This window comes from Camelus dromedarius, chromosome 17 (assembly GCF_036321535.1).
Source record: "Camelus dromedarius isolate mCamDro1 chromosome 17, mCamDro1.pat, whole genome shotgun sequence".
In the NCBI taxonomy this organism is placed as follows: domain Eukaryota; kingdom Metazoa; phylum Chordata; class Mammalia; order Artiodactyla; family Camelidae; genus Camelus; species Camelus dromedarius.
The window spans coordinates 10,834,915-10,907,003 of record NC_087452.1 but is presented as its reverse complement, the minus strand read 5'-3'; positions in this window follow the sequence as shown (position 1 = coordinate 10,907,003).

Below are 72,089 nucleotides of genomic sequence, written 5' to 3'. Positions count from 1 at the left end.
CAGCTTTTCACTTTGAGGCTCCAGCTCAGACTAATTACCTCCCCTTCCCACCTTCGTTCACTCTTTGGTACCCATTTCTCTGTCCCACCAGTTCTGAACTCCTTTGAGAGGTGAGCCTGCAGCTGAGGCAACCCTTAACCCTTCCTAGTGTTTCACCAAGCATATTGTTCTTAGCAGGTGTTCTGGGCTTTAATTTTTTAAACGCTGTTTTATATTCCTGATGTGTTGTGTCTCCGAAATGTTTGCTACTTAGAAGAGAGATGGGATGAGAAGAGAAAATAATGAACACAAAGGAATAAATTGCTGGAGGAGGGATTTTAGATGCAAAGGTAGGGGAAATACTTTTTGGAACCCTTCTGCCCACAGGAGTGGTTTCAAATCCTAGTTCACAGGCTGGCTTTCGTATATGACGTGCATACTCAACGGGGGTGACGTTGTCCCCAAGAGGGCGAAAACTGGTTCTTGCTGGACTGAAAAAATTCTTAGCTATTATAATGGTTTGTGATCCTCCAAGGGTCATAACACATAGACGTACATAGTATATCAGCGGTGTTAAAACTTCATGGGGGTGTGTGATTAGGAAAAAAAATGTTTAAAAAGACTCTTTGTGGGAACAAGAAAGAAAAAGAAAAGGTCAAGAAACACTGGTTAATGTGGATGTTTTTCTCAGCCTAAAGAAAGGTGAGTTTTGCCCATTATTGTGTATATATGTATACATGTCCGTACAGTGTAGGAGAGTTAGGTAATCATGCAATTTGGCTACTAGGACTTTCGGGGAAGACCTAGACTTTATTGTGAGATTTTCCTTTTTTAGCAAATTAAACATTAGATAATTCTGTTGATATCCACATTAAAAAAGAAGTCTCTGGTTATTTTATTCCAAAAACACGTGAATCAGTATTCTGAACAGTGGACAACTCAGTCCCTGTGTAAAATGAGTCTTGCCAAATATTTAACAAAGAAAGAGTCTTGGAGCATATTAAGGGAGTTACCTCAGGCCCAGGAAGAACTTCTGAAAGAGATGACATTTCAGTAAGACCTTAAACAGGGCTCAGTTAATCGTACTCTTCAGCTCATGGTAAATGACGGCTCATTGTTTGGGCTGTTTGCTTGATTCATTAATTCACTGAGTCCCTCTATACCCCACTCTCATGCTTCTCTCCTCCAACATTTTAATGTGCTAATGTGTATTCATTCTATTTGATACATTATTAAAAAATACATATTGTTTTCCTACCCGCCTGCATTTTCAGTTTGTGTACATGGCAGTGTTACTACGTATCTTATTCTGTTTCTTTCTCTTCCTATTTTTACTGTGGGTTAAAGGTCTCTCCGTGTTGTTCTGTTGCTTCCTCTGCTGCATGATCCTCCTGGCTGTGTGTCCACAATGTTCAATCCACACTGTTGTAGAAATGCATACCCCGGTTGTCTCCAAATCCTCTGAAACTCAAATATCCCAGCAATGAAATTTCTCATACATGCCCGGAGTTTCCTGGGATGCATCCCAGGCAGTGACTTTCCAGATTCATCCTGAAGGTGAATTGTGAACCATTTTCAAAACTCTTTTGATATCATTTGCCATAATCGTGTGAGTTTTCTACTGTCTAACAATACTTTATATTTCTGAGATATATTTCATTTGATTATGAGGTATTTTTACATCTGTTGAATTAAGTTAGATGATGTATTTTATACCTATTTTCATAAATAAAATGTGCCTACAGCAGTGGAAACTATAAACAAAAGAAAAAGACAACCTATGGAATGGGAGAAAATATTTGCAAACGATGTGACTGACAAGGGCTTAATTTCCAGAATATGCAAACAACTCATACAACTTAATAACAACAACAACAAAAAACCCCAAACAAACATGGCCTATAGGCACATGAAAAAATGCTTAGTATTGCTAATTATCAGAGAAATGCAATCAAAACTACAATAAGGTATCACCGCACACCAGTCAGAATGGCCATTATTTTTAAAAAGTCCACAAATGATAAATGCTGCAGAGGATGTGGAGAAAAGGAAATCCTCCTACACTATTGGTGGGAATGTAGTTTGATGCAGGCATTGCAAAAAACACTATGGAGATTCCTTAAAAAACTAAAAATAGACTACCGATACGATCCAGCCATCCTACTCCTGGGCATATATCCAGAGGGAACTCTAATTCAAAAAGATACATGCACCCTCAATGTTCATATCAGCACTATTTACAATAGCCAAGACATAGAAGCAATCTAAATGTCCAATGACAGATGATTGGATAAAGAAGATGTGTTACATATATAAAATGGAATATTACTCAGCCATAAAAAAGGAACAAAATAATGCCATTTGTAGCAACATGGATGGACCTGGAGATTGTCATACTAAGTGAAGTCAGCCAGAAAGAGAAAGAAAAATACCATATGATATCACTTAAATGTGGAATCTAACAAAATGACACAAATGAACTTATTTACAAAACAGAAACAGACTCACAGACATAGAAAACAAAGTTATGGTTACCAGGGGGAAAGTGGTGGGGAGAGGGATAAACTGGGAGTTTGAGATTTGCAGATACTAACTACTATACATAAAATAGATAAACAGCAAGGTCCTCCTGTTTAGCAAAGGGAACTATATTCAATATCTTGTAATAGTCTATAATGGAAAAGAATATGAAAATGAATATATTTATGTATAACTGAATTACTATGCTGTAGACCAGAAATCAACACAGCACTGTAACTTGACTGTACTTCAATTAAAAAAAAAAATAAAATGTGCCTATAATTTCTTTAATTTTTCCTGCTCTTATCTTTATCTGTATTTGGAATTAAGATTACACTAGTCCCATAAAATGACCTATGTAGCTTTTGCTCTTTTTTGAAAAAAAAAATTGATTGAATAACTAACTAACTAATAAATAACTGTTTCTTGAAAGTTTGGAAGAACTACCTATAAAGACATCTGGATCTGGGATTACTTCAGACTTTGACTGCCATGTAAAAATAATTATTGGACTACTGAAGACATCTATTTCCTCTTCTGCTAATTTTCTAGTAACTGATCCACTTCCATCATAACGCAAAGTCAATAGCATATAGTTGTTGATAATCCTTAGTTTGTCTATAAATGTCTGTTTGTATCTATGGTTATTCCTTTGTGTATTCTGTATTTCTGAATAGCTTTACAGAGATATAATTTACATCGCATAGAATTCAGTTGTTTAACTACACTTGTTTTAAGTGTAAGTTTAATGATTTTTAGGAAACTTAAGAGTCGTGCAACCATCACCACATACCAGTGTTTGAACACTTCCGTTACCGCAGAAAGGCCCCACTGTGGGGGTGGGGGCCCTGTTCTCACACTCAGCACCAGGCAGCCGCTAATCCACTTTCTGTCTCTATAGATTTGCCTTTTCTCGATTGTCTTCTGTATTTGCTTTTGTTTATGTGCATGAATCTGTCAAAAGAATCAGCTTTTGATTTTCTCGATCTTCTGTGCTCTTTCCTTTACTCCTCTAATTTGGAAAGAGTTCTTCTCAGGCCACCCCTCGGTGACAGTCACTCACTGTGGGAACAGCCCACTCTGCCCTTCGATAATGCTCGAGGCTTTGCCCCGGCAGTGTCTGTTGCGCCTCTTTTCTTCTCCTTGGAGCCTTCGCTCTTTTGTCACTGTCACATTCCCTGGGCAGGTTGCCCCAAACCCTGGATTCCCCCAGACGTCAGCCAGGTCCTGTGAAGCCAGGCCCTGAAGCCGCTGGAGGGCAAAAGGATCCGAGCTTTCTGGTTTAGCCAGCCAAGGCTCCACACTCGTCCAGGGTCCCTAATTTAAATTTATGCCGGAGTCACTGTGTGCTCAGAAAAATAAGACAAACTGTGAAGTGGCTGTTTGACCCTCGAGGATAGAAGCCCTTTTCGGTCAAACGAATTTCTGGTTTGCTTAGGAACCAGAAGACTCCCAACATTGTCCCTGAAGTTAAAAACCAGAGGACGTTTAAAGGATGAGAAGGAATTTTGAAGTCCTTTGTCTCTTGTCTCGCTTTCCAAACATGTGCCTGCCACTCCCCATTTACCCCACTTCAGACAGTACTGACTGGGACCTCGCGAAAATTTCTCTAATCTTCTTTGTGGATCTGCTCCCTTACCAGCCACCAGGAAAGGCCAGGGAGCAGTACTGAGCACCCAGAGCTGGCCAGGCACTTCAAGGGATTTTTCTCTTTGAAAACTCCCGGTGGCCCTTTGAGGTGAGGACTATGATCATTCTAATTTTAGAAATGAGGCAACTGGGAGAGGACAGAAGACCTGTCCAGGCCCACTGAATGCTGTCACTTAGCGAGTCCCTAGGTCACACAGGTCGAGTCAGAGCCAGAATGAAGGCCAAGCGCCGTCTCACCTTCTGCCCCTGTGCCTAACACATCAGTCTGGAGAGACTTCAGAGTTCACCAAGTAAAGCGTTCTCCAAACTTCAGTCATTTCGATTCCACCTCCATAAATTTGAACATACCCCTGTAGTACCTAAACTGAAACGACTGAATATTTTTATTTAAACCGATTTGTAATTTTTACATAAAATGTATTCTTTTGAAAAGACAGCTTTTTATCACTACCATAAACGGTAGTCAGTATTATTTGCCCTAAGCAAGAGGTACATAACTATGTTCCCAATAATCCTGTTGCTAAACCATCCCCATACTCAGCGGCTCAGAACAATCCGAACTTGTCCTCATGTGCACGGGGCTGCAGGGGGCTGCCGTCTGGCTGCTCTGACTGGGTAAGCTGCTCAGGTGCCAGGTCGCAAGTCTGCTGCACATGTGTCATTCGGGGGCAGAGAATTAAGGGACTGCTTGTGGTTTGAAACTAGCTCACGACACTTTTATTCAACATTCTGTTGGTCAAAGCAAGTCGCACAACCAATCCCAACATCCATGGGGGCTGGGAAAGATACCCCTCCCCTGGCGGTGGCGAGGGAGGAGACTGAATATTTGCTGAGCAGTAGTCTCATTGACCACCCTGCAGAAAGGCAATAGTCAATATGATGAAAACAAAACGGTAACTTAGAATTTTAAGTTAGTCACCACTGACTGCTAAAGTAGGGTTTCCAGATAAAATACAGGATGCTCAGTTTAATTTGAATTTCAGATAAGCAACAAATAATTTTTTAAGCAGAAGTATGCCCAGATATTGCATGGAACATACTTATCCAAAAAGATACTTTTTTGTTGCTGTTTATCTGAGATTAAAATTTAATTGTGTTTTCACTTGCTAAATTTGTCATTTCTATGCACAGATAGACTTTAGTTTAAGCCCACTTTTTTTTCTCCCTAAAAGAAGAGAGAGATGAGCAAGTCTTACAGGTATTCCAGCATTAAACGGAGACTTTCCCCTTAGTGTAGAAATGACAAAATTGTCTGTTTGTCGCTGATAAAGTCCAGGGTCTCAGTGAGAAGCTCACGCAACCACACAGCCAGTGGCCGAGACCCTTCTCACCTGGGGATGCGCGGTGCAAGTCTGAATTCTGTCTCTTGCAAGAATAAGTATAGTTGGATGCATTTTTCTCCTCAAGATATTTGTTTTTACATTCCAGAAAGTTCTGAAGGTCATGATGATTTTTCTGATTTCAGGTTTAAGGTGTGTGAAATAAGATGAGAGGTCTCCAGTAATTTCTGGCACTTACAATTAACTTTTACACGAGCCATGCTCATTCCTAACCCTAATATGTACACCAGAGCTATGTGGAGGCAACGAATTTTCAACTTCCCCAGGAAACCGGAGTGAAGTGACTAGAGGCAGAGTAGTTATTAATTAAAAGTCATGGACTGTGGCATCTTTCTCCTGGTCCTAAAACTGTTAATCACCTGCTCTGTCTGCCGTTGTCCTTATATGGGCCTGTGGGATCACGCTGCTCTCGTATTTAATGAGAAAATGCCAAGATTGGGTTTAATTTACTTGAAGGCTGCCTCCATCCAACTCATAACACACAGAAGCACGATTTCAGCGCAAACCGGAGGACATATAAGAGTCTTAAATCTTTCAACATCTTCTTCGATTGGATCATGTGCTTGAGGGAAGAGCCTCAGACAATGAAAACAGCCTGGTTACTTGGGGGCTGTTACTTTGCTTGGGTAGTGCTGATGATGTGGGAGACCCGTCTGCTTGTTCAGATTTTTCAAAGTCTGGACTGATCCTTCATCCTCCCCTCCCCCACCCCTGCCCCTCCTCCTCTTTTTCTTCTTCCTCCTCCTCTGTGGAGCCTTCCTAGATCTCTTCAGCCTCCAGGAATGAACTCTGAACATACAGCCTTTGCTCTATGTCCCATTTATTTGGTAATGAATTGAGCCTGGTAATATGTCACCAACATTGTGTGTACGTGTGGTGGGGGCAAGAGGATGGCTATAGAGCTGGAGTGTTGGAACACTGTCAGGTACTTAATGTCTTTATCTCTGCTCATGTTTGTCCCCTTAGGGTTGGCAAACTCTTTTCTCTTCAAGGGCTATTATCTTGATATCACAAACAAGAAAACTAACTTACTCCCTTGACCCTGGAATGTTCTTTCTGACTCACTTCATCACTGAGGTGCCAGCTCCAACTTCAGCCTCAGCAAGGCATCCCTGATCCTTGAATCTCAGTTACAGGCCCCTCTGTGATATTCTCATGGCCCTTCCGACTACCTAATATCAAAAACAACTAGACAGTCAATATTTCCAACTATGTGGGGCCACATAAGGTCTCAGTCATAACCACTCAACTCTGCCGGTGCAGCTCAAAGTCAGCCTTGGGTGTGATTGTGTTCCAATAAAGCTTTATTGATAGACACTGAAATTTGTATTTCATCTCATTTTCACATGTCATAAAATATTCTTCTTGTGATTTGTTTTCCAACCATTAAACAATGTAAAAATCCCTCTTAGCTGCCAACTAAAGAGGTGGTGGGCTGGATTTGGTCCTTGGGCTTGCCTGTATCTGCTGATCTCTGACCTAAACTCCTGTTTGTTTATTTGACTTTCTACTCCTATTCCACCAAAATCTCCCCTCAGGCACCTGCCATCTTGGCACATCTAGGACCTACCTAGCAGGGTACCTGGCTTGTGTGGGAGAGGTTAAACTTTATCCACCTTAGACTGACTCGCTAATCCTCTGCTCTGGGCCACTGTGGTCCTTGCATGGGCCCGCAGGATGGACCACTGTGATTTTCAATGAGAAGATGTTTTAGTTGGATTTCAGACACATGGAGCTCTCTTTGCCCCCACCAGCCACAGACAGGAGAAAAAGCACAATATTAATACAAACCTGAGGACATTAAAAGGGTTTTAAAACCTTTCAAATCTTCTGCAGTAGAATCGTGTGTTTGGGAGAAGGCCACAACCACAGGGCTGTAAATAAAGTCATCCTACTTACTTTCTTCTCACCTATTAAGACCTCGTTCAGTAGCTCCTGCTCACCTAGAAAACCTTCTCTGCTTGTTAAATATCTTTCCAGGTTTGGAGAATTCCCTTTTCTTCCCCTCCATGAAGCCTCCTCAGGCCCACGAGTTTACATAAACTGTTCCCACTCCCTGGAACATTCTCCTTTATGGTCAATTCTTTCTTATTTATTTATTTATTTGTTTATTTGTTTTTAGATCTCAGCTTTAAAGGTACATCCTTCGAGAGGCCTTCTCTGACCACCTGACAACGCAGACATACCCACCCCCATCTGCACCTCAGTCCTGGTCTGGTCCCTGCCCAACACTATCAGTGTTTCTAACTCCTTCCCTCTTTATAGGTTTGCTTTTTATGTCTACCATCTAGCACAGTTCCCGACGCCCAGTAGGGGCACAATAAATATTTACTGAATGAATGAACAAGAACCTGGCCCCCTGAGTCACACTACCTATATTTAAATCCCAGGACCTCACCTCCTAACTTTTCTTGGGCAACGTACTTGCTAAGCTTTGTTTGTTTCTTTAATCTGTAAAATGAAAATGCTTCATAATATTATTGTAAGTATAAAATGAGAATAGCACACGTGAAGTGCTTAGCACTGTGCCTGACACACAGTAAGATGACTAGCAATATCCATCCATGCATCTGTCTATCCATCTGCCTACCCACCCACCCACCTCTCTGACCTACCATCTACCATCTGTATCTATCATCTGTCAATCATCATCATCATCATCTATCTCTTGAATATATGAATTCATATCAGAGAGAATCCAGCTAATGTTTCAAACCTTTTTCTTTGTCTCTGGCTACCACATGCTCAAGGCTTGCAGCACAGTTTTATTCTGCTAAAAATCAAAATAAACAATGGATTTCTCACATTTTCAGTCTCTTGTTATGCAACTGCCCTTGGATTCTAGGCATGGACAGTGCATCCAGCCTTGGATGGTCTTGCAGTGGTAAGACTGAATTCTGAGCCACAACCTTTCCCATAGATACTTGATAAAATATGAGGAATATCAGCAGTTGGTCAATATAGTGGATGCTAGCTAGCTGAAAACAGTCATATTTTATTATTATTTTTAAAAAAAAATCTCTGCTTCAGCATTCAACTCTAGGAAGTCTCCATCAAGCCTAAGTTTTATGTTATCGAAAGCGGGACTGTCTTCTCCAAGGCTACAAAAAGGTACAAGGAGTTAATTGTTGCAATTATCCATTGAGTGGACTCGGACTGTCAATCTTTGAAAGGATGGATTGCTGATTACTGCTAGATGGCGATTAGACTACACTCCATACTTGCAAGATGAACTGGAGGTTAGCAGACCTTAAATAATTGTCTATGTCAAACTAAAGGGCAGGGAGGACATCATTAGAGTTTGGTAAAAACACACATACACGTGAGCATCAACTCAGAACTTGCTTGAAAATTCCTTTTTTCTTTCCTGCTTTCCAAGGTACACATGATAGTGTATGGTTTATTAGAACATAACTTTTCCCTCTACCAAATAATTGATCAAGAAGAGAAAATAGATGCCTTCTGAAAACTTACAAATATGAACTACAGAAACTATGGACAGAATTTTGATATTAATGCCACATGGGAGTACGTTTAAGTGGTCATTTTGAATTGACATGGCCCTTTTTTCTTTGAAAGGTTCAGTATGGTCTTCTGAACTTTCCATAGGTGGTAGAAATTGTGGTGCCAGATCAAAACAACATTTTAAAGGGGAAAAAAAATTTAAATCCCAATATCTTCACATGGCTGACTTTGTCCTTTTGTTGTGCTTTGATTTTTCTATACATATATCGTATCCACATCCTGAGAGCAGATGCTGTATTTTGACCTTTTTTTCATCGTCACTGCTCCCAACACATTATCTAATTCAAACCTAACTGAATTAGTAAAATATGAATGAGTAAGTGAGCGAACAAATGAAGACCATATGACAATCTAAATTTAACAGTGTTCTACTCAATGTAAGATTTGTTATCCTGTAACATTAATCTCTTAGGAGTTCTGTCTCTGGAGTCGAAGTAGAAATAGGTCTTCTCTTCCCTGAAATGTTCTGTTTGAGAGTCCTCAGCTGAGGACTTAAAATATCCTTGAGACGTGCAACCCCCTGGCTTCCTGTCATTAATGAAACAAGGTTCTAGCTCTGATGTGACCCTACCTGTACCTGAAGTTTTTGCTCTTATTGTGTGGGACTCATTCAGGGGGTTGCATTTTGCAAGAGCAATATTGTGCTAGGCCATTGGCCCCCAAAGGTATCCAGTCCTGATCCCTGCAACCTGTAACTATTATCTTATATGGACAAGGGATCTTTGCAAACGTGATTATGCTAAGGATTTTAAGATGAGGAGATTATCCTAGATGATGTAGCTAGGTCCTAAACGCCATCACAAATATCCTTATACAAATGAGGCAGAGAGGATTTCAGACAAACAGAAGAGGAGGGCAATGTGACCATGGAGGCAGAGACTGGAGTGATGCAACCATGAGCTAAGGAATGCTGGCAGCCATCAGAAGCTGGAAGAGGCAAGAACAAATCCTTCTCAGAGCCTGGCCCTGATGACACCTTGATTTTTAGCCCAGTGAAACTGATTTCAGACCTCTGGCCTACAGAACTGTAAGAGAAGACATTTCTGTTGTTTTAAGATGCCAAATTTGTCATAATCTGTGTTTTTTGTTTTTTTTTTTCTGGTTATAATCCCTAGCAGCACAGGAAACTAGTACAAATACAGAATTTTGATTTTATCCCATTTAGAACCAAAACCCTAACACAGTCTATACATTCTTATTACTACTTACTGCTGCTGCACGAGAGCTTATTAGAAATTAAGAATAGTAGACTCTTATCTCCAGAATAAGAATCTGCAGTTTACCAAGATCGGAGGTAATTCATATATACTTTCAAGTCAGAGAATCACTGCAGTAAATCAGTTTGCAGCCTTTTGGTGAGAAGCTACTTCTCACCTGTCAGCAGGTGTGAGGTCACTGTCTGGTGGAGGGCAAGCATTTCATTAACGGGCTGGTGAGAGTCCTACAAAAGCCTGAGAGCGGGATCACCACTGCAAGTGGAATCCCAACACGTCGCAGTGAGGAGGAACGTGTAAATGGCCACTGTCTTGGAGCTAGATCAGGGGGCTTCAAGCTTCTTTAAGGTGGTGCTCAAATACCCAAAAGTGATTCTAATATTATCATGACCAAATTACACAGTTTTCATTTATTCTAACAATTAACAGAAAGAAATTTCTGAAAGTCAGAGCCACCCCTAGAGAAACGGGTTTCTTATAGACGCACAGGTGATGCACTGACAGGGCTGCTGCAGGGACACGAGCTTTAAAAGAGACAAGAGTAACCAGGTGACCTTTACCATCTCGTTCAGTGGAAAGCTTGTAATGCTATGACTCCTGAACACCACTGAAAGTCATATTTATACTTCTAACAACAGTTTTTAACAAAGCAAAAGTGTTGAATTACAGCATCTACAGGCAAAGAAGGACTCATTAAACAGCTTGGATGGATTCCAAAAGCTGCGCAGGACTGTCTTCTGACCTATAGACGAATCCAGCAGAGGAAATTTACCTGTCAACTCCCACTTTAATAGGCAACCGCGAACTGCTGGAGTCAACAACACAATCTATAAATGCGTGTGGCAGCTAATTTTTAATTGGCACTTTCTCTTGCACCTGCCACAGGAGTTTCGCACATTCATCAACATAGGGAAAATGCTTACTTGGTATCTGCCGTCTTGTTCCTTTCACACATCTGAGTACCCACAGACACTCGGAGTGAAGAAAACATCGCTTTACGCTTGGCTGGTTGGAGGGGATCTCAGGGTTACAGTTCTAACTCTTCCATTCTACAAATGGAAAACCCCTGAAGTTAGAAGGTTGCTGCCTATGCTTCCTGCTTCAGCCCTTGGTGGTACTGGGAGCTTGCAGAAAGCTACAGACATCCTAGCAGACACACGAGACGTGAGCACAAACTTGGTGGGGGACAAGGTGAAGACGTTAGAGCAAGAATATGAATGGCCTCTAATGGATGGAAGGGTATCCCCCCAAATTTCATGTCTACCTACAACCTCAGAATGTGACTTATTTCCTTACTTGGAAGTAGAACTTTTCAGATGCAATTTGTTAAGAGGAGGTCATACTGGATTAGGGTCGACCCTAAATCCAGTAAGTGCTGTCTGATAAGAAAGCCATGTGGGGGCACAGACACACACAGAGAGGAGAACAGGTGGGGGCATGTTTAAAAGTCACCTTGAGGGAGCTAAGTCATATATTCAGTCATGTTTTGAATCTGACAGAATCATAGATATTCTACAAATGAGGAAATTGAGAACTAGAAATGATAAGGTTCTTATCCAATATTAGAGGCAAGTTGACTAAAGAATTGGGGTTAGAATCCAGGTTTCCTGAACACTGGTCCAATGTTCATTATATATATCCTTCCATCCACTCACCTACTCTTTTGTTGATCCACTTGTTCATTCATCCATCCACTCACTCATCTGTCTATTTATCCATCCAAGCATCCATCTCTCCATCACTCACCCATCGAGTAATCATAAAACACTTGCTAAAGGTAGTTACTGGGGATATAAGGCTGAAGGGACACTATCCCTGCTCTTAAGAGCTCCACAACACATGATACTGCAGTGTTTGGCTCATTGTTTAAGTCTTTCTAGAAGTAGAATGTTAGGAAAACACACGTGGAGATTAACCTGAGTGTGAGGTTGGTTGTCCAAAACAGTTCCAACTGCAACACCCTTTTTTATCTGGCCTACAGTACCCACATTTCCCTTTCCTTAGTTTCCTGAAATCAAGTGACAGTTTCAAAACAACACAGTTATTATTGCAAAATCACCAAAAAAGGAATATCATGCTCTCTGTTTGCATCATGAAACCAGTGTGCTTTTTTTGTTTTTTTTAGCCCACTAAGCTTCATGCAGCTGGACATGTATGCACTTTTAAGTGGGTCTGTTCCATATAATACAATTTTAAAAAGCGCTAGAGAAGTCTTGTTACAGAGGAAAAGAACCTCCTCAGAGGATCACAGTCGGCGGCACAGTGGTCCTTCATTGTTCTCACTCCCTCCCAATCGCACAGGGAGCTTTTTGGATTAAATATCAACAGGGGAGAATGGCTAAGAGCTGGCCCTCTAGGAGTCAGGCTATTTGGAGTCAAGTCCTGCTTTACCTGATGACTGCGGTTAAAATATTTAGTGACTCTGTACCTCAATTTCCTTAATTGTAAAGAGGAGATGATGAAAGTACCCGGTCCACTGTTGTTGGAAATACTAAGTGAGCTTATGCATGTGAGCCTTGAAATCATGGTAAATTTATTAAAAGTCCCTCCTGCTCTAACGTATGTTACTCTTACAATGTGTTAGTCACACAGAAAGAGCACATTTAAGATACAACACAGCTATGGCACCCACCGTCCGAGTATCTTCTGTGCCACGACGTGGCTTGCATTCACACAAGGAGGGTGCTGCTCAGCCTTCACGCCTCTGCCTGTCTGATGTATGCCTCGTGGCAGACCCCATCAGGGGAGAAAAGCTGCTGAGAGGGCTCCGAATACGGGGCTTTGAGTGGTGAATTTTCTGTCTACTGCTTGTGGCAAGTTGTTGGTTTGTTAAGCCAGAGGGGACTTCCACAGTGATCTGGTATCAATATCTTCTCTACAGATGAAAACACTAAGACCCAAAGGGGCTCAGATGTGTTCAAGGTCACACAGCCAATTAGTGGCAGAACTCGTTCACTTTAAGCTCAGCCTTATTCTCCTAAACACGGACTAAAAATGTTTCACTTTTGGTATCTAATTCCTTCTACTCTGGGGTCAAATTGTCTGGATTCGAAGCTACACGCTGCCTCTCAGTGGGCAGGTAAGCCAGGCAAATGATTTATCCTTTATGTTTCCAATCTGATATATATAAAATGGGGAGAACAATAATACCTATCTCATTGTGATTTTTGAAGAGATTTAGTAATATAACCCAATGACAGTACTTTGCATGCAACCTGGCACCATATTATTACTATTATTATTATTACTATAGGTTTAAATTACATCATCAGTCTTCAGTTGTGAGGGTTTTGATAAAGGCAACGAATACTTATCATTTTCAAAACAGATTACTGAATAAAAAATCTTAATTTTACTTATTTATTTATCAAATATTTATTTCATACCTATTATCTTTGACACAATTATTAGGTACTGGGATATAGCAAAAAAACTTAGCTACCTTAAATTGTAGTAGTAGTAGTAGTAGTAGTAGTAGTAGTAGGGTGACAGAGATAATAATAAAATAATAAGTAAGTAAATTATGTATGTATTAGAATGAGTTATGTGCTATCATGAAAAACCAGAGAGGAGACAGAAGTACATAGGGATGAAGGGGATGGGGCAAAAGAGTTGACATTTTAGTGTAATGGCCAAGGAAGGTGACATTTAAGGACTATTTGAGGAACGGGAGGGAGTTAGCCAGGTAGATTTTTGGGTGAAGGGTATCTCAACAAAAAGCAGAGCAAATGCAAAGGCCCTGAGGCAGTAGTGAGCCTCACATGTCAGTGCAAGAGCAAAGACCCCAACGTGGTTGGAACAGAATGAATGTGTGGGAGAGAAGGAGGCAGTGAGATTAGAGAGAAAACAGGAACCAGGCCACGAAGGGCCTTATAAGTCATCACAGAGACCTCAGTTTTTAACTTTCAGGAGTTACGAAGCCATTGGGTGGTTTTAAGCACAGGAGTGCATAATCTGACCTATAGTTTGACTGTTTAACTAGGGCTATGTTGAGAATACACAGGGAGTCAAGGGTGGGATCAGAGACACCACTGAGCAGATATGACACAGACAATGCTACCTGTTGACCCAAACAGCTTCATATTACTCCTAGTGCACAGGAAGACTACATTTTCCAGTCCCTTTGTATTGGGCGGAGCCATATGCCTAGTCCTGGACAATAAAATATGAGTGGAAAAGAGATTTGTATATTCTTTCCAGGTCCAGCTCCTGAAAGTTCCCATGCTTTAAGTGCTCTCTCTTTCTACTTTCTATGGGGCTGGAAGCTAAGAACTCTTGAACAGTAGAGACATGATGGAGCAGCATGGACCTCCAAGGCATCACTTAGAGGGGAACTACCCAGGAGTTGCCCTAGGCCTGCACCAAACAATGAGGTGAGTGAGAAATAAACTTTCATTATGCTAGGCCACTGTAAGTTGGGAATGTTTGTTACAGCACCTAGAGAGCTTCACCCTGACAAATACAGGAGGCTAATGCAATAAGCCAGACAGGAGAATATAATGACTTGGGTCTGGGACTGAGCAGAGGAAGTTGTCAAAAGTGGTTGAAACCTGGTTATATTTTGAAGGTTGTGCCGACCAGATTTTCTGACAGACTTGAAAAGGCATGTGAGACAAAGTCTGGGATAACACCTAGGATTTGGGCCTGAATAGTTAGAAGGATGGAGTTGCACTAACTGAGACAGAGAAGACCACAGGAAGAGGAATATAGGTGAGGAGGCTGTGATGCTGGAGGAGATCATGCGGTCAGCTCTGGGCATGTGAGGCTGGAGATGATTATCAGACATGTGATGTGAGTAGAGAAGTCACACAACTGTAAACAATGGTGTGCTGGGGCCGGTTTGCACATGCTCTGAAAACTAATTATAGAAATGCCAGGAGTTTTATAAACCACTTATTAGACTATTGGTAGGTTGAAATCAGCTGTGGTGGGAGTATTTACACCACAAATTGGCAAATGCTCAAATCAGACCTTTTGGTGTTTTCCCAGAGAGCTGGTTGTTAAACACTCACAAGCTCCTGTTAAGTGTAAGAGTTGAGGGAGGAGGTCATGTGTACAAATAAGATTTTATCTTTATGACTTTTCCCCACAAAGACATCTTAGAATCTACCTTAAGTGTCAGAAATCTATTTCATTAAAGGCTATTTTTCTTGGCCACGTTCTAGTAAGCAATGTTCTTTTTCAGACAACTAGTACATACACAACCCATATATGTAGTTCGCTCTATGCTGACAACTATTACACACTGAAAATGTGAAGTATTTTAATGCTCTTGTCTAGTGTATTTAAGGCAACAAATATAACATTAAATAATTTCAGTTTCAAATCTCAGAATGCACTTACACATCTTTTCTGAAATTTCCCATATTCATAAACACCCCAAATATTCCATTTAGTGGGGGTGGGTGTCCACTTCCCCTCTCCCACACTAAACACAGAAACCTCTTCTAACCTCAGATTAACCATCTGTAAAATAAGAATTATATTTTCCCTGCCTACATTGCCAGGTAATTGTGAAAATCAAATGAGATCATGTACATAACAGTGCTTTGTCAACTGTAAGCAAACAGAACAAATGTTTAAAGATCTAAAATAAAATGACAGAGAATCTCTAATTGACTGTGGCCTTCAAAAGCCTTATTCATACATTTGACCCTGACTTCATTGTTTCCACTGATGTGCTCCATCCTGCCAAACTCTGAGCTCACTCCAGTCCCAACTCACACATTTGTTAGGTACCATTCAGAGCCAATCAGGTTGACCTGACCCTACTCTTCTAGAGCTTCATGATATGATGACACATAATGGAAACTGAATGGGAAGGGCTCCATGCTAATTTATAGTTAACCTGCAAGAGGAATGGAAGAATATGCTTTCTTACGTCTTTACTTCATTACCTTCCTCACCCTGGACACACCCTCGTTCCCGAAAAGGAATCTGACTTTCTATCATGGAAACGACGACAGTAAGATGGAATCTCACTTTATGTTATCGATACCGTGTTTTCGCCTTTAGCTTTTAAACAATGTTTGCTGCAGAAGATGTTTCTCTCAATATTTTAATTCAAGCTGAGTTAAGCTAAGAGGGGAAAAATACTGACATAAAATAGCTATATATGTTTATGAGACATAGTGAAAAAAATTATTTCTATTACCATTGATTTTATTAGAGAGTTGCCTGACTATATAGCCCCAGTAAATGGGATCTCCAATAATATTAAGTTTTTTTTATTAAAATGGAGAATTAGAGTATGAGAACCCTTATTTGAATACATCAATAATAAATTAATTGGAAATGTCCATAAGTATAAAATATCGAAGGGGATTTTTGTGTGTTTAAATGTCCCTCAATACATGTAGCCTCATATGCACATTGGTATCTTTGTTTCCGCTGCTGAAGCTTCAGGAAAGGGCTTAGATCAAATGTAGATGATCTGTAGCATTTAAAGGAGGAATTATTATCTACTCAGTTTGCTGTATTTGCATGAAACTCCCCTAGGCCACTTAAACTTCAGTTGATCAGTCCATGAAACTGGAAGGCAAAGGGTGGGTGGCTATGTTTAGGAGAACAGCTAAACTAATTCTGAGAGAACATCTAAATACTCTGGTAGCTTAATGCCTTCTTCCTTCTCCCAAAGCTGGTGCTGTGGGTATGCGGGCTCTAACAGAGTCTTGGCAGATCCGGTTAGGACCATTTCCAAGGAAGGGAGGGATTACCAGTGACACACCGAAGCCTAACGCAAAACAAGGAAGCAGAACACCTGACGGGGCCTTTTCTCATTCAACACCTTTTTTTTAGTATCTTGAAGACCCAGATGGAACATTGATCGATTTAATTACATCTGATAATGAGTATGTTAGCCACAGTGACTACACTGAATGACAGACTCACCAAGACATCAGGAAGTTGGAAGGATGGACCATTTAACAAGAGGACTCATAAAAGGCACACATACAAAGTCCTGCTGTAGGTTAAAAACATCAACTGCATGAGCATAATACAAACTGGGGTCCCCCTTGGTGCACTCCCAGTCTTCTGGGCCTCACTGGTCTCCAGTGTCTTGGTTATTTTTTCTGCCCTGCTGCTGCCCAGGTGACCACCTTCAGGTGGACACAGCTGACTGCACCTTGCCGCATATAGTTCTTTCCTCCTTCTAGGAATGAGACATCTGAGGATCTGCTCAGTGTCCAGGTATGTGCAATTTGGAAGTTTAAGGGAATGAGCATGCCCTTGAAAATGGAAACTGACATGACTAGATCAATACACCTCCTTTCCTCATGGTCCTGAGAAACAGGTGTTCACATAGCTTTTTAAAGATGGGGACCTGCAAAATCTGTCAGTCATGCTTGACCTTCTGCAGAGGCCAGCAGGACATCACACCATCTTTTCAGCTCTTTTGCCCCCTGCCCTCCTGTTATTTGCATATTCCTGCTTCCTTCATGGGATTCCATGCTAAGATTACCCCTCCTCTCTGCCACTCTCATTTCACCTTCCCACCCCCCTGAAATAAACACCAGCTGCAAAAGTACATCATATATGTGACAAAGACCTGAGGTTTTGATGGTAAGTTAAACGTGAGGAACTCTATAATGTAACTGCCTTCCAAATCACAATTCAAGATCAGATTACTATTATCAAAGGACTTTATAAAGACTTCCTTTATCAAAAGAGAGGGTACCCAATTTACCTTAAGTCCTGCAGTTAATAAGAAGTGGAGATTATATTTGAACCCACCTTGTCTGAGTCTACACCATATGCTCTGAGTCCTCTGATCCTCTATGCTTTAGGAATAGGATACTAATCCATTTACAAAATAAATGGCTGAAGTAGTAAGAATATTCTGGAAAAAACTCCTTTGGTGGGTCATGAAAGTTGTCTTTAAATAAATGAAAAGCTGTTATTTGTAAGATTTGAACTGACTGCATAAAATTTCAGTGAGAAATATTACGATGAACAAGCAGAATAACAACAGCACAACCACCACAATAAAACTTTAAGAACATACATATGCCAGTCACTGGGCTGCTATGTGTTTTATAAAAATCCTCATTTATGTTCCCAACATCCCTAGACAACGCTTACTGCCACTATTTCCATTTTAAGACCTGGAAAAGTGAGGTTGAGATATAGTGAGCAATTTGGTAAAGGCTTGATCAAGTAAGTGGTGGAGTTAAGATTAGGTGCAAAGGTGCAGCTGTCAGCTCAGCATCTGGAAGAATTTTTAGCAGTCAGAGGTACTGAAGGCATGATCGGCTACTGCCCCCACAGTGGTGAATTCCATGTTAGCAGAGATTTGACAGCTGCCTCTCTAGGTGTGTTGAGGCTTGTCAACACTGAGAAGGAACCAACACAGTGTCATCAGCTCTATCATCTCCACCAACAGGTGGGGTTGGAAGGCAGGACAGTTAGAGCCTTCTAGAGGAACCAAAGCAGGAATGGACAGCATCCAGGATTCATTCTATGGAAGTGTTCAGGGCTTATGCTGGGGTTGGGGCTGGAGTGAGCTCAGAGTTTGTCTCCGGTGCTTGGAAACTAAAATATCTTCCAAGCTCATCTGTGAAGCAACCAACTCAATTAAATTTTGAGATAAGTGCACGTGAAGCATAATTGAGAAAAAACAAGAGAAGCTTCTTGCCTCAAGGAATGCAGGGTTCTCAGTGACTACAGGACTACATGCTCTGTGATTCTCCGCCTTCCAAACGTGCCTGTTATTCATGAGCCACAGGGCTTCGTGCCAGTTTGTGCAAAACCATTGTCAGTGCTGCCAGGCTGACTTCCCTGTATCTACACGTGAATGACTGTTCAGGATGGTTAATGGCATTTCCTTGTGTTCATTGATTGGAGAAGCACTAAGGGAGGAATTAATGGGATTATCCTAAATTCATCCATTAAGAAGTTTTGAAAGAAGTCAAAAGTCTTGTGTGGGTCAAACAAGAACCAACTTTTTTTATTCCCAAAGGATACTAGTGATGTATTAGGAACCAGTTCACTGATAATTCACTACTAACTCTAATCCAAGTGTGTATTGTCAAATTCTTGGGTTTCCATCAAAAATGTTATGTCTTAACGCGGCCTCTTCCAATGGTCCAGTCCTTACTAAGATTTCTAAATTAGTTGGGCTTTCTGGGTTTGTAGGAGTTTTGAAGGTCATGAAGCCCAACTTTTGGCTAAGCCTGAATTCACTCTGCAATAGTTCTCTAAGTGGACATACAGTCTAAATCTTGAAAGCTCTTAAATAACTGTCCTGAAAAGATTTAAATCAGCATCAGTCTATGAAATTATGCTACTGCAATACCTCAGCAATGATTTGCATTGGGCTAGAGAATCTCTGGGGCTCACTTTATGTAATTTTCACATGAGGTACTAAAACGATCCCCCATTTATGGACGAGGAGTCTGAGGCTCAGAGGAGTTAAACGACAGACCCAAGGCCATACAACTAGCGTCCATTAAAATAAATAAATAAATTCTGGCGACTCCACGTGCAGCCTTGATTAAGAACTGCTAACTTTCCCAGGAAAGGCCCCTATAGGTTGAAAGCCTGTGGTGCCTTGAGCACTCTTTGAAAAGCCTTAATTGTTTTCTTTCACAGATATTTCTCCCTGAAAACCCCAAGTGAAGAATATGTAAGCCAAACATCCTTCCTGTTCCAACAAATGCACTGAAGAATGAAGTTGACACACTGATTTCTCAAATTCTAGTGCGCCAGACTTACCATGGAGGGCTTCTTAAAAGACCAACTGCTGGACCCCACCCTCGGAGTTTCTAATTCAGCAGGTGCAGGTGGGGCCTGGGAATGTGTATTTCGAACAAGTTCCCAAGTGATGCTGATGCTGTTGGTCTGGGGATCAAACTTTGAGAACCACTTTCAAAGAGGGTTTAAAGGGACAGTGGTGAAAAAGAATACACTTATTTTCTGTCATCCCTGCGAGTCTAGCATATTCAAAGGAACATTTACACCTACTAGCAGAATTTCTGTGTCCAACAGCATCAGTAATGGCTCTGTTCTCATTTGATCCCCATTTACTGCACTTCTAACTCCTGCTTTCCAGAAGTTCAGTCAACCTGCTGCTGAACGACTAGATCTTACCTGATTCATCACCAAGGCAGGTGTATTTTGGCATCCTAGAGAAGTCAAAAGTAGCCAAAATCAATCAGATTCTTTAGTTTCCCAAAATCACTTGGCAAAGTTCGCACCCTTAGAGTTGGCAGGTACCTCAAATCCACTGTGTCACGGCCAAAATGATTTGTGTTTATGACCAAGAAACTGAGTAGCAGGGTGAGGAGGAGGAAAAACCAACTCTGATCTGAGGTGTGGTCCAGGAAGTCTTCAAAAACCCCCCAAGGTTGGTTGAAGGGCCACCACAGCAGAGCGTTCTGACATCTGGTCACACAGCGCCAGGAACACCGGAGGGGTGGTGAGAGCGTCTGCCTCTTGTGTTAAGTGATTCTGTCTGGTCTCCAAACCCACCTCATTCCACGTCCCTAAATAATGAAGTTTTCCTTACTTTAAAGGGCCCACCATGGTTTCTGATCAGTCTCCCTTGGGTATAATCTTTTGGTAGAAATGAGTTAAAAGACTGGGCTCTTTTATTAGTGGAGTGACTTAATATAAGCTTTTAATTCCCAACTCGCCAGCACCCAGATTTAAAAAAAATATATAATATTATTCAAATACTAGAAGTTCACTTTCTGTCTTTTTCCAGGGATTAAGCCTATCTACAGGGTAAGCACATCCTGACATCTAATTGCAGATTTAGTTTTGTCTATGTTTGAACTTTCTTTGCATAGCTGGAATCATGCAGTGTGTACTCATTTGTGCCTGGCTTCTTTCACTCAATATTAGGCTTGTGAAATCAGTTCATAAAAGCATCCGGAGTTCATCTGTTTTCAATGTTCTATAGTATTTCACTGTACAAGTACAACTCAATTCATTCATCCATTCAACTGTTGATAGTTGGGCAATCCCTACCTTGGGGTATTATAAACAACACTGTTTTAATTATTCTTGTGCAAATACTTTGGGAACCACCCCAGGCAACTCTGTTCAGTACGTACCTAGAAATGGAATTTCTGGGTCATGGGACATGCTTATGTTTAGCTTTAATGGGTACTGCCAGACGGCTTTCAATGATGTGTCAAGTTTTATCCCAGTAGGAATGTACACGTGTTCCAGTTGTTTCACATCCAGGCTAATACCTAGTGCTGTCTTCCATTTCAACCAGGCTGGTGTGTGTGTCACAGTATATACCTTGTCATCAGTTTATTGCCATTTGGCTCTCTCTCTTCAATGCATCAGTTTCAGGTCTTTTTCCCATTTTTCAAATGGGTTGGGAAACTTTTCTTAATGATTTTTAGGAATTCTTTATACTGGATATGAACTCTTCGTCAGATTATCTATGTATCTGTCTATCAAATGTCTTCTTCTGAACCATGGCTTGCTTCCTCTCTCAAAGGTGTTTTTTCACAAATGGTCTATATATTTCTAAAATGTGTTTTTGCTTCTAACCCCCTTACAGTCTTTCTTCTACAGTTCTGGCAAACATGGAAACACTCTGAGTTAATGGGAATTAAAACTTGAATAGTAGGACTTCTAACAGTCTGAGTGGGGAATTTAATACCCTTTAACTCACTGATCAGAAATCCTGGCCACATCATTTTTCATAAATTTATATGCTTGGGTTTCTGGGTTCTCATTTCATATATATAGCCTGCCCATTACAACCTCTCCACAATGGTCAACAGTCAGTTGGCTTTAGTAGCATTCTGTCAACTACACAAAAAGATTCCTTGTTATTATTCAATCATGCCCGTCTCACCAGTTCACACAGTGGACAAAGGAAGAAGGAACAGGAGAAGGAGAATATTCAGACGTAAACAAAGTGACTTAAAAAGATAACTGGGGAAGCAGAGAAAGGAGGTGAGGTTTTATTCAGCTGCAAATTAGGCTTTGAATGAAGTCTTTTGAGGACGTTGGTTTAAGTGTCCTCAGAGGCCAGTTTCTTTCGCACTTTTCCACAGAAGACAATTTACATAAGTAGAAGCTTGGAATCTGAAGTAACCATAGTAACCTTGCCCAACCATCCTATTCAGGGTGTGCATTTTCCCTCCATTTAGTGAAATCTCTCTGTGCACTAGGTATGTGAAGCTTTACATGTTGATGTAACATTGAAGAAATGGATCAGAGTTGGAGGAAATGCTGCCGGAATTGACAAGAGGATGGAGTGGTGGGGAAGACTGCCAAAACAGAGGAAACAAATCCTTAGGGGATTCAGTGGAAATCACACCTGCCTAGGAAGATACAGACCTAGTCTGTGACTGCCAAGATGTAAGATTTTTAATGCCGGGAATTATGTAAACTCAGATAGAGAGGGAAACAGAAAGGAAGGGGACTCCCCATAGCAGAGTCTCTTAAAAATCCAATACATTGTGCCCCAGCTTTAGCTGCTTGGGGACCCCTCTCTGGGCCCTGAGATGGCACATAAATCAAAGAGTTGGGCAGGTCTGAGGCAGGCTGACCTATAGCTCGTGGATTGAGAAGGTGATTCATGGAGCTGACTTACCCCGTAAGGCCAATGCAACTCCCCACCCTGCAGCCCTCCTGTTAGACCCTCTCCAGATCTTTCTGGGTTCTATTAGTTATAAACTTGAAACTGAAGGACATACTGATGGCCCATTCAGTGTTAAAAAAATTAATGATCTTGTTCCAATGATTGACACTGGTATCAACAATATTATTCATTATTTAAGGTGTTTCTTTCCCTAGTCTGGTACCTCCTGTGATTTTTGGTGTGAATGCTTGGCAAGGCAAGAAGCTGTCCCAATGGATCTCTGAGAGGGAGGAAAACCAAAGACCAGTCCAATACAGCTGCCCTGACTGGCCGATGCTTTGATCCGAACGAAGGGTGTTGAAATCCCAAGGAGGGAACGGCACATTATCATATTTCAGCTCGACAGCCCATCAGCAAATGCATTTATGACCTTGTGGAGAAAACACTTAGATGATGTCATCAATAGATGAAGCCATGGAGCTTTTTTTCAATCAAATAGATTCTATTTCTGGGGCTAATGGGCTCATGACTTGGGGCCAAGCGGAGGAGGCTGAGGAACTACCTTCAGACATAGAAAACGCTCCTTTTTATACAAATACTGCCATAAAGCGGTCACTCATTCCAGTATGGAATCAGTATGGATTTTCTAGTGTAAAACACCCAAATATCAATTTTCAAGAAACAGAGAGGAAAAGCTGCATCATAAATACAACTCTCCAGAGTCACCACAATCATTTAATATATTTTAATGCCTGCTTATTTCAAAGTTTATATATTCCTTTTCGCCAACAAAATCTCTCCCTAGGCACTAAACTGCTTAAAGCATCGTCCCTTCTGTTCTGTAAACATTCCCTGCAGTTGAAAACATACACTGGATTTACATTCATGAACCAAAATATGGCTTGCGGTAACTCTGAGACTTGGCTTATTAGAAATGCCAGTTGCTTTTGCTGCTATTGTGTAAGGGGATCGGGCTTCTAGCTAACATTTCTCCCTCATCGACGCCTACAGTCAAGTTTCAATTGTGAGCACTTTCCTTACAATTTCTCATGTATAATTCTACAGCAAATTGTATTTGTGGGCAATGGACCTATTTCTTTCAGAGAAAATCTGCTGATGACACACATTCTTTCCACTTTCTCTTCCTATCAAAAGGCAGGATCAAAGTAAATGAGTCACTTTAAAAGCGATATGCAGTATATACGTATTTTAAATTATGTTTGCATTACTCTAGCTATTTCATAAAAGCACACCAAAAGAACCAGAGTGTGACTTTTACCCAGAAAAATGACTTTATCTGCGGTATTATCTAATTCAGTTTCACAAACATTATGGTGATTCTGATAAAGAGAAATAAAATACAAAGCAAATTCAGTTCAGACAACACAAAACTCAGGAGTTCTGACTGGCTGTGGATTAGCAATACCAGAATACTAAAAATTACTAATTTTAAGATCAGCTGTTCGTGGTTTCCTCATGTAACAGTGCTGTAAACATAATAGGTGTATAGCAAACACCTTTGGCAGATCGATGCATATGTGGAGTTCAGTAGCTTAAAAATGAGATGGGCTGTATTATTCACATAACTAAAACATGGAAGCAACTCAGGTATCCTTCAGCAGACAAATGGATTAGCAAGATGGAGTATTACTGAGCCCTAAAAAGAAAGGGCATTCAGACATACGCTACAGCATAGATGACCTGGAGAAATTATGTTAAGTGAAATAAGCCAGTTACAAGAAGACAAATACTGTATGATTGCATTTATATAAGGTATTTAGAGTAGTCAAAATCATAGAGACAAAAAGTAGCATGGTGGTTGCCAGGACCTGGGGAGGGGGGATTCGTGAGTTAGTATTTAATGCACACACGTTTCCATTTTGCAAGATGAAAAGAATTCTGCACAGGAATGGAGGTGGTGGTTACACAACATAAATGTTTTAATGCCACTGAACTGTAAACTTAAAAATGGTTAATTAAGATAGTAAATTGTTATGTGCATTTTACCACAATTTTTAAAAATGAGGGAAAATATTCATGGCTATAACGTGAAGTTATATGGTTTATTAAAGAAATTTCTCAGATATTCCTATAAAATCGGTTAAGATGATGAATTTTATGTTATATATATTTTATCACAATTAAAAAATTTTTTAAAAATGAGATAGGCTGACAATCTTGATTAACCTAGTTTCCCAACAAAGAACAGAACCATTTGCCTCATTATAGCTCTCCATACCCCTTTACCCCGGGACTGTAAATACTCTATACCTTGACAACTTGCAAACTTCATCTCTAGGCCTGACTTCTGTTAGGAGCGTGTGGACGAGTGTGTTCCATTACCTGTGGAGGTGTCCACATGGAGATCTCACAGGTGTCTCGGAGTTAACATAACCCAACTACACCTTTCTCCTCCTCCTCCTCAACCTGTTTCTCCCTCAGTCACTCCTGTCGCAATGTCACTACAATCAAGTCAGCAACTTAAGAGAGAAACTGGGGTATCACCTGGAATTCCTCCTCCTCTCTTGGGTACCACACCCAGAGCACCGGGTTCAAAGTCCTGTTGGCTCAACCTCTAACATGCACCCCAAATTTGCTCCTCCCCAGCTCATGCCGCCATCTTCCCCTCCCTGGACAAGTTCAAAGGCTCTCCTGCTCCCTTCTCTTGCTGAATGGGTAGGAGAATAACCCATTCTCCAACCAGAAGCCAGAGAAGTCTGTTAAATAAATAAGACCATAACATCCCCTATGGAAAATGCATTCCTGTTTTCTCCTGAATAAAATCTAAACTCTCTCCTATAGCCTAGGAGACATGACCCCTGCGAAGCCCTTTCCCCCTCTCTTCTGCCCGCCACCCCCAGGTTTTCATCCCGCTTCAGCCACACTGGCCTGTGTTCAGTGATGTCAACGTGCTACCCTCTTTCCACCTTAAAACCTCATTTGTGCCACTTCCCCTGCCTGGAGCCTTCCTTCTCTGATCTTTGAAAGGCTGCCTCCTCTGCAGGACTCAGGTCTCAGCTTACCTGTTAACCCGCCAGGCCTGCCTGGACGGCTCTGTCTAGAATACTTCCGCTCGGTATTTTCACTCATTTCACTCTCCATTCGTGTGATTTTCACAACGTGTAATTATGTATGTACGTATAAATAAAAGTATATAAATACTTATACATATAATTATATGCAATTATATGTAATTCCTGGACCTTTATCAATATGTGCATATACGTGTATTCAATGTGTGTTTGTCCTATTAGACCGTACACTTCATAAAAACAAGGCCCACATCATATTCCCTTTTGTTCCCCAAGCTCTTAGCACGTTCGATAGGACACAGTAGAAACCGATGACCGGTTTATGGAATAATTAAGTGATGAATGAGCTGCGTCTACATATTATTCAAGGAAAAAAACTCTAGGTTTTTTCAACATAAGAGCTGACTGCCTTCGGTAACGGATGCGAACACCCTTTGTAATACACCGCACAGCGGTTAGGCGTGGTGACTTTCATTTCTTACTGAAGAGCATGGCTGATTTAGAATCATAACACTATATAAGTTTATTGCTAAAGGAACTCTTTAAAGATAATTTTGTTCAACCTCCTCATTTTGGAGCCGAAGAAACGGCGTAACTCATTAATTCAGATGCCCCGCCCCTATCACTCACGTGACCCACACCGCCTGCCCCCTTCCTGTCTTGCCTGCTAGTCTATACTTTCGGCTCCAAGCGTGGGGAACAGTCTCAAATTGTATCAAACTCATTTATGAGGACAATGAGCTGATGGTCAGATTTAAATACAAAGCTTTGTGCCATGATGCTTTGCCCTGTCATTTCAGGGGTAGAGACTAGCAACAATTGTCAAGACCTCACCTTCTCAGGTCCCCCACTTCCTAAAGAACTGGACAACCATAAGCACAAGACCCACAGAAACCCCTTCTTCTCTGTGTGCGTCTCAGGAGTCTAGTAACTTGGGGTTACTAGACTGGATGCGGAGGCTAGGAGAACGAAGGAATGTTTTCATCTCCTTTTCTTTTATCCCAGAACTACTGATCGGCTATTCAGGACTACGATTATCTTTTTAACCTAATGGAAAAGGAGAGCCTCATAACAGTTACATGCCATGTTGTCTCAAACATCAAAACATGTTGCAAATCTCTAGCTCCCGTGGGGTGCTTTCATTTGTGTCTGAAGTAAATTTCTTACAGATGGGAACGTGGAGGTAGGTGGGCTGTTCTGACATCAGCATCACCTCCGCAGGCGCTGTCAGGGTGTCTGTGCACAGGCGTAGCTGCGCCGCTACAAGTGCGGACACTGCCTGCAATCTGACAGACCTTTGTTTAATGGATAACAAACAAGCAAACTTAAAATCTCCATGGTGCCTTCCTGAAACGGCTTCTGCTGCTTGATTCCATTCTCCAGACTGTCTACTCTGGACATTGTACCGGGTACAAACTACACATCAAATGCCACGGCTGCCACTCTAAAGTAGCGGTGTTTGGGGGAGCACAGCTAAATTAATCAGTGACTACACTGCAGTGTGGGGAGGACAGGCTGCTACGGGAGCCCACAAATGGAGCACGCGATTCAGACTCAGCGGTCAGGGAAGGCTTTCGCGAAGTTCCTACATCTGGGTATGGGAAAGGCATTTCAAGCCAAGCACACAGAGCCAAGAGAAGGTGATGGAAGGAAGGAAGGGAAGACAATTCAGCTCCCACAGTGAAGCAGAGTTTCAAAAGAAATCAATATTCCCATTCTTGTCAGTTTACGCTCGCAAATCTGGTTTTGTGGAAGCCCTGTTAAACTTAACCTGTTAATACTGGTCATAAGGAACGGCCACCTTTGGCTGCGTTCACTTGTCTGGAAAACTAATTATATGAGTACTCACGGTGAGGAGGTCAGGAAACAGATCTGCACAAACCCAAGTGTTCCCCGAGGACAGTGCTCATTTGCTAGGATTTTTCTCTCTTGTCAACGGTATTTTCCATCTCCTAAATCTCACGTGTACTCTCTTTTCGAGCAGTTTATTAAATCGCTCAAACAGATTCCAAAGGCAGCAGCTTTGGAATCTGACCTTTTTTTTATTAGTCATTACTCTGAACGTTTGCAGCTTTCTCTCTACTAGGAAGGGCAATGACTCCTGTGAACCAGACAGGGTCTCAGTAACAAATCTTGAGATCCTCCTGTTTCCATCAACCCCATGGGTTTAAAACGACTCTCGGCAACATCTGACAGATATGAATTACACTGTGCCCTGGTTCACAAGCATAAATAAAACGCTGGTAGATGGAGGAATAATTGCAATCCTCATATATGCATTTATCTTTGTAGGAAGCCCAGTAACTCTGCACTCTGTCAGAAAGATAATAAAAAAGCAGATAGTCTGAATTATGAGCATCTGAGTTTGTCTACTGAAAATAACTCAGTTATTGAAAATCACACTGCTCACGGTACTCACAGGGTGCGGAGTGTTTCTGGGGCAAGCAGCAGGCTTTGCACCAGAAAGCAGAATTTGCATTAGTAGGCTGATCTTTCCTTACATTAAATCTTCCCAGAGTTTATTTGATCACTTGGGTCCATGACATGAGGCTGAGACCAAAGACCACAAACTTTTTTTTTTCCCCTATAAGAGGAGTCCTAACATTAAACACTGGATTCCGAATCAAATTCGTCCAAAGTCTTTATGCCTTCCCTGAAACATTCTTCCTTTTTATATATGGTCCCCTGGTTATTACAGAGCTATGTGACAATAGCCATTGGCATGCTTGGATTCAAGGTCAAGAAAAGTAGGAGTAACCCTCAAACTTCCAATCCACCAAAGAACATTCCAGCCCTGCAGCAAAGTATTCTCTATCATGACATGGGTTGAAAGGAAGGGAGTTGTCTTTCCTTAGAGTGCGATTTTTTCCATCTGTTAGAAACCTTCCTTATGATTAGTCACTACAAGGTGACTAAGGTTGGCCTTTCTGTGTAACCTGTTATATTAACATCGTCAACACATGTCTGGATTAAAGCATCCAAACCTTAACAAAATGTAACCGGTAAAGAGGATAATTTTTATTGTGGAAGATATGAAGAAAAAAAGGGGAAAAAGCTAGATAAAATTTTCTATCTCACACATCTTTCAATGGTTACTAGTTATCAGTTAGCTTTAAACTGAATATTCCTTTCTGATTGTGATTCCTACTTGGGTCTTAAAATATCACTGAAAAACAGTTGACTTTGCAAGGTATACACTCAATTCTGCTAAAATATTCTTAGGCCTTAGGTCTGTCTGGGATTCCCCTTGAGGTACTTTGAGGAGGTGGATTTGCCAAGGAGGGCTTTTTTTTTTTTTTTTTTCCTACAGCTAGAATTACTCTAAACATTGATATCCTGGAAAAGTTTTCCCCTTCCCCCATATTAATTCTTAAAATATCAGCATTGACACAGATTAAGCCTCACTAACATTAAAATACCATTCGAAACATGTTTTAAATAAGAATGACTTTTTAAGTACAACTGAGTACTTTATAAGCAAGATAAATTTTTAAAAATGAAAATTCACATTCAAGAATCTCGGTGGTGTAAAGGCTTGGCACTTCATCCTGCTGAATCTTCTACCTCCACTAACTCAACAGGGTGGCCTTTGGAGACCTGCATTAGTTGCCCTGTTCAGGACTTAGAGCCACATTTGCCAACAGAAATGCCTATGGGCACCAGACGAGCAAGGGAGAGAAGCAAGCCCCCCGCCGCCCCTCACCCCTCCACTCCGCTAGGTTTTGCCATATTGGAATCTTATTCCACTGGGGCCAAACCTCCAGATCACTTTTACAAAAAGTAAAAAAAAAAAAAAAAAAAAAAAATGTAGATTTTTATGTGAAATCTGTGTGTTTTAGGTGTTGGCAAATTGTTAAAAACATTCACTTATACATAGTGTGAGTCAATACAGTGCTGACCAAAAAGATGACAAATTCATGGACAGCCATTTGGAAAATTCCTTAAAAAAATACTTATCCTTTGTTTATCTTAGCTGGAAGCTATCTATTTTTTTCTCCCTGAGTTTAGCGTCCTCTACTTTGAATTCTGTCTTCCCTCTGGCTCATTGAAATTAGGTCTATGTTATTTACATCTATCCAAAATCATCCTTTTGATTGATTTGAAAAGTGTACAGTTTGATGAGTTCTGGCAAAAATGTATAGTCATGTAAGCACCACTACAATTAAAATATAGAACATTTTCTTCACCTGAAAAAGTTCCCTGGTGCCCCTCTGCAGGCCCTCCGCCTCTGGCAACCCTGATCTGGTTTTGATCACTATAGTTTTGGCTCTTTCAGTATATTGTTGAACGTACGGTAGCTTCTTCCTTTTCATTGCTGAGTAATATTCTGTTTTACAGACATATCAGTTTATTAAGCCATTTAGTTTCTAGTTGAGGGGCATTTGTTACTTTTCCTAATTTGGGGCCATTATGAATAAAGATACTATAAACATTAACGTACAGGTTATCTTGTAGACATGTGCTTTCATTCCTCTTGGGCAAGTATCTAGGAGTCATGTGTCATGCATGTTTCACTTTATAAGGAACTACCAAACTCTATTCCAAAGTTATTGTACTGTCTTGCATTCCTATCAACAACGGATGAAAATTCCACTTACTCCGTAACATACAGTGGTATCCCACTGTAGGATAATTTTAATTTGCGCCTCCCTAATAACTAATGATATTCAAGTTCTTTGCATGGATTTATTTGCAACTCATGTATCTCTTTTGGGCAAGTGTTCATTCAAATCTTTTGACATTTTTATTGGGTTCTGTCTTTTTATTGAGATTAGGAATTTCTTGTTTAGTCTAGATACAGTTTCTTTACCAAATAGGTATTTTGCCAGTGTTTTCTATCAGTCTGTGGTTTATCTGTTCAATGTTTTAAGAGTAGAAGTTTTAACTATTTTTCTTCAGGATTTATACTTTTTGGTCTTAACATAATGAAAAAAAACTTCACCTAACCTAAAGTTACAAAGATTTTTTTTCTATTTTGTTCTTCTAGAAATGCTATGGCTTTCCCTTACTTTTGGGTCTGTGAATTTGAAGTATTTTTTTTAATATAGTGTGAAGTAATGGGCCAAGGTCTTCTGACTTTCCTTACTGAAAGACAAGAATGCAAATATGGTAGCCAGGCGTATATCCAATGTTATCCTATATGACGACTCTCTCCAGTCAGAGAACATGCTTTTCGGTTCCAAACCAATCTATGGCTGCCATATTCTCCCACTTAAATTACCGTTAATTATTTTTCTCTAGTAGCAGGTTCAACGTCATCTCATCTTGTTTCCTAAGCTTTATGCTACTGAATTAGGTAGGTAAACAATTACTGTTTCTCTTTTCAATTTTAGTTTCAAGCTTCAGAGAAGCTTTGTGAACCTGTCCAAGGTAATCACTTGATAGCTATGAAATCTTGGGCAAAAACTCTGTCTCTTTATCTCTAAATGGGCATTAAAATACTGGTTATAGACAGAAGGGTGGGGTAGGGCAAAATAGCTAACAGGGACTGAGACACAAACTACCATGTATAAACTAAGTAAGTTACAAGGAAGCAATGTACAGTGTAGGGAATATAGCCAGAATGTTATAATAACTTTATATGGACTATAATCTACAAAAATATCATCACTAGGTTATACATCTAAAACTAATATAATATTGTAAGTCAACTAGACATCAATTAACAAAATAGGTGATTTTTTTTCTACTCCTTAGATTCATGAAATTCCTTAGTACATTGTAAAGCACTTAATGTAAATATTGCAGTAGCAATGTCACTGAAAAAGTTTTGCCATGAGTTTTTCTTCTGAGCATTTGAAATGTATTTTGAATGTAACAAACAGAATGCAGCCAGACAGACCACAGCACACACTGGAATTCAGATGCAGGGAGTCTGGCACATGGTCCAGGACTTAGGCTCTTGGCATCAAAGCTCTCCCCAGCTTGCTTACATCTCGGCAGTCAATAATTTAAGCTACTCCAGCAGGAGTGTCCTTCCCCACTCTTTCCAAGTTAATCACAGAGAAGCGGTTGTGCCTTTCTAACTCCCCTGCCTTCAGAGTATCTGGCTCCCTCCTTCAGCACAACTTTAACAAGCAAGACAATGGGGATAAAAGCTACGAAGCAGAAGATGTCATTAGAAGTGCAAAAGCCTCAGAGTTACATTTCTGTCGTTTTCCTTTCCTCAGTTGGGATAAAACTTCCCACCTTGTGATGTTACAAGAGGACAAATCAGTCTCCTTTACAATTTGGCTTTTGCACCTTAGGCACAGCCTGATTTGTATTTGCCACAGCGTGCTTCTTAATAACACCCTAGCACACGTAGCCATCTGCCACTCTTAGAAACTTGTTTTGGTGGAGAGTTGGGGACAAAAGCTTTACTGAAATGGGTGCAGGAGAGAATGAGAAGCCAGGAAGCAAAGATAATGTTATAAAGAAGTTTTGCTGGCTACTATACATAAAATAAATAAACCACAAGGTCCTACTGTGTAGCACAGAGGACTATAGTCAACACCTTGTAATAACCTATAATGAAAAATAATACAAAAAGGAATATATAACTGAATTACTATGCTGTACAGCAGAAATTAACACAATACTGTAAACCAACTATACTTCAATAACAAAAAGAACTTTTGCTGGAAGAGGAAAAGAAAAATAGGATGGTGGAAATAAGGGTCTTTAAAGATGGAAGACACTGGTTATAAGGAATTAACAACTTTACTGCTTTCAGGTGATTAGGAAGCTGATTCTATGAATGGAGTTGGTGAGCAAGGCGGTAAACAGACACAAAACTCACCACTCAAGCGCCCTCTGTCAAGTCACCGATGACTTGCACATGCCAGACCCAGTGGTCCCTCCTCCGCCCGGGCTTACTGACTCTATGGCGCACTAGGACGGCAGTCATTCCCTCTTCTTCGAAAGATTTTCTCCACTTGCTTCTGGGACTCCAACCCCTTTTCCGTATTTTCACTCCTTTCTCTACTCAGTCTTCCTTGCTGGTCCTACCTTATCTCCCAGCCTCAAGCACTGGACAGCTTTTCTTCCTTACCTAGCTCATGTGCTACGGAATCGCATTCAGTAACTCGTTTACCAACGTCATAGGCAGAATAATGCAGCACTCCCCCAGGAGGTGCTCATTCACGTTCCTGGAACCTGGGAATGTGTTACCTCACACGGCGAAACAGGAAGTAAAGCTGCAGACAGGATGAAGGTTACCAATCAGCTGTTTTTTAAATAGATTAGTCTGGATTATCCAGATGGGCCCAATGTAATCACAGAAGTTGTTCAACAACCTTTACGGGAACAGGGAGGCAGAGGAGGAGGTCAGAGTGAAGCGGTATGAATTACATGTATGTTCATGCATGACTGAAACACTACGCTGTACACCAGAAATTGACACAACATGGTAAACTGACTATACTTCAATAAAATATATATATTAAAAAAAAAAAAGACTTCACTCACCATCACTAGCTTTGAAGATGGAGGAAGGCAGCCGTGAGCTGAGGAGTTCAGCAGTCTCTGGAAGACGGGGAAGTCTGGGACGTAAATTCACCCCAGAGCCTGCAGAAAGGAACACAGACTTGTTGACATCTCAACGTTAGCCTAGTGAAATCTGCGTCCTATTTCTCACCTACAGGATTTTACAGTAAGAAGTCCGTATTGTCTTAAGCCACCACATTTGCAGTACTTGTTACAGCAGCAACAGCAAATTAATACAACCAAGTGAAGGCTGATGTCTTCACCTTTTTTTTTTTTTTTTCAACCAGCCTACATCTTGCCTCTGTACTTCAGACTGTTCCCTTGGCATCTCTACATAAACATTTAATGCACAAAGATTACGTCTTATGACTTGCCCCCCAAACTCGATCCTCTGACTGCCTTTCCCCTCTCACTAAATGGTGACGCCGGTCTCCTGGGACAAATAACTTGGAGTCACCTACAATTCCTGTCTCCCATCCCACCTAACCCATCAGCAAATTCTATCAACTCTGCCTTCAGACTCAAATCTGAGCACTTTTTCCTTTCTCAGCACTATCATGCTTTCACCACTTTTCAAGCCGCCATCATTCCTCAGGTTTCCTGCAATGTCCTGCAAATTGGTTGCCCGTATTCCTCCCTTTCCCCTTATAAGTGAAAATATAAAACCTTGACTGTCCTTTTTAAAATGTCCAATACACCACTGTCAACTGAAATAAAAATACACAACGTGAGAGTTGTGGGTTAAGTTTTATTTAGGGCAAAATAAGGACTACAGCCTGGGAGACAACATCTCAAATAGCTCTAGGGAGCTGCTCCCAAGAGGTGGGGAAAACTCAGTGTCACACGTGATCTCAGTGAAGGCAGGTACGTGCGGTCAAGCACAAATTCAGGCAGAAGCTTGCTGCTCGTCACGAGGAGCAGATGTCACCTTTAACGAATTAAGTGCTTTTCTAGATATGAGGAGATGTGAGAATTTGGGCTCATAAAATCTTCTCCTGGAAATGTCTAACTATCTGTAGGGCTGATCAGCCAGCTCTCCCAGAGCACAGAGCACCTCATTCCTGATCTCCATCCTGAACTCCTTTCAGGGAGTGTTGGAGGTCAGTGGCTGCAGTGGCCCAGGATTTAATCCAAGCAGAGTCAGATGGCAAGTGCCAACGTGATCCAGTCCTCTACAGAGGCAGGTGGCAAGTGCCAGGTTTTAGCTGGCACCACTTTTCTGCTCCACTCCCTCCCAGGCCTCCCTTCTCCCGCAAAGTGGAACCTAAGTTCCTTGTGGTGACCATGTGGCCCTGCCTCATCTGGGACTTTGTCCTCCTGTCCCTTTCATCTGGAACTCTCTTCCCCAAGGTCTCTTGTGCTTGCTTTTGCCATTCTTTTAGGTTTTTACTTGAATGTTGCCTTATTATTAGATAGGCCTTCTCTGGGCACCCTCTATAAAATATTACCCCCACCCAGACACTCCACCTCCTACTTTAATTTTTTGTGATGCTCATGATTGCCTGATATGTAACTGTTTGATGACTTTTTTAGTACCTGCCTCCACCATGGACGTGTCAGTTCCACAGAGCAGGAACTTGGTCTATTTAGTTTCTTTTTATATCCCCAGCACTTAGAACAAGATGCGGCATGTTGATAAGGATTCAATAGATATTTGTTGACTAAATTAACATAGCAAAACGGTCACATATACGAATAATCAGAAACAAGGTCCTTTAACCATAGAAGGGGTATAATACAGGGAGACAGACTGTCACTTTGGGATTGGATCCAGCTCTCACACTGACTAGTTCTGTGACCTGGGGCAAGTCAGTTAACCGCTCTGAGGCTTCCTTTTCTCGTCCATAAAATGCAAGATGTTGTAAGGACTGAATGACATGATGCAAGTCTGGAGTTGAGAAGAGGGATTCAGACTGGAGACACAAATTCAAGAGTCACCTGCACAGAGACGGTGTAAAAAGCCCCGAGGCTGGACGTGGTCACCCCTGAACGATATAGACAGAGATTAAAAAACAGCCGTAGGACACTCCAAGCATTTAGACATTGGGATTTAAAGAAAAAACAGCAAATGAGAGGAAGGAGGAATATGCAGGGAGGAAGGGAAAGAGCTAGAAAAAGTTGTCACCCAGAAGACAAAAGGAGTGACTCATTATATCACTGTTATTGGCAGGTGAGCAAGAGACATACAGAGAGTACGTGATCAGAGTTAGCTTTATACCATATGCACCTGTCTTAGTTTACTGTGGCCACACACAGGGCGACTTAACGGAAACATGTTTTTTCATTTTTCTGGGAGCTGGAAGCCCAAGACGAAGGTGATGGAAGTTTGGTTTATCCTGAGGCCTCTCTCCCCTCTTCTTCTGGGTCTGCATGTTCATGTCCCCTTTCTGCCCTCCGGTGGCCTCTTCTCTGCGGGAGCACCCCTGTTTAAAGGCCCCGTCTGTAAATACAGCCACATTGAGGGTTGGGGCTTCAAGATATGAATTTTAGGGAACTCACTTAAGCCTGTAAGAGTATCTGTTTCCTTTATGAGTGCATGTGTGTGTAGATTGTGTGTGTGTGTGTGTGTGTGTGTGTAATGGAAGCATATACAGAAAAATACAAATAATGGTTATCCCTGGGTACAGGCTTTAAGTGGTTTTATTTTTTTATTTAACTTCTCTAGACTTTCTAGGTTTTATTTCCTTATTTAAATTCTCTGGACTTTTCTGTTTCTGGATTTTTATAATCAGAAAAATTACATAAATGTTATAAGCAAATAGCGCTATTGTCATTTCAGAGTGTGAAGGCAGATGCCAGGCCGTCACTGCTGGACGGAGGTGTGTAAATGGGAAAAAAACACGTCAACATTCCTCTTGGTCTTCAAGAGTCCATGAGAATATTATCTAGATACGTAAAGAGGTAATTGAGAATAGTGTAAGTAAATGTGGGATTTAATATTTATAATACATTTGTATCACTTGTTTTGGATACAAAGACTTCACTACTGATTTGCTCCCAAAGTGTGTTTGTGAAATACTATGTCTGGGGAAAGGTAATAGGTATTAAAGGAATAAGCTTTTCAGTGATCACGTAGTTGGGAAAGTCTAGGTTTCCCAATTTCTTTACTTCAAGGCTTCTCAGAATTTCATTACACATATATAAAAATGTTATTTTTCTAAATTATAATCTATGAATCTCCATGAGGGAAATAAAATATATGGTATTTTTAAACATATTTGGCCGTGGAACCTTCCCTGTTTTTTAGTATTTTAAGTAATATTTTAAGAAAGATGAATTGAAAAGTGCTACTTGTATACAAATGACTCAAAATGTCCTGATTTAAAAATAGATTACAAAGATACAGTATGATTCTGGAGGCTTGGTACAGGTATAAAGACAGATATACAGACCAATGAAATATACAAGTGCTACTTGTATACAAATGACTCAAAACGTCCTGATTTAAAAATAGATTACAAAGATACAGTATGATTCTGGAGGCTTGGTACAGGTGTAAAGACAGATATACAGACCAATGGAATAGAAAACAGAGGAGGCCAGAAATAACCCCATGCATAGATGGTCAACGGATTGTCCAAGAGCACCAGGAACACACAATGGGGAAAGGGTAGTATGTTTAAGAAACAGTGCCGGGAACGCTGGATATTCACATGCGAAAGGCTGAAACTGGACCTCCACCTTACACCATACACAAAAATCAATTCAAAACGGACTAAAGACAAACGGAATACCTGAAACTGCAAAACTCTTAGAAGAAAACATAGGGGGAAAGCTTCGTGACAGCGATCTTGGTCGTGATGTCATGGATAGAAGCCAAAAAGCACAGGCAAAAAGAGCAAAAGCAGACAAGCGCTCCTACGTCAGACTACAACGCCCCCGCACAGTGAAGAACACCGTCAGCAGAGAGAAGTGGCAGTCCACGGAGCGGGAGAAAACGTCTGCGAACTCCGTATATGACAGGGAGTTCATTTCTAAAATACATAAGGAACAGCTACAACTCAAAAGCAAAAACAAAACAAAACAAAAAACCAAACCCCAAGTAGCCCAATTAAAAAATGGACAAAGGACTTAAATAGACGTATCTCCACAGAAGACATACAAATGGCCAACAGGTAGATGAAAGGCGCCCAACATCACGAATCATCAGGGAAACGCAAATCAAAAGCACAAGGAGGTATCACCTCACACTAGTTAGGACGACTATAATTACAGAAAGAGGACAGAAGTTGGTGAGGATAGGGAGAGACTGGAACCCTTGTGCAGTACTGGTGGGAATGTAAACTGGTGCAGCCACTCTGGAAAACAGTATGGAGGTTCCTCAAAAAATTAAACACAGAACCACCATATAATCCGCCAATTCCACTTCTGGATATACAACCAAAATAACTGAAATCAGCATCTTGGAGAGAGATTTGCCCTCTCACGTTCATCGCAGCATCGTTCATAGTAGCCAACATATGGAAGCGACCTAAGTGTCCAGCAGTGGACGAATAAATAAAGACAATGTGATACACACAGAGAGGAATACTATTCAGCTTTTAAAAATAAGAACAAAATCCTACCATATGCAGCAATAGGGACAGACCCAGAAATCATGACAAATAGTGAAATAAGCCAGTCACAGAAAGACAGATACTATAATTCCACTTATGTGACGCATCCAAAACAGTTAAACTTACAGAAGCAGAAAACAGGATGCTGACTGCTAGCACACAGGGGGATGACTGCTGTACAGCATCAGCCTGAAACAGATGGGGTTCATTATTTCCAACTTGCTCATCTGAGAATCACGCGGCCTTTAAGTCTCTTATTTTAACAACGAATAAAGGGTTAACCAGAAAATCTCTCTTACAGAGATTTAGACCCAAGGGCTATGCCAGTCTTTTGCGGCTTGAGCTCACTTTGTACTGCTGGTTGCATGCTGCTAAGAAATAAAGCTAACGTATCTGGTTTTCTACGTGAATGTGTGTGAAATGCTTACCAGGGGAATTCTCCTACAGAACATGGAAGAATCAGACGATACAATATCAAAATCTGGCAGATCTGTTAAAGGCATGAGTGTTTTGCAGATTACCAGGAATCCTGGAATAATATTCTTTTGTGCAAGGCTGCACGTAATAACCCACAATCAGAAAAAAAACAAAAAACAAAAAATGAAAAACAGTAACTTTGGTCCTCCACAGCAAATTGATATGTTTTGGATCAAGAGCTTCCTCAAATCCCTTTGGTTTTAGGCTGCTGTCTCTTAAGCCACCAAGGAAACTGGATCCTTTAAAAATGAATGATTCTCTCCCCTGGCTGGGTATCAGAAGCACTTCTGGCCTGTTAGAAACTGGGCCCTCTCTAGCCTTATTGAATGAGAAAGCTCTCAGGGATGAGGCTGGTGCACTGCTACTGAAAACAAGCCGAGCAATCCATCTCTCTGCAGGTCATTTTGATACACAGCTATGTTGGGAACCAATGGCTTAGACATCTGAGCAATATTAACATGTGACTATGCCTGGAATAAACAAGGTAAGTCCCACTTAAAGACTGTCCTGGTAGGAACTGCTGTCTTGCTGTGAAGGACCCAGAGAGCAGGTTTTGATCCTGGGATGGATGGCAATAATTGGAAGGTATTTTGAATGTCAATGGCTAGGAAGAGGGGAGGTTGCTGGGATTCCAACTGGGAAGAGTAGAGGCTTTGTTGTGAGGAGGAAATGAGTTTGAATCCTGTCTCTGTCACTGCACATAACCTTAGCCAAGTTACTTAACCTCTGGGAATCTCATTTTCTCCCCCCCCCCCCTTTTTTTTTTTGTGAAATTGAGAGATAGGAAGTAGTGTCTACCTCCTAAAGATTCTATGGGGATGGAATTAAATGAAATTATGAGCGGCAAGTACACAATTTTGCCGTAACGATCTTCCTGGAAATTTGGAAGAAATGTAACCGTGTCTTTTTATGACAAGCATAAAATACAACTCAAGCGTACATACAACTAGTTATCTCACCAAGAAAAGGTACCTGGGCTTGCCAGTTTCATAATGACACAACCATGAAATATTAAAATTGTCTATGATTGGAAATTGCTAGGAGGGACACCAAGAGAAAGCATTCTGAGAGTGAATAAAAATAGAATTTGAGGCAGCTACATTAGCCCTAGTATTATTAAGCAGCAAATAATTCCTGCATCTTAAATACAAAAAATTATGCTGCAGCCATAAGGGTCCCCGCAGGAGATGAAGAAATCGTGACAAAGCGGAGGCTTTCAACCTGAAAACACAATGACTCATGGAGGCTTTTTAAAAGGATGCCGCACCTCTGATTTTTCACAGGATGTCAAGGTCTTTAGTTATTAATGTTTACTACTCCAGAAGTTAGAGTCTTGTCGATTTAAGGATCTATTAGTTTTTTCTGGCTATAAGTTTTGGCCCCAAAGCCAGTCTCTCTCTGGATACAGTCACATTGCTCTTGCTCCCAAACAGGGAGGCCAGCCAGAGACGCCTCAATGCAGTTTATGAAAAAGGAAAGCAAGGTCCAGTCCTTCCTCCCTTCACTTCTCTCTGGCTGGAACTGAATGCGGCAGAGCTGGCTTGCAAAGTCAGAAGATTGCACCACCAGAGATGGTGGGCTGGAGACTATTAAGCGGAGAGAGCGCATTTCCCTAGTTTTGATGCAGTCATATCATCCGTAAATTACAGCACTCGGCTGTTTTTCCATTTAGTCATTATTTTGTCATTTGTTTGGCTGCCAGTCCTTTTCCTTCTCAACCATGTGCTATTATACACTCCAGAAGCAGCCGTTTCAGGAGTAAGCCAGTTCAGGGAGAAGAAATACACAGAAACACAAATGGTCTAAAAGTAGATTAACTTTTGTTTAAAACCTTTTACATTGTCTTTTCATCACCAACTACTAATCTGACCCTTTAAATAGTTCCTGCCCCTACACTAGTTTAGATTGGAATGTGACTTGAGTCTTTACTGTTCAACATTTCAGAACTGGCCCAGTACCCATTGTAATTATAATCTTTGGTGTGTTCACTGGTGGGAACAACTTTAACCTCAGTCCTGGTCCTTTCATATTCATAATTCTGGAAGCTTTAGTGAATTGTGGGAAAGAATTTACATAATTAAGATGCTTTCCAGTTGTACATTTTGCCCTTTGGAAGCTTTTCAATACTTCTTTAAAAGTTAGATAACCTACAGGGATGATGACTCAAGGCTGAATGTGAATGATCACCAGCTTCATGAATGGGGCTGACCCAAGATGTCTCAAGTCTGAGAGGTAGCAGTTTCTGTGTCTAAGTAGCTGGAATAGGCATTTGCGTTTTTTTTTTTTTTTTTTTTTTTTTTTTTTTGGTCAATATCCATTTCCCCTTCTGATTAAAACCAAACCAAACAAAAACATTGTTCTTCTTTGGGTAACCAACTTTCTCACACTCTTAGTCCATTTGGCTTGGGGAGTGCTGGTCCTACTCCATGGGATGGGTTGGGTTCATGACCTAAGCTTGGCCAACCCTAGCATTCCACCTCCAGTGCAGTTACTGGTTGAGGGATGGGCATGTGAACCAAGGCAGGCTAATGAAATTCAGTTCTGGAACTCTTCCCTGGAACTACTGTGGTAAAATGCTGTTTGCATTGGTTGACTTAGTTAATAAAATCTAAGCTTAGAGTCGCTGGTGGCTATACGTCTGTTGGAGAATAAAGACAATGAGGAAGAAAGCAGAGCCAAAAGATGGAGAAATGGGGGGAGCAAGACAGAGAGAAGAGAGGGGAATGAGACACCATTTGAGCTCCTGGATACAGCCTTACCTGAAGATATAGTTACTTGTGATTTTTTTTTCAATTATATGAGACAATAAGTCCTCACTTTTGCATAAACCAGTTTGAATTGGATTTTCAGTTGCTTTCACCTGAGAGTCCTGACTCCAAAGCCCAAGATCAGGATACAGAAGATGCCGGGATTAGTCCTTGCTTTCTCTCTCTTTCTCTTATATGTGCAACTCTAGATGAATCACTTAATCTCTTAGCCTTAGCTTTAGTTTTTGGAGAACATGAAATAATAGATGCAAAATACTTAGCACTGTTTTGAGCACATTCAGTGTTCAATAAATGACAGCTACTATTATAGTTGTTATTTATAAATTAGCAACACAGTCATAATAGTATTAGGCACTCTCTCCTCCCCAAATTGCTGGCAACCTTGACAAAAGCATCCTACCTTTTGAAAACATGACTTTGAAACTATCAGCTGCCTTCAAAATAGCCCAAGGATAGGATTATTTTTCCCAAGTAGGAGTAAATAGTAATTCTAATTTGCTGGACACCACACAGAGTGGTTCACTTAACTTGACCACACACACACCACTGGCTTATTCTTTCCTAATTGTAACAAGGGAAGTCATCAGGGGTGCTAGACTCTAGCTGTTCATTTCCAAAAGCATTGCAAAAATATAACATATAAACTTCCAAAATGCCACTTCTTAAAGATCATTCTTTGGGAACAAAATTAACATGCTTAAAAATTATTACAGTGGCAAAGTGCCATGCGAATTCACATCCTGAGTGGAAAGATTATTTGTGATGATTATCTTAAGTAGAGCCTTACCTATGGACTAAATCCTAGAGTTCTGATTATCAATAAATATACTAACTCAGTAAGAAAAAAATGTAAAATCCTAAGAAAAGCATTTGAGACATAAAATATGCTCAACAAATGTCATTCCTTCCTCTCTTATCCATCCATCACACATTCAGGCCTTAAATGGGCCAATACAAATAAAAATCACTCAAATACTTTTTAAACACTTTTTTTTTTTTACATTAGAAATGACAAGATACTAACTTGGTTAAATATTTCCACTTTTCCAGTTGTATGGAAGAGAAACAGCTAATGTCATACTTAAAAGCATACAAAGTAATTGATCATAATATATATTAGTATTAGTTACGAAGTCTTACATATATCATAATTAATGCTAAGTTGTCATGTGACAACCAAGACAAAATTTAATAGATGAGAAAGCAACCAAACAACAGTTACTCATGCAGAGGCAGGCCTTGTAAAAGGCCCTCACTGACCTAGTCCTGATAGATTAATTGAATGAGAACCCGAATGGAGTCTCCCTGTATTTCCTGTGCAAGGGAGACCTCTTCTATTTGGAATGCTTTGAGAATTTTGAAATCAGCTTGCATGTGGTTCAGGAAGTAGAAACTGAAGACCTGAAAAGATCTGTGATCGGCACCTGTTTCTATTAATGTGGGGAAAAAAAAAAAGATATCCTCTATTTGAAGCAGACCTGAAGGGGCCCTTGATGTACAAAAGTAGCTTCAAAATGTACTGAGCAAAATAACTGATTTTCCCTTGAAAGAATAGGAAATAGTACTTCTGTTGCTACTGTTCTGTTGCAACAAAGTTTTGTAACTTTTCTTCTTCTTTATTCCTTACCTTTTGAAACAGACTTTCTGAAAGTAACTCACAGATTAAGAGGAAAAACTCTTACTTTGACTGTGCCCTTTCAAGAAGGGACAAAGCGTTTTTATCCAGAAATAATTTATGGTGAAACTGAGAAGCTGGTGGTCTGCTCAGCCTTCCTCTCATTCCAAGACGGTGGTGGAGAGCGGATGAGTTCTAGACACACAGATCTGGATCAAATCCTGCTTTTGCCCTGAAATGTTTATAAACGTGGGCAAGGACGTGTTACTTAAACTCTCTGAACCCCCTTCTGCAACTAGAAAGAACCGAACACAAAACAAATGAGATTAGCTGACTGGAGAAGTAAGTAGATCATTTGTAAACATGGTTCCGAGGAGCCTTCAATGTCTCCCAAATCTAATCAAGAAAACAAAGGCAAATCATCAGGTTGTGCGGACTGGTTTCCAAGTGGTGCACAGAAAGCTGTGCTGTGCTCAGTCGTTTTGAAGCTTGATGAACAGAATTACAATGCATACGATATTAACAAGCTCTGTCTAAAGGGAAAAAAATGAGAGGATTTTAACAGCTATGGTTTTACACAGCTCAGGGAAATACTCCTTCAGATCATAAACAAACAAATGAACCAAAACTTTCACCTTCTTCTATGAAGGTTTTTTTTTAAAAAACTAACTTGGTTTACTAGTTAAGTTCATAAAGATAAGGGAGTGCCATAGAGAAAGGAACAGAACATCTTGTTTATTGGGTCTCTACTGTAAATTAAAACACTAGTATTACAGTTTTTGATTCCCTGGTTAGCATCAATGACTTCACTAGATCTTAGAGATTTCTGAGTAAATTGTTAAGATGAAGGGATAAGAAATGGCCTCACAAAGGACAAGGGAGGAGCAGCTAAGGGAGAATGGGAATGTGGATAACCTACTACTTCTGAACTTACTCAAGACTTATTTCTGAATTAATTCAAGGTTTACACTGGATATTTAGACCAGCGTGAGTCCTTGGGAGAAAGGATTATAGTGGAGAAAAAGTGCAGTTGTCAATGAATTTCAAAAAAAGACTCAGCCTCAAGATGAGAAATATGTGATAGAAGTGTGTGTTGAGTGAGCCCTCCTCAAATGTTGAAAATAGTTTCAGTTTATAAAGACTATAAAAGCATAAACGTATTTGTTGTCAGTAAGAACAGTTAGGACAGTTATTTAAGATGGGCAACAACTCCGCACTATTCGTGGTTTTATTTTTGGTAGGTTCCTGGTATGTGTGTAAAGTACAAGCAAGAGGCGCTTCTGATCATTCCCCCCACCCCCCGTGAAAAGCAGACGACAGTATAGCGGCTGAGACCTGGGGCTCTGCAGCCAGACGGCCCAGATTCGTGTTCGGCTTGCTGTTTCCTATGATTATGGTTTCCCACAACTTCATTGACCTCTCTGAGCTTCTGTTTCCATTTCTGTAAAATGTTGTGTGTTAGTTATTTAGTGCTACATAAAAATGCTCACAAAGCCCGGTGGCTTGAAACAACACATGCCTACACTCGCAGGCAGTTTTGGAGAGTCAGGAATTCTGGAGCAGCTTCGCCGGGCGGCTCTGGCTCTCATGAGGCTTCAGGCTGGGTGACGACAGGGGTCGCAGTGATTTGGATGTTTAGCAGGGGCTGGATGACTCGCATGGCTGCTGGCTAGAGGCTTCGGTTCCTCACCATGGGAGCCTCTCCAGCGCGCTGTCTGAGTGTCCTCATGACACTCAGGGCAGCTGGCCCTGCCCAGAGTAAGTGAGCCCAGCAGGAATAAGGTGAAAGCCAGGATGCCTCTGTGGTCTAGCCTTGGAAGTCACATAATTACTTCTTTCACTTTCTACTGGTCATACAACCAATCCTGACACACTGTAGAAATACAAGGGTATAAAGACCTAGAGGTGGAGATCACTGTGGAATCTTGGAGGATGGCTGAAGTAACAGTTTCTCTTGTTATAACAAGAACTAAATAAGGAACTGCACACAAGCTGCTAAACCTAGTCTCTGATACACAAAGGGCTCAACTAGTGGTTAAATCTAAGTGAGGTCTTCATGTTTCTTCATTACGAGAACTTAAGTGACTAATTATTAGTATTACTACTGCCAATATTATTACTACTGCCATCAACTTTCCAAAGACTTCAGTGCTGTAGTAATGGTGACTATTAGCCGGCTATGTATGCCTCCTTGTGGAGATGAACCCTTACCTCCAAACATAAATACCCTCACACTGAAAAAGACCCCTCTCTAATCCTGCCCACGCCCCAAAGCCCCTCCTTAATTGAATCCAGGAAGTAATACATATATTTCCTTCCTCCCTGTCAGTGTGCTCTGAGTCTTAACATGAGGGAGGGAGGAAGAGAGAGGAAGAGAGAGAGAGAGAGAGAGAGAGAGAGAGAGAGAGAGAGAGAGAGAGAGAGAGAGAGAACCATTAATTCCGTCCTAGTCTCCTATTGCTGCTCTGAGGCAGGGAGGGGATGTTATTTTTATCTTGTTTCATATGGAAGGAAACTCAGACGCCAGGAAAATGAGGTGGCGTTTCCCCAGCAAATTAGATGCAGAGCCACGAACACACCCAGGTCTTCCACACACAACGCTCACCGTGTTTCCCTCTTTCTTATCAGTTACCTGGCGTCTACCTGGAGTCCGGCCTAACGGGGGTGCTCTGCTAGAGACTGCACTTCAGTGAGGAAGGAAGCAGAAAACCACGTGGTGGAAGTCTCTAGCACCCACCTTGCCCTGCTGTTCCTGACTGTGGTCACCCTTAGAAAGGTGAAAAGCAGCTCCTAATCATAGAAGTAGCTTCTCTCCGAAGGGCAGGCTGGGGCGGGTTGGTCCTGTTTCACAAGGGAAGAGCAGAGCTGGCAACACTTTGTACTTTGAAGCATTCAGAGCTACCCAGTCCCTGGGGGAAGAAAAAGGAACCAGGGAGAGAATGAGGCCAACAGCCATGAGTTCTACGGAATCAGATGCCAGAAATTATCTCAACCAAGAGCTCTGGGCGGACTGGCAGTCTTGGACAGCTGTGTGTGTCCAAGCTGCTAGGGTGGATGGAGCTGCCAGAGCTGCGGGAGAGGGACTAACCCCAAGGAAAGGACTCAGGTCTGTCACCACCCCCTAGGCCTGGCCCTCAAAGGGAGGTTTTACCTAACAGCTGGGGGCCCCACCCTGTTGTCACTGTGGTTGATGATGGGGGATCCTCATGTTGCTAGTTGTGAGTGAGACAGTTGCCCCCACTACCTTCCTTCGGGCTGGCTCTACACGGCCAGCTTCTCCTGGGTCCTTGCCACTTCCTCCCATGATACATGGGCGATGCAGGGGCTCAGCTGACCCTGTAACCCGAGTAACAGTGACTGCTTTGAACATTCCCTGCATCAAATTTAGTTCTCAGTGGTGAGGGAGATCAGTTCCTTTGAAACATTTTAATGGTGTGTCTTTTCTTCCACTGAGGCACAGTTTTTCTTTACTGGGCACAGTTTTGCACTGATTCTCATCTCTCATATAGACCCCAAGCAATGTCCCAGCTTCTCCTGCCTGGATAGAGATTAGCATCAGCAGAAGCAAGACACAGTCAGAGTTTAAACTCTCCTCACCTTTCTGAGATGAGCGGGAGCAGGGCACTGCCCATGCGGACTGATTTCATTGTAAGAAACCTCTTCAGGCTCTTCCTAGACGACTCTGGCCCAGGAACTGTTGGTTTTTATATAAGCATCTGGCTGCCGCGACTTGAGCTACTTTCTAAGCAAGAACAACCAAAGCCTCCTCGTCTTGCTCCCAATGGACTGTTTCACTTTGCACTTGGAAATCCCAGGGGTGTGGGTGGGCTGCTGTGGTAAGTGCTGAGCTGTGGGGCAATACGTGGTCATGTTTTGTCTCTGGAAACACAGCCCCCAAGCCCACAATATAAACCATGTGGAACTTCTCAGCCTTGCCTGTGAATGAGGCTGAACCATTCCTGAACCTGCTAACATTTTCTGCAAACTAAAGGATATCTCTCTCCTCACCAAATAACTTCTTCCCTTTCCGGTGCTGACATGTGAAGAGGGACACCTTTTTTGATTGCAAAATGAGCAGCAAGTAAACAGAGAAATGTGATTAAAATTCAATTGAGTGCAGCCAGGAATTAAGCCATCCCACACCCATCAGTTTGTAGCCTGCCCTCAAGAAGGGAAAAGAAAAAAAAAAAAAAAAGGCACTGTGGCTCAGCTGGAAAATTGTTGGGGCATCTTACTAAATGAATCTCTTGTTAACCTCATCTCCCTCTCTCTCTGCATCCTACACGCTCTTGGTATCACAGCGCGCAGTACAGTGAACTGTGATGCTCTGTGGTGGGTGGGGGATGGCAGTTGTGCTTTGCTTGTTAGCATCATCCCTGTGGGCCTTCTACATTGCTGAGCTCGAACGCTTAAAGCGACTACCTCCTTTGTCCCCTGAGACTTTCAGAGCCATAAATTAAAGATGATCCAGTCAACTTTAAATAAAAGACAAAACAAAAAAAAACTATAGTCTTCTACCTACTGTTTCCATAGTAATTCCCAACCCTGAGCAGGACTGTATTTAAAAAATGTAGCTCAGTTGCAGTGGGCCCTAATGTTTCAACAGGTATTAAGGTAGCTCTCCTGAAATGGACTCACAAATTATATCACAAAGACTCGAGGGAGGCAGCTGACAACAGGGCCAGGCCAAGGGCTGCAGAGTCAGCAGATCAGAGTTTGAATTTGGACTGGACCATTTATCAGCCACAGAGCTCACCTAAGGACAATTTATTTCAACTCTCTAAGCTTCAGTTTCCTCATCTGTAAAACAGGTTTAAAAACCAGAGTGCTGAGAGTGTGGTTATGAGGACAACATGAGACAGCATATGTAAAAGTCTTAGCAGAGTACTTGGCATATAGTAAATGCTCAATAAACACAAGTAAGAATTCTTGCAGAAAACAAAACAAAAAAGAATTCCTGCAGAAATATGTGCTGGCCAAGGTCAAGCAACCTGTCCCAGGTTACAGAGGTAATCAGTTGGGAGACGTCATACTAGAAATCAGATCTCTTAATTCCTAGAGTGCCACCATTTTCTGTTGCTCTGAGAAAAGATGGAGGTTGGGCATGAAATTGAGCCCCTGAAGACTACTGGTTCCCAAAATACAATTAAGGATCTTAAAAAAACCTGAGGTTTGAGTTTAGACTTGTCAGATCACAATTTATATTTTAAAATAGCTTCCCAAGTGACTCTTATGAAACCGCTCCATCACCTACTGATCAGCAAGGGTGGCAGGGTCCTTCTAGGTGAGGAAGAAGAATGTCAGGAGGGTACAGATGTAAGAACCTGCCACGGCAGCAGGAGGAACCTCAAGGCGCACACGTGGCTTGGAGCAGAGGGCACCTGCTTACAAGGCCCTTGGAAGTTGGGACCATATGGTCAGATGGAATCACACAGGACAACCCACATCATCTAGGTACTGTTACATTGTGATTCCAAAAAGAATTGTAAGGCCCTAAGAATAAGAGAAAATGCACTGTTCTATCTGGTGCACAGACTATCAAATGAATAGAAATACCAATGAAAATACTAGAGATACGCTAAAACCAATGAATAAAGTCATCAACTTGAGGGAGCTGCGAGCTTCTTTGCCCAAGAAGTATCAGGAAGGCTGTTACTTGAATGCAGACCACGGACTACACAACCATACTCTCTTCTGATTTACAGAGTCACTGATGGACAATTATCGGTAGTGTTTGGGGTTTCCCATCAGGTCACCCACAGAACTCAGTCAGGAGGCGAAGGTGAAATTACCCATCATTATACTACCTCTAGTAATTTCCCAAAGGCATGGGATAAAATTATAGTTTCCTGAGAGTACAGACTGATTTCAACCCTCCTAAGATTTCAAATTACATACATAAATGTTTATAAGACCCAAAGTAATAATACTTTTGAGTTAAGAAGTCTGTGCACCCGGCATTTTATAAATTTGATATTTTACATAATTGTAACATTTTAAGGGAACTTGTCCTATTAAGTTAGCCTTAAAATTCCACTGTAAAATGTACAGCTGAACAGTTGTTAATAGAGGTGGGATTTCAAATTCAAATGTTACAAATTTTTATACAGCACTGAAACACTTAGGATAACTTTAAGCTCACCACATTTGTACATTTAATTTGTTAGATGCATAAGGATAGTTCTGTTGCTTAAGAAACAGGTGACTCAAGGACTTTTCCCACACTGACCTGGAAGAGGCCACATCAGAGTAAACGCCACTGCACTCCTTGTTAGGAGAAGGGCCGTGATGCTTAGCTTTCCTGGACCACACTAACTTCACACCAAGGGGCCCCAGATGTAAATAGGAATTTGTCCAGGACACTCGTTGGGAATTCACTGTACTGGGATCAGGGAGCCCCTGCAACAGTCACTTCAGAGGAGCTGCCCAAGCCTGCACCGAACCAGGGTCATGCCCCGATCATGGCGGTGGGGAGGGGGCAGGTGTTTCAGTGCTGGGGGCTACTGACCCAGCTGAGAGAGTGCACCGGTCCTCCAGTGCCAGCAAGGGGAGCCGAGGGGACATGACCATGGAGATCAGTCACGGCAGAGAAGCCCTTTCTCATAAAACCTCAAGGGCAGGTAAGCCCCACTGCCTGACTCCCCCAGATACCATTTTAGAGAGAAGCAAAGGGAGAAGAGAGGACTCAGAGATCGTAAAGGACTTTCCAGTATCACACTGGACTAGGTCATGGATTGAATTAAAAGCTTAAGTGGGAGCATGTAGGGAAGACAAATCAGTTATAGACAAAAACGAAGAAGAAATGTTTTCTCTGCACCATCCATTTTCAGGTTCCACTGACAACTATTAGGACTGAGGGTAGACTGTTCCCCTTTCACAGATGATAAAATCAATACAGGGATAACAGACATCAACACCAAACAGACCAAATTAAGTAAACGAGTATATAAAATCAATAGCTTAATCCTATGAGAACTTGGTATGAATCAAGGAGAAGCCTTCTTTACATGGTATTTTTTCATTTAATCTTTAATACAACTCTGTTGGGTCTGTATGAGTGCTGTGTCCATTTTGAAGAGAAAACTTAAAAATGAAGCCACAAATGTTTGTATAAGTCTTTAAAACTTCCCTCTATAAACATTTATTTTATTTGAGTCTCAAGAAAATAAGGTAAGTATTCTTCCCATTCTATAGATGAGGAAACCAAGGCTCAGAGCAAGTTAAGAGATTCATCCCTGAGTCCCTGGACCAGACTGGGGCGGAGCCAAAACTTAAGTCCTGTGCTCTTCCATGATATCTGCTGCCTCTTCACTAGAGCATCTGCTTTACTCCTCTCCCCCAGTTTTTTCTTTCACTGCAAAAATCCCGTTTTCCCATTGATTCTCCACTGGTACATGATGAGAGCATCCCTCACCTTACCACAGCACACTCTCACACCCGCCTGTATCTGGATATTCACGATGAAGCACAGGAAATGCGGCTCTTCCCATCAAAATCCAATCCCCCTGCTTGGGCCCTGGATCACATCCCTCTGACTTTCTCTAGTACTTCACTCCTTTCCTTATCCTCACTCCGTGGTACCACTTACAGCTCCCTTTCTACTGCATCATTCCTGTGAGTCTATCAACAGGCTCTGGTGTCTCCCATCTTTAAAACACCTTCCTTGAATTCATGTCTTCCTCCAGCTCCTGTTCCACTTCCCTAAACCCCTTCAGAATCAAACTCACCAAAAGTGTTCTCTGTACACACTGGCGCCTCCTCCATGTATCCATTCTTTTTTCAACTAACTTCAGTCTGGGCTCTCCCTTAACTTCTCCAATGAAGCTACCCTTGCCGAGGGCACTGGAATTGTGTTGCTAAGTCAAAAAGATATTTCCCTATCTTCATCTTAGTCCCTCAGCAGCAACCAAACAAGGTGAACACTGTATTCACACACTTCCTCTCTTGGCTCTTGTGATCCTGCACTCTTTCAGTTTTCACCTTGCCCCATTGGATGCTCCTTTTTATTCTCCTTAGTCCTGCTTCTCCTTTCTAAGTCCCCTAAATGTTGGAGTTCTTCAGGGTTCTTCTCTGATTCCTCTACCTTCTCTGTTTTCAGTGTGATTCAACCCTTCCCCATGGCTTTAAGTATGTCTACATTCTGGCCATGCCCACATGTAGTAATTTCAGATAATCCCAGGTCTCCATCCTGAGCTTCAGACACTCAGCTCCAATTGTTTAGATTAGATGGTAACTTCTCTTGGTGATTTCTGGCATCTTAAAATAAGTAAATCTCAAACTGAACCTAAACCTTTTCTCCTCACTCACTTGCCTCACTTGTTTCAAGCATTTTGAGAAATGTCATCATCTTCATCCACTCAATCGTGCATACCAGAAAACCATGGCAAGTCTAGTCAGCACTGCCTCCAAAATGGGTGTCAAGCCCATCTTCACTGCTTCTCCTTCAGCCCGTCTTCACTGCTTCAAGCATTCATGACGGACCGTTAAATAAGTTTTCTGAGGGATGGACAGTTCTCTAAAACACTCAAGTTACACATATGATCCACACATGTGTAGGTGAATATACATTCAGTAGACTAGCAGCATGAGCAAAGCCTGGGAGCTTTGTTAGAAATGCAGATTCCTAGGCTTTGCCCAGATCTACTGAATCAGAACTTGTGGATTCTGAAGGAAGAGCTTAGGAATCTGTGTAATTGAGATCTCCAGGTGCTTCTCATTCACGCTAGACCTTGAGAACGAGGGCGTACACTGCAGCCTATGCTTGGAGCATCACTGAAGAGAAATATAAGCTTTCTGCCCTTGTGGCCCTAGAACAATTGTCATCATGGAGAGAAGTATCTGGAGTGATTGTCCCAACCATGCAATGTCGGTATTCACCTTCAGAAGGCAGATTAGCAAATGGAAACACTGGACTGGGAATCAGAAAAATAATTTTTTTCACCTTACATTTTTATGAGAACATAATATACACAATGGTAAAAATGAAATTCGAACTGCACAAAATATCTTCAAGAATTTTCCACTTACCCCAAAGCTCCCATTTTCTTTCCCTAGAGAAAACCAGCATTTTATATGTCTGTTATTCTCCCCAGAAAAGTTATTTGAATGTGCAAAATGCATACATAACTATTATGCTTCCCTGCCTTAACACTTCTGTGACACTTTTCCCCCTGAAAACTGTTGCCACTGACAAGTACAGAGATTCCTTATTCTTTCCAACAGCTACTTCATTGAGTTCATCTATCTTATTTTAGTTCACCTACTGTGGGTCACATAGGATGGCCCCAAGTTTTCGTTATTATAAGCAATGCTGCAAAAAACAGTCTTATTATTGGATATGTGTATGAATGTATCTGTGGGACAGATGTCTGCAAACAGCACCTACCACCAGGTTTGTCTTGGTCTCCTCAGCTAATGATTTCCAGGGACCATTAAAACTATGAATCTTAGCTCTCATCAGAGCACCTCGCTCCAGCAACGTTAGAACATGTAAACCTCTGCTGATTAAGAAAAGATCTCAGTAAATGCATGCCAGCTTCCGCAGCCTGTCTTGAAGTACCATACAACAGGGATCAGGAGAAAGAGGGTAGTTTAAGAGGTTAGGGGAGATAAATTCATTACCGTAAACTATCCCCAGCAATGGATGGTAGGTGTTTAATACACCTTTCTACCTTTGCAATTGCTACTTACTTTTATAAGACTGCAACAGAAAAAAAGCATTAATTTTCTCTCCCCTGTATTGCTGAACTCAAGGTATTTCTAAGAGCTCTCTATTTCCACGAGTTTGCTAATGACATATATAAAGTATAGTTTGGTGGTTTCTATTTGCAGGGGTCTCTTTTTAATAAAGGTTGGTGCTTTCTGCCTAGAAGCTCACAGTATTCAGCAGAATATACACACGGACGCATACACTGTCACATTCACGCATCGCCACTAAGATTATGTGAGAAAATTCCACTGCAAGAGGGTTGTGGACAAGGTTTTCTTTGCTTCTTGGAAGATGGAAGACTCCCTGACAAGGATTTTATTTTCACTGTAGTGAGCTGTCAGCATGGCCATTTATCATAGCCTGAATTAATAAGGACAGAACAGAAGAAAGACGGCTCACTGCCAAACAGCTTGAGGATGCTCGGGGCTGCACAGATCAATCAGCTGGACACTCGGGCTATTGTCTGCTCATCAATTCATTTTCATTGAGTTTCAGAACAGAGAACACCAGGCCTTTTTCTGAGACATGATCCTAGACTAACTGCCTGTGCTTGCTTTCCATTCCAACCTTTCATTCCCATAGGACACTCATCAAGGTGCCATAGTGTGTTTAGATTAAGCCCCTTCTCTGGAATTCAACTCTTGGTGGATCACTGCTCCTTTCCATTGCCCGAGTGCACAACAGTCTTAAGAATCTTTCAAAACCATCAGGCAAAAGAGATTAGCATTAAGCACATCCGAGATGCAAAGTAAGACCTTTGTGCACTGCGACAGCATAATAAATTCCACAATAAACTGCCTTCTAATGTACTAGGAGACAGACAGGCCACAGAGGAAAACTACAACATTGATCTCCAGTGGGCTGGTAGAGTGGACATTCTGTTCTCTTTTATCCAGAATTCACTGTCCTTCTACCAAGAAGTTTTCTGCCTTTTTTTCAGCAAAGCATGTCCTCTGCCACTTCTAGATCTTGTTCTTCTGGTTGGGAGCCTCAACTACTGCCACGTCAGAGCGCTTGACTAAGGTGGATTACATCACAGCATCTCATTGCCCAGGTCACAGCAACTGGTTCACGAATGGACCCAAGACACAACAGAGCCAGCGAGATATAATTACATTTCCAGGATACCTAGATATATTTTGGTGGCCTGAGGGTAAGAACATACACGCGGAGTCACCAAGGCCCACTACAGGTCAGTTGAGAACTTTTGCCAACGTGTCAGGGGATTGAAATGATAGACTGAAACCAATCCTAATGGTGTTATTTGAGAAGCCGAAAGAAGCTTTTTTGAAGTTAGTATCCCTGTGGATTAAGGGGATTAATAGAATCTTTCCATTAAAAAAAAAAAAAAGCCAGTGTGAATTGGGTTTCTGTTACAGTAAAAAGAATCTTAACTAATACAGGCAAAATTCTATTAATTGGGTTCTTTGACTTTAGAGCTCTGAATTCTAAAACTCTGAAATGATTCCAAAAGTTTCTTTTGGTGGACAGAGCCAAACATCTCTTTAATCTGGGGATGAGAAAACACAATATCATGTAGCTAAAATCCCTCTATAAAATTAGTCCTAGCCAATGCTGTGAGAATTGAGGAATAGTGCTTTCTACTTCTGATAATTGTTCACAGTTTAATATGGACCAAACATTTGATAAGGATAACCATTAAAGCTGGGGGAAAAAAAATAAAATTGAAATAAAGATAATGAAATGCTAATAAAACAGGAAAGAATCGTTGGGCCAGGACAGACAGAAGAAGATCATATTCGAAAGATGTAGCAATCAGAATTTGTTATCCTGGAGGAGGAAGCTAAGAGTCTGAGCCATATACCTGAAAGCTTATGGGGAGGGATAGAAGTCCAGAGCTTTCTAAGGAGGGGGTCATGATAAATGTAATTTGTGATAGGGCCCTCAGTGTCTATATGTTAGGAGGAAGAGTAAATTGCAGGTAAAACATTTCTCACATAAAGTGATCTCAGCTAGGAGATACATGGATAATCTAGAAAAATAACCACCTCTAAAATTAAAGTAATCTCAGATTACTAGGACGTCAATATACATGGCAGAAACAAACAAAAATCTTCCATGGAGGAAGATAATGTCATCATGGGTCACACATTATTTCTATAGTTCTTAGAAACAATGGCTGGCACACAATCAAAGATAAGGCACACAAGTTAATACGATAACATGACAGAGCATCACCAGGGGAAAAAGCAAGAAAGAAAACACAAAGCAATCCACAGAGTCTTCAGACTCTGCAGGTAGACTGTAAAACAACCATGGTTACTATTTCAAGGAACTAAACAATGGACTCTATTGACAGACAATAGGACACTATTTAAATGGCAGGAAAAAAAATCTCCAAAGAACCAAGCAGAAATTCTAGAATAAAAATAATAAACCACTAGAATTAAGAATTTAGTGAAAACATTTAATAGCAGATTAGATATCATTATAGGGAAAATTCATGCCTTTTGAGGAATAGAATTTCTTAATCTTAATGTAGTACAATTTGTCAACATTTATCTTGTTGGTTAGTGCTTTTGGGGTCCTTATTAAAAAACAGTGCCCATCTCTAAAGTCATGAAGATAGCTGTTGAAATTATCTTCAAAAATCTTTATTGTTTCAACTTTCACATTTATATTATCAATTGACTGTAATTTTTTTTTGTATGTGTATGGTATGGGGTAGAGATCAACGGTTTTTTTCCTCTCCCACACTGTACCCAGTTGTCTTAGCACTACTATTGAAAAGAACATCTTTTCTCATGACTCTGCAAATTATACGATAATTTATATAACTATTTGCCTAACTTTGGAGAAGAAAACTACCATAGAATGACAGAGTATATTTGTTAAATATATAACAGAAAAGGATTCATATACATACAGACTCCCAATCATAAAGTGATAGACAACCCAATGAAAGATGTGTGGGGCATTTGAACAGGCAAGTGGCAAAAGAGGACATCCAAATGACCCTGAACATAGGAAATCATACCCAGCCACATTAGTAGTAAAATAAATGTCAATAAAAACCACAATGAGCTGCTACCTCGCACTTCACCAGAGTGGCTAAAATTTAAAAGACAGAATATGAATGGATGTGTAGCAACAGAAACACTTACATACTGCTGCTAGAAACATGAATTGGTACTATTATCCTGGAAATGGTTTGGTGATATCTATCAAAGTTGAACACCTGTATGACCAAAGACCCAGCAATTCTACTTCTAAGCACATATTCAACAGGAATTCCTGCACATGTGTAATACGTGACAGAGACAAGAATACTCATGGCAGCATATTTTTGTAATAGTCCTTAACTGTTAACAGTTAATTTACAGAATAAATAAATAAGCGGTGATATATTCCTGTAATGAACATACAGTAAAGAAAATGAACTAGTTACATGAGAAGACAGATGAATCTCACAGACATGATCAAAAGAAGTCAGAAAACATATACTATATGACCATTTATGTAAAGTTAAAAAACAGGTAGATCTAATCTACAGTGTTTAGTGGGTGCAAACTTGCCTGGTGAAACCATCAGGATAATTACCCCAAAAGTTAGGATTGTGGTTATCTTTGGGGCAACAAGAATAGGGAAGCACTCAGCTTCTGGGTGCTAACAATGTTCCATTTCTTGTTGTGGTTAGTTGGTACGTAAGTTTTTCCTTTATTATAATTCATTAGGCTCTGTATTTTTAGGTATTCTGGCACATATATATATTTCACAATAAAAAAGATATAATAATGTCAGCATTACTCAACTGATCTATGCAACCTAATGCCATGAGTGCAAATTCTGTAGCACCTCAGGGAGACATCTCTGGAGTTAGATGCCAGAGTTTAAATTCCAGCTCTCTTAAGAAATGTGTGGCTGTGGTAAAGAATTTGATCTTTTTAAGTCTCCGTTTCTTTACATGTCAGATGAATATTGTGTAGCTGAGAGGATGAAATGAAATAAAGCATGGAAATCACTTAGTGATTGCCCGGCACATCGGGTGAGTGCCTTCATCTACAAAAATGTTCCCAGTGCGAGTCAAAGTCACACACCTGGGCAGAAGGAGCTTAATTTCATACTATTCTCCTGCCAGCCTTTGCCTTTGAATGCTGCTGTCTAAAGCGGTTAAAGATAGAAATGGAGACTGCTACAATATCATCTCAGAGTTACAGATGTTTTTACAATTTTTATGAGGAGCTGTCCTTTGTATGGTCTCACTGTTTTTCACAATGGCATGAGACACAAGCTGAGGAAAGGACAGGTTTAGCTGCTTTAAGTGACATGCCAGTGGTCCCAATGGCTAGTGAGTAGCAGAGTTAAAGTCTGAAAAACCCAAGTCTCTGCTTTTGGATCCAGGACTCTCTCTGCATTATGATGCACTTCATGGGACTGCAAGTATATGCTTGGTGGTGACCAAGGGGAACATTAAGTCTTCACCATTCAGTTTGTAATGCTGATAGTTTCGTCAAGGTGTAAACCACGAAGTTGAGGCAACATCTCTTTCTCTCACCCAATGGAGGAGACAACCGATGACCATCTCCTCAGTGCTTAGGAAACAAACTATTTTACTGTATGTATTTCCTTTCTCCATGGTAAGAAGAAACTGATTTCCTTCTGCTCTCTGAACTTATATTTTTGAATCATTTTCTCCATCTGCTCTTTCATTCCCTTGGAATTTCACCGCAACATCTGCACTGGATGGCAGTGACACATCTGGGACATGGAAGCATGATCTATGCTGATTTTCTGTCAAAGTCTCGAAGAGTTTTAATAAGCAATTCAGACCACAGAATGTTTACTCTCAAGGCTGACTCTGATATAGGTGTATTTGAGTTCTTCATATAGAATGCCCTCTTTGAACTCCAAATATTAAGAAACACTCAAAATCTCATCAAGTCATTCTTTTTCAAGTCCACGTTGACACATATACTTTTAGCCCGAATTATATTGTGTCATTGATATGGGAAGCCATTAAAAAAAAAAAAAAACTCAGCTAAAAAAGCTTAATTCTAGAAGAGAAAATGAATATTATAATTTTATTTCCTTTTCTTATAAAAGATTTCAGGATAAGTCATTAGAAAATTGGAAAAGAGGACTGATTCTTTTTGTTTGTTTGTTTCTGCCATTTTACTCCAGGAAGAATTACTTAGTATTTTGTATGGGGAAAGAAAGCTGAAACTAGAAATCTAGTTATCAATTAATTTATCAAACTTTTATTGGGTGTCCATTGTTTTCCAGACATCATGCTGGAGACTGAAGATAAAGCAGTAAAATAAATGAGGTCCTGACCCTTACAGAGACTACAGGCTAGTGAGTTTTCAACTGTAAGCACAGGCAAGTTACTTAATTACTCCAAGCATCATTTTTCTTACTTCTCAAATGGGGATGACAATTCCTGCTGTATTTAACAGGGCTATGATGAGAAATATGAGGGAAAGTAAAAATGTAGAGCTTTAGAATGCAGGCAAACTTGTTATGAGCTTAAAATAGACTTATAAATATGTAAATCTTATGGTAACCACAAAGCAAAACCCTATAGAAGATACACAAAAGATAAAGAGAACAGTTTCTAAGCATGCCACAACAGAACATTACCAAATCAAAAAGACACAAAGAGAAGAAAATAATAAAAGTATTACAAAACAACCCCAAAACAACAAAGTGGTGATAAGAAGCCCATATGTATCAAGAATTACTCCAAATGTACACAGACTAAATTCTGCAGTCAAAAGACATAGAGTGAGGAAAAATACATAAAAAAAGAATTATGCAGCAATCTTTTTGAAGGCCCTATAACAGGAAGAATAACTTCAATTTATCAAAACAGCATGGTATATGTTGAATAGCATGCTTTTTATAACAGTTCCCTAAAAGGAATTTGCATTGAATTTTTCAGACTGAACTGGTTAAAATCTAGCCTGTATATGATCCTGGTGGGCATTTCCTCTGTAGTTCCTCTCTAACCCTTTCTTCTTCTCTTGCTCTCTTCCTTTGTGGTTTGATGATTTTCTTTATTGGTGTACAATTGACCTTTGAACAACACAGAAGTTCAGACCACAAATTTCCAAACACAAAAATCCACATGTAACTTTACAGTTGGCCCTTCATATCTACAGTTCTGCATCTGTGAATTGTATAGTATTGAAGTATGTAATTTTACAAAAAAATCCACATAAAAGTGGATCTATGATGTTCAAGCCCATGCTGTTCAAGGGTCAACTGGACTTATATTTCTTCTGGTTTATTTTTTGGGTATTTGTCATAGGTTTCTGCTTTGTGGTTACCATGAGGCTTACATATAACAGCTTATATCTATAACAGTCTATTTTATGTTAATAACAAATCTGAACAGGTCAATTACCAGTAAGGAGATTATATCAGTAATCAAAAACCTCCCAACAAATAAAAATCCATGACCAGATAGCTTTTGGTGAATTCTATGAAACATTTAAAGAAAAATTAATACCAATCCTTCTTGATCTCTTCTGAAAAACAGAAGTAGAGGAAACATTTCCAAACTCATTCTACAAGGCCAGCATTACTCTGATGCCAAAACCAGACAAAGACAGTGCCCAAAACAAAAATACAGGCCAATATCCCTGATAAACACAAACACCAAATCCTCAACAAAATGTTAGCAAACCAGATTCAAAGTAGATTAAAAGATTACACACCATGATCAAATGGGATTTATTACAGGGATGCGAGGATAGGTCAATACACACAAATCACTCAGTGTTGTACACCATATTACAGAAATGAAGGATAAAAATTGTATGATCATTGCAAAGAAAATCTGTGACAAAATTCAACATCAGTAATGATAAAAATTGTCAACAAAGTGGGTACAGATGGAACATGCATCAACATAATAAAGACAATATTTCACAAGCTCAAAATTGACATAACACTCAAGATAAAAATCCAAAAGCTTTTTCTCTAAGATCAGGAACAAGGCAACGTTGTCCACAATTACCACTTTTATCAATGCCTACGAGGAGTCCTAGCCATAGTAATTAGGCAGGTAAAAACAATGAAAAGCAATTTTTTCTAATCAGAAAGGAAGAGGTAACACTGTCACTATTTACAGATGACATGATATCATATGTAGAAAACCCTAAAGACTACCCCCACAAAGACTATTAAAACTTGAATAATAAATTCACTAAAGTTAGAGGATACAAAACCAATATATAAAAATTAGTTGCTTTTCTATAGACTAACAATGAACTATCAAAAAGAAAACAATCTCCTTACATTTGTATCCAAAAGAATAAAATACTTAGGAATAAATTTAATCCAAGGATGTGAATGTTCTGTATACTGAAAACAGTAAGACATTGATGAAAGAAAGTGAAGACGACACAAATAAATGGAAAGATTTTTTATCCTCATAGATCTGAAGAATCAAAACTGTTAAAATGTCCATACAATCCAAAGCAATCTGCAGATTCAAGGCAATACCTATCAAAATTCCACTGGAATTTTCCAAAGAAATAGAAAAGGAATCTTAAAATTTATATGGAACCACAAAGGCCTCAGAGAGCCAAAGCACTCTTGAGAAAGAAAAACAAAATTAGAGGCATCAAGAACACTGATTTTAAACTATATTACAAAGCTACAGTAGTCAAAACAATATGGTATTGGTGTAAAAGCAGACACACTGATCACTGCATAAGAATAGAGATTGCAGAAATAAACCCATGCCTACAAGACCAATTAATTTACAAAAAAAAAAAGCCAACACTATTCTATAGGAAAAAGATAGTCCCTTAACATATGGTGCTGCGAATATTGGACAGTAGATGCAAAAGATGAAACTGCACCCCTGTCTTATACCATACAGAAAAATCAACTCAAAATGGATGACAGACATAAATTTAACACCTGAAATCAAAAAACTTCTAGAAGAAAACATAGGAGGTAAACTCCTTGACATTGGTCTCAACAATGACCCTTTGGACTTGACACCAAAAACAAAGGCAACAAAAAAATAAATAAATAAGTGGGATTACATCAAACTAAAATGTTTCTGCACAGCAAAGGAAGCCATCAACAAAATGAAAAGGCAGTCTACAGAATGGGAGAAAACATCTGCAAATTATACATCTGATAAGGGCTTAATACCCAAAATACATAAAGAACTCATAAAATGCAATAGCAAAATTAAAAAAAATATCTGATTAAAAAAATGGGCAGAAGATCTGAATAGACATTTTTTTCCAAAGTAGAGAAACAGATGGCCAACAGGTACATGAAAAGTTGCTCAACATCCCTCATCATCAGGGAAATTCAAATCAAAACCACAATGAGATATCACTTCATACCTGTTACAATGGCTATTATCAAAAAGACAAGAAATAAGTGTTGACAAGCATATGGAGAAAAGGGAACCTTTGTACATGTGTGGGAATGAAAAGTCATGTACCCACTATGGAAAATAGCATGGAGTTTCCTAAAAAAAAACCCAAACTAGAACTGGCATTTGGTCCAACAATTTCACGTCTGGGTATAATATTTTCAAAGGAAATGAAACAGGAACTCTAGGAGACAGCTGCACTCCCATGTTCATTGCATTATTATTCACAATACCCAAGATACGGAAGCAACCTAAGTGTCTGTCAGTGGATGAATGGATAAGGAAGAAGTAATATGTATGTATGTATGTGTGTATATATGTGACGTCTATTTCTATACACAAACACAATGGAATATTACTCAGGCATGAGAAAATAGGAAATCCGGCCATTTGTGACAATGTGTTTGGACTCTGAGGGTATTATACAAGATGTAATAAACCGGAAAGAGGTTTACTGCAAAGATAAATACAACATGATATTAGTTGTATGTGGAAGCTAAAAAAAAGTCAAATTCACAGAGATAGTAGATAAGTGGTTGCCAGGAGTGGGGGTAAGAGAGAGGTTGGTAAAGGTTATGAACTTTCACCTATGAGATGCAAAAGGTCTGAGGATCTAATGTATAATATAATGACTGTAGCTGATAACACTATCATATAACTGAAGTTTGCTAAAAGATGAGAACTTGTGTGTTTACATCAAAAAAGATAAGATAAATATGTGAGGTCATGGATGTGTTAATTAACTATAGGGGAAGACTCCTTTCACAGCATATACCTGTATCAAATCATACAATGTACACTTCAAGTATCTTACAATTCTATTAGCCACTTATACCTCAATAAAGGTAAACAACATTAAAAAATGTAGGGTAATATTATGATACTATTCTTTATGAGATATTCATATTTATATTCCATATAATTAAAATGTGCTTCCAGATTTTAGGGACTGAAGCTCCTTTGCTCAGTTTAAAAACAATGAAGTTTCACAGCTATCATTGTTTAGATTTAAAAGAAGCTAAGAAACTTATCCTTAACCCAGGAGAACAGTACTTATCTTCTTAAAGTGGAGTAAACATAACCGTTAGGGCACAGGCATATCTCAAAATATTGCAGGTCTGGTTCCTGATCACGACAATAAAGCCAATGTCTCGATGAGTCATAGATTTTTTGGTTTCTCAATACATACAAAGGTCTCTTGTTATATACTGTAATCTACTAAGTGTGCACCACAATAAAACGATGTGTTCCTGTAGATGGGGGTGTGCCTGTGAGGAGCGTATACAGAGATGCAACCTTATTTTATGAAATATGTTACTATTTTAAAATCAAAACAATCAGAGACATATTGGAGATTGGATATAAAGTTCGAATGATTTTTTTTTAAATTAAAGTGGAAGCTGTCAAAGATGTTTCAGACTTGTCATAGCCTGCTGTAAGCTAGGTCCACAGAACTGTGAGAGGTCATCAATCAAATGTCCTTTTTTCTGTGCAGACTCTTTGGTGAAAAAGTTTGAGACAGATCAGGTAAGTGACCAAAATGACCAAACCTACATGGTACAGATTAAATCAGAAAACCAGGAAGGTTCTCCTCCATGAACTCAACACTGTGGTTCTCCTGTTGTGTGGACTGTTTGCTTCCTGATGTTTCAATATAGGAAATAGTGTCGCCCTGATGGCGGATTGCTCCCAGTCAGCTGTCCAGGCCATTTGAGAAAATACCCATGGTACAAAGCAGCAGCTTCTCAGTAATGAGATGGCAAGATGGCTAATGCTCCTCTGGGTTCAGCTTAACTTTTGGATAATAGTTTATCTGTTACCATTTCATGTCCCATTTACAGAGCACAACCATGATGAGCTAAATGTTTTAAGAATGCAAATCTTCCCTTTCAAGCTGGATGAGGAGCTCCTTAGAGTCCACATGTCTTATATTCTCCATATGGCCTAGGACAGCATTGGGTATAAAGAAATTTTCCCTCTCCAACCAGCTAGCTAGACCCATCTTATTTTCCAAAAGTATTTGAGACACTGCCAGGCAGTGTAGACATTTGATGAATAAGACTAAATTAATAAGATGTTACCTAGGTCTTTTTCTACTAAAATTTTTGGCTAAGGCCTGAAAACCAAGCTCAATTAATAGTAAGCACATGCTCTAAAGAGAGACGCTTGGTACTTCCTTGTGAGATATTAACAAAAGAGAGCAAAACTAGTCTAGTGACCACTATCGCATCCATGATGAAAAAAGGAAGTGAGAGATTGATGGAAGAGGTACTTTGAAATAAATGTGAGCTGGGAAAGAGGGGATGGAGGTGTTTGCTATCTTCTCCCTTCTCTGGTATTTGGAGTACCTGTAAGAAGGGTACCTTATTCATTGACTGGAGCTGCCCATTATATCAGACAGAGGAAAGCGACCAGCAAGCATATTTCCATGATTTGGAGGGAAAAAAAGGGTGACTTCCTGAGAACCAAGTGAACTCCACCATGTTGAAAAACATGTTAACCAAGAGTTGCCCGCCATAGTGAGGGGACCTCACAGAATTCAAACTGTGAACATACCACTGGAGGAGGTGTTTCAAAAGGCCAGCCGGAGATTACATCACTTGGATCAGAAGTCACTGGAATCTCCAAAGAACACACAGCCACCCCACAAAAAAATCCAGAATTTGGGTGACGGCCAAGACAGAATTTGACAAGTGAGCGAGAACTATGAGGACAACCAGTTCTTTTTCTTCCATCATCCCTTCACCCTTTGGCTCCTCCTTTCCTTTTCCCAAGTACTCAATCATTAAATTAACCTTTGAAGATTCAGAGCCAAATAATAGATAGATAGAGAGAGAGAGAGAGAGAGAGAGAGAGAGAGAGAGAGAGAGAGAGAGAGAGAGAGAGAGAGAGAGAGAGTTGAGAAGCGAGGAACTTGAAAGAACAGACCTAGTGCCCGCCTCCTTCCAGTTTCATCTCAGAGCAAAGGAGTTAAGTCTGTATTACCTTTAACTGACTGAGAGATTGAAGTTTTGACTTAGACTGGACCAGGCTCCAAGCTTTTTAATACCTTTTTTTGAGAAAACTATGGGGTCAAAGAGCAGGTAAGAAAGATCCAATTATTGAAGGCAATAATGCAGAAGTTAAAGATGTTTCCTGATTATGTCCTACTAAATTGAACTGACTCAACAAGTGAGTTATAGTTAATTGCTACAAAACATCACAAATCTTTGATGATTCATTGATTAAATGTCCAGAGATATATTTAATTCCTCTCAGGACCCAAAATCGGAAGACCAGACCTTCTAACTGAGAAGCAAGGCTCAATATGCTTTACAGAAAAAAAATAGCAGTTCCTAGTATAATGGGAGAATTTTCTGGGCAAGAAAAGGATCTTTTCTCCTCTGTTACAAGAAAATGCACAGAAAAAAAATTCATACTGACTTAAGAGAAAGGTTAAAAGCAGAGTTTTCACTAACTGTAATCATGCAAATGCTCACCAACAGTAAACGGGTCTATAAATTGTGGCACAGACCCATTATGGGATCAAAATGAACCAACTATCATACAACTACGTGCAACAATATGGCTGAATCTCAAAAGAACAATATGAAGTGAAAGATGTCAGATACAAGAGTACACGTACTACTCAGGATATAATACCCTAAAACAAAATGCCACCTCTTAGACCTTTCTTTGCTTTTTAAACTTTATTGTTTAATAAAATACTCCCCGGTTAGCCTTTTGCTATGCTAAAACATTATCAGTTTTAATCAAATATTTATTGATCAGAAATCTAACTTTCTAGTCCTATGAAACACGTCTTTGGTTCTCCGATTGTGCTTTTCCATTGGCTATTACGATGACTGTTTTGTTCGGGTTGGTGACAACCACCTTGCATGCATTTAAAACACCTGTAGTCTGTACATGTGACTTATCTACCTGCCTAACCACCTCTCTGCAAATCTCACAAATCTATCAGATTGGAGCCACCCACACAGCATTTCTGGGAAGACTCACCTATGCAAGTGAGTTGTGAAATAGCTCACTTCACAGCTCTTAAAACCCAAGGAAGCACTTGGAACAAGTGCTCCATCAATATGACAACCAGGGCAGATTTAATTTTCCGAGATTCAAGATTTCAGGCCTTAATCTGCTAACTACATAGAAACAAGGAGAGCAGTTCAAGTCGTTTTACTAGAAAACTAATAAGATTTGGTAAATAGAATCATTTTATCAACTAACTTCATATAAGATTTTCAGCTGGCAACAAATAGATGTATTGTGATTGGGTAGTTACCATTTTAATTATGGTGTCTTTTTAATGAGGAAGGTTGGGAAATTATATCTTTCAAACTATAGGTGGGTTTTAGTGAACATCAGAAGATGAATACTGCACGTGTCTTATTAATTTTTCCATTGTCAAAGTTAAATCTATTTAATGTGTCCCATTTGAAATCAGAAACCACTGCATGCACATGAAAAATGCTGAGTCGCAGGCCCAATTTCATTTGCAATTACGTTAAAATAATCACAGAAGGGCAAAATGGTACCCTGCAAAACAGAAATGCTGCTCTTAATTATTGAGCAGTAAATACCAAGATGAAATCATGGGAGGAAGAAGAAAAGAGTAGGAAAGTTATTTTCGTGTCTGCCTTAAGCCAAACATGCTTGGCAGCTGGAGAAGATGTTTGATACCAACCAATTATAGCATGCCTACTGACATAATCTCAGTCAAAAGGAGGCAAATAAGCAGATATGAGTGTTCTCCCCACCATGGTGATTTTGAATCTTTCTTTTTAAATAAAATTGTTATACTCGGTCGTATCTCATTATAAAAGACAGTTCTCAAAAGTTGGCTTTTAACTTCTGATGGGTAGAAAACTAACTAGTTCCCAAAGTGTGTGATTAAAGGAAGCATTTTATAGTGCTGGGGGAAAATGGGAGGAGAAATCCACTTCTTGAGTTTTCAGAGTTTTACAGTTCAGAGGCAGCAACAGCTCAAGCAGTTACGATGTCTATTATCAGGGAAGTCAGTGAGACATGAAACAAGGATGAACCCCATTTGCCTGGGCAAAGAGCCCAGGGAGGAAGTAATTGCTAGTTGGGGCACAGCTGCAGATAGAGGTTGATCAAATCCAAAGATCAAAAGCTTATTTCATTCTGATAAAAATCATTAAATCACAAATCAACTTACCCCAGGCTCCTGTACACTCAGGAAATGACTATGGATACCATCTGCGCATAACTATCCCTTAATACACTGCAGTGGTGACAGCAGCTTTCATTATGAAGCCCCTAGATATAAACAATTTATCAAAGTGCAAGCAGTCATCATTTACATTTTATTTAGCCACCAGAATGAGATTCTACATTTGAACTCCGTGCAGGAAATTTCAAAACAAAACCTAAATTTGGGAAGACCAAGTTTGCTACAAACTTTTTTAGTACAGTACTTCTCATTTGGTTGTTCTTTACTCACATTGTGCTGACTATACAGAGAAAATTTCGGAAAGCTCATTATAAGTTATATGGTATAAATAGAATAGAAAACTTGTTACCAAGTTCAAGCTTGTATTGCTTGCCCATGACAGGCCAGTAACTTGAGAGATGAGTTGTTAGCACAAGGAATAGAAATTTTATTTGAAAAGCCAGCAGACCAAGAAGGTGGTGGACTAGTGTCCCAAAGAACCATCTTACCCGAATTAAAATTCGGGCTTCTTTTATACTAAAAAGGGAGGGGTGTGCTTGGTTGTTGCAAACAAACCTCTTGGTGTCAGAATCCCTTCCTATTACAGCTGCCCACGTAGGTCAGGTCACAATGTTTCTACATCAAGACAAATGTGATTCTCTGCTGAGCAACTTTTTTATCCCTATATGAATGGAAGAGTGTTATACCTTTAAAGGTCAGAGCCTTGAGAACGGACTATCCTATATATGTTAGGCTACAGGCAACATTCTTTTGGTGACTAACTTGTAATGAAAGCAATAGGATACAAAGTTTAAAGTAAAAAAAAAAAAAAAAAAAAAGAACAGATGCAATATGAAGGCAGATTTGTTCTTCCCAATTACAAACCAACAAAGAACTATTTTTTAAGAATTAAGAATTTTTTTCAAGAAAAATATTCATAAAATGTTCTGCAAAGAGGTATCTGATGCCTTGAGCTACAGAACGTAGTAACTTAAAAATAATTCCATCTTATTTTCATATCTAAGTTGGAAATAATGAGAACATTTGGAGTTGCTTCCACCCAAAGACAAGATAAGAAGTTTTACAATATACAGTTGAAAATATAAGTATATGCAGTGAACTGATTTCACTTTGTTTTGTGCCACCAGTTTTAGTTACTGCCAATATTCAGATGACTTGTAAATTTATATCTACAGTCTCTGTGCTCTTCTAAAAATCAGATTCTACTGTACATCTCAAAGATGGCTTCATCTCAACTTGCTTAAGAGTGAACTCAAGGTCTCCCACACTTTTTATGTTTGTCTTTCCTTCCTATCATGGGACCTTTGCACATGCTGCCCTCTGCATGTTCCTCCTTCACTCATTAGTTAATGCCTACTTATCTTTCAGACCTCAGCTCAAATATTATTTCCTCAGAGAATCCTTTCCCAATTCCATGACTGGGTTAGTTAATCTCTGTGAAACTTCTTCACAGCACTCATCACAACTATAATTTTACATTTACTGGTGCCATTATTTGAGTTTGAGTCCCCTATTAAATTGGCATGGAGTCTTCCATGTACCTACAGAACAAATGTTTGCTGAATACATTAGAGAAGGGGTGAATGCCTGCATGAATGAACTGTGCAGTCTTTCACTCTGCTGTCAATACCCAGCTGAAGCTGATCTCTACATCTGGTCTCTCTAGTCCACATAAAAATGTCCCTCTTGACTATGGATAGTAGCTGGCATAAATGACGGACAGCCCCAACTGCTGGGCTCTGAAACCCTTCTCTCTGTTTGCATCCAGGTCACGCGTCTTCCAGGTGGTTCTCAGCCAATGGATAATCGTGCAGGAACTAAGGCAGCCCCATTCCTGGGAGATGTAGGGCTCTTTTATGGGAGGTAGTGACTGGAGGACTCCCCACAGTTCTTGCCCAACTCTACCATACAACCTTCCTTCCCTCTGTCCTTCACAAGGGTCAGACCTGAATCACAATCTTCTGTCTCTCCTACTCTGTTTTCCCATTTTCCTTCTCAGACGTTTCCCTAGGAAATATTTGCATGTCTAATTGCATTACGGTGTATATTTCTCATAGGACTGAGATGAACACAGTTTGACAAAGACTGTGTGCTTGGTGGGGAATGCAAATGTGCTAACACCATATGGAAGATGTAGTGCTAAAGGCACTGTGCCTTTGTTCTAGTTTGTATTTCTGAGAATGACGATTTACTGGTATCTATTCAATATTTTATAAATTTCTACTGTCTGATACTGAATTATACAGCATCACCTTTGTACCCCAGGCAGAACATACATAGTACTGTGCTATTAAAGGACATATTTAAGATGCAAGCACAACATCCAGCACATAACAAAAGCACAATAAAGGTGAGCTATCACTACTGCCATCACCAGGATTACCATCATCATCGTCACTCTTCTCCTCTTCAGTGGGTTCCGCCCTCCTTCAAAGGGTGGAATTAGTTGTGCAAAATGGGCTTTATCTGTTTAATCATCTGGCTTCCAGAAAATAGTCTATGATTGTTTCTGGTGATGGACACAGCTGTACTAAATACCAACTAATGTTAAGATATCTGTTCCTTTCTTTTTCTTTAAACAGCCTTGTTATTTTGTTGTATAATTGATCAAATACAATTCCAACCAAGCTGATTCCCCCCGACCTTTTGCCAACCTAGGCTGATCAAAGTGTAGGGCTATATGAAGCAGACAGTAGCAGTTTGGACACAGGAGATGATGCCTTGTTAGGACTCACCTTGATATAGAACACTTTTCCTGTGATTTGACCCTGACTTCTGAGAAATCACACATTACTTTTGGAACGTTTGGTCACTGTGGAATATTTCCAAATGTATCTTTCTGGCTCTACAGAAACATTTTTCAATAGCTTTAGTTATCAAAACTTGCTTCTCATTTTGTAACCTATTTTAGTAATGTCAGAAGAGATATCAGAGCTTGGATAAAAATGTCAAAATGACCATTTCAAGTGAAAGAATCTCAGTGAAAATATTTCAGTCCTTTAATGTTTCCTTGATCTTCTGCTTCTGTGTCCTCTGATCCCTCCCTTCCAAAGGGCCAGTGTAGTCAGCACAGGGCATGTTGACACTGATCACAAAGACTTGATTTTTATCATTTTCCTATAAAATATAAAGGCATTAATTTAATCTTATCTTCTTAAAGTGCCAGGAGAAAGAAAACATTTATAGTAATTTATTTTTCTAATTGAAAAGATGGTGACTATAAGCACCCAGGATGAAAAGGACAACTGGTTTTGAAAAGTATAAAGAGAAAATGACTTAAGATAATTTTCCTCTTTGTTAGGAATATTATGCATATTATATTAATTAAATCTTTAAAATGTTAAAATGATTGTGGGTAGTAGAAAATGGGATTTTATTTTTCTTTCTTCCAATTTTTTGTGTTTTAACAAAATAGTGTGGAAGTTGACAATTTGAGGATTAAGTGAGAATTGGTAATAGGTCTAGAAATTAGAGATTAATAAGACTCAGGGTGTCAGATTAGTCTTCTCCTCTTTTGAGAGTTCTGCGGGGATAAAGTCGATGGCCAGTACTCTCTGAAACAGTAGTCTCTGTTAACTACAATCTCCAAACTTTCCCTGTGGCCAATGATATGCGTTTTTACCTTCAAATGCCTTAGAACTGTAAACTGTATTATCATTGAAAAGTAAAACTGAAATTTTGAAGAGAAACAGCTAACTTATAAGCACGAGTTTTAACTCAGGGTATGTTCCTCAGGTGGCGAATATTTGTTTACATTAAGCATTTTGCTAGCAATTTACCACTGCTGAGAATATACCAACAAACAAAACAATCATGGTGCCTGTCCCAGAAGACCATATATTGTATTTGAACAAATTGAATAAAATTATGGTTAAGAATGATTTATCATTATAGTTAAGCAAATAGATGGTTTTAAAGTACATAAAAAGCCCGCTTCCTTGAGGTAACTATTCCCTTCTATAAATTTTTCTTATACTCTCTATTCCTATGGTAGGATTTTTTTTTCATCAGATGTCAAGTGTAAATCATATTCCACTTATCTATTATCTAAATTCCTAAACTTTGGAAGAGTCTATATATGCAGTTTTACTATGTAGATCAATGGAATGTATAATACAGCGTCTCCTACAATGATCTACTTGACATATGTCCCTCTCCCAGCACTGGCAGTGCACTTGGCTTCTGCATCCATCCAAGACTAATCGAGAGGCGAAGAGAAAATGACTGCCATTATAATCCACTGTTCAGTCACATCCTCAGGGTCTCATTTTAAGCTGGCCTCTATCTATATATCCAAATTGGGCCTGTTACTTGGCTTTTAATAATTATTGACAAAACGTCCTGCAAACTAAAGAATTATACAGTTAAACTTTCATTTTATTAGGATCAATATACAAGAATCTACTAAAGAGATGAGGTTACGTTATTCAAATTGGTAGGTTCATAATAAAGACTCCAAGATACAGGGGATTGAAGTGCTTTGTCCAAGGTCACTCAGACCTAGGTAGTGGTCAGGGGCCTGACTCCTAGTCCAGTGCTCTTCCTGCTGTAACATGCTACCCTGGACCAATGCTGTAGAATCAGGTGGGGTTTCTATTTATCATGATCCAATTTCCCTTTTCTCTATAATCTTCTTATGGGCATTTCTTACTCATTGCACCCTCCATGTGGATGTGGAACTCTCTTCTAATTTTTCAATGAGTCTATCCAAAATATAGTTACTCTCTCATTTTCTCTTTCTATGTTTGTGCAGGATCTGAACAGGTATTTACAGGTGCAGACCAGAAAGCTCATTGAGAAGAGAGCCAATCACTTTTTTCCTAATAACTCCACACATGGGGGCAGATCTGTGATGTTGCTTGGAATTCACCAAGTAAACTAAGTAGTTCTGTGATCTGGAAAATCCTAGACAAATATCTTTATCGGTAAGAAAATGCCAAGTTACGGAAAAGGGGAAAAAATCCCCAGAGTTCAAATGTTCCTCTTATTGTTGAGTAATTAATTAGCAAAGCCATCTATCTCCTGACTGGATGTTTTAACTATGTAGGACATATTTCATAATAGCGATTATCATTTAATTATATTTATATTATCTATATTTAATAATATATGTTTAAAATAACAATAAAGAAAAACAATCATTTTTCAAAGAAATTCTAAAGTTGGCATTCTTTCCCGGCCTTTGATTCTGATCTGTTACACTTAGGTTTTGAATGTAAACATGAGAAGCAGTTTTAAAGGAATGATTTTACTCCTAGAAATATGTTTATGTATTTCTAGCATCAACAAAGTAGATAGCGGTGGGTTATCCCTAAAAACTGGACTGATTAAAAAGTTTGTTGCTCCAATGCAGAATTTTTCTATGTCCAATTCCATATCCTTTATATTTATGATTACGACTAGCCTAAATACCTTGGGAGTAAAAGAAAAAAGGAAACCAATGCAACCACAAGTGAGTTGTTAAACTAAATGATCAATGCTATTACAAGAACCTCCATTGTTTGCCGCATATTTAAGGAGCTTGGTAGGTATACACACACTCAAGTCTCTAGAGATGGAAAGTTAAATATAGCACATTACTCACTAGTAAGGGAATCTCACTGAAGATGGCAGATATTGTTAATATGCTCAATTCCCTACTTTGTTTTCTTTCCTGTAATTCAGGAAAATTAGCACTAAGTCAGAAAATTAGAGATTTAGAAAGGGAACACTTTCTTTCTAAGATTTAAAACTTTATTTTCCCCTTGAAGTCAGAAGGGAAGCAGATGAACAAGCCCAAGTGTGTAACTCGGATCTTGTAACTAATATCTCATCACCACCTGCATTTGGTCTCTTTTTCTGACATACACGTTCTTTCTCCTGACCTTCCCTACCATCTCTAATGACTGGGAGAATGCAAGTGAAGCAATGAGGATTGCGGCTGAAAGGTACCAGGTGTGCTAGTTCATGAACAAGAACTAATGAACGATCGTCACACAATTCGTATGATTTGAAGTAACCAACATATGATTATAAAGCATTAGAAAAATCATGAGTTTTCTGCATGCAAATGCTAATACATAACTCAACTCCTCCTGTACCTGGAAGACTGTTTTAATGTTAGCACGCATTCACAAATGCCTTTTCCTCAG